At 39.2% G+C, this 72089-nt stretch overlaps 2 protein-coding genes across 6 annotated transcripts in view; one reads left to right on the top strand and one right to left on the bottom strand.

The window, feature by feature from the left end:
* RALGAPA1 (Ral GTPase activating protein catalytic subunit alpha 1) overlaps positions 1-1389 on the bottom strand; it is a 230371-nt gene extending 228982 nt beyond the window's left edge. For all 5 annotated transcript variants that reach the window (XM_047797747.1, XM_047797742.1, XM_047797745.1 and 2 more), the window contains exon 1: positions 812-1389. In XM_047797747.1, coding sequence (XP_047653703.1) covers positions 812-917 — 106 coding nt within the window. In that variant the 5' untranslated portion in view covers positions 918-1389. The remainder of the gene's footprint in view (positions 1-811) is intronic.
* A 16731-nt stretch (positions 1390-18120) lies between these two features.
* Positions 18121-58832, top strand: BRMS1L (BRMS1 like transcriptional repressor). Its single transcript, XM_047796316.1, has 10 exons — positions 18121-18475; positions 22036-22126; positions 28424-28551; positions 30312-30391; positions 48460-48556; positions 49654-49737; positions 50670-50734; positions 51467-51506; positions 54011-54137; positions 57226-58832. Exons 1-10 carry the CDS (start codon positions 18334-18336, stop codon positions 57341-57343), a joined length of 972 nt encoding a protein of 323 aa, XP_047652272.1. The 5' UTR covers positions 18121-18333; the 3' UTR covers positions 57344-58832.
* Positions 58833-72089: the final 13257 nt, after the last annotated feature.

Below are 72089 nucleotides of genomic sequence, written 5' to 3'. Positions count from 1 at the left end.
AACTTCCCTTTTCACCTCAAGTTTCATGTACAAAGATCCAAGTACTGGACCAGATATTCCATAAGTATTATTACAGCCCTTATCAGCCCACGAAATGACCAAGTACCCCAAAAATTCGTTTAACACTATATCCACAACTCAAGAGCAGTTTGGTCGGCCAGCAAAACAGAAAGCAACAAACCAGTAAGAAAACTGTAATTAAAAAGAAAATTTTATATAATTCTCGTAAAGCAAAGGACGATATAAACTACCTTGTTTTCTACGATTAATAATAGTTCTGACTCTAAATGGCCGTAATTACCAACAAGGTGCACTAACAAGGGCGGGGTTCTTTCCCACAAGCTTTTTGGGAACCACCCACTTCCCAAAGAGGTATAACTGCTTCCTCCTGGCCCTCCTTGGCCAATAAACTTGAAAGATTAAGGTTTATATTGTCTAAGAGATTTTTTTTTTCACTTGGGTGGGGATGGCAGTAGTCATGTGACAAACATACCCTATCAACACCATTATCCGCAACCCCAAGTCTCCCGAAAGTCCAAAATGACCTAAGGTTTGAGTAATAAGTGTTTCTTAAAAACAGTTCGAGGCATTAACCCAAAAGGAGATAAAGCTGTCTTAGTGCGATTAGTGTTTGCCAACTGCCAAGCATTCCCTTGCCCAAATTATCCGCCCTCCCACGTCTCTGCAGAGGCGACGCCTCGCCCTCCACTCCCGCATCGCGCCAGGGCTGGAGGGAGAATCCCCAAGGGGTTCCCAGGAGAGAAGGCCGGGCAACCCAGGCCTCCGGGCGTCGCCAACCCTCGCCCCTCACCAATGACGATGCGCAGGTGCTTGAGACGGGTCAGGGCGTCCTTCTTGGTGTCCAGCACCTTCTGGGTAGACTTCTTCACGTCCCCGTGCGGCTTCTTAGAGAACATCCTGCCGCCGCCGCTGCCACGGCCGACTCCGGCCCCCTCGCGGCTGGGTCCCGGCGGCGGAAAGTGGAGAGAGTGGGCGGGGAGGAGACTAGCGTGAGCCGTTCATTCACTCCCCAGCCTTGCGGGCCTCGGAGCAGCCGACTCCTCCCAGATCCAGGCCAGGGCCGCCACCTCCGCCTGCCTCGCGCGGCGGCTGCAAGGTACCTTCGGCTCCGGCTCCAATATGGCGGATCCCCTCTCCCAGCCCCGCACGGAGCGACGGAGAACCGGGCTGGTCGCCGGCCGCCTCCGCCCGCTTCCTGCGGCCGCCGCTCGCCTCCACAGGTCGGGCCCGAGACCCGGGACCCGGAGCCGCGGAGGTGGGGCTGTCGGCGGCAGCGGTACAACTCCTCTCTCCCTGAGGCCCCCTTAAGGTTAAAGCTTCTTTAGCAGCTTAGACCCTGCAGGGGCCGACACGGAGATGGAGTGTGGTGATGGGGTTTCACGACTTTGCCGTCGGTGGCGAATGGTCCCCGTGGCAACCGCCTTCTGACGTCAAGGGTTCTTGACGTCATGCCAGCGTGAGATCACCCTTGGTATTACCCTCCTTTGGTTTCCTGTGGAAGAAGCCAAAGGAGGAGCCCAGCAAAGTCAGGGAAGGTAGTTCCCGCGTGCGCCATTGTTAGCATAGTGACTCCTAGCCAAGCGCTCAGAGTAGTTTTTGTTTAAAAAGGTCCTCCGTCTCCACTGTTTACTATGTCACTTAAGAAGTAAGTAACTTAAGAACATAGCTCCAAAACATCAAAGCAGATGTGCAATATATTTCGCATGCCAATTCCGAAGGCTTTGGTTGTAACACTCCTTCATTTCCTTAAAATGAATTTTGATTAAAGGATATTTGTTTGTTTTGTAAAGGGATGATTAACAATATCCTGTAGTTTAGAGATTTGTAGTGTTTCAGTACATCCTCTTGGTTAAAATTATCTTGCATAAATAAATGAGTTCTCACTAAAGCCTGTGGTCACAGAAAAGTTATAGGGAAAAGATACCTGGAGAACTTTAAAAGTTTAATTTTCTTAATATGTAGAAAGTTCACAAATCCAAGAGAAAGTTGCTAAGACCTAGGTAGAAAAATTAGTAGAAAACAGGGGGGAAAAAAAAAATCACAGTAGTGGATACTCAACCAAAATATGAAAAACATTCACACTGATAATTTTTGTTTGTGGCCACACCTGTGGCTTATGGAAGTTTCCAGGGCAGAGACTGAATACGAGCCACAGCTGTGACCTATGCCACAGCTGTGGCAACACCATATCCTTTAACCCATTTTACAAGGCTGGATATCAAACTGGTGCCTCCAGCAGTGACCTGAGCTACCCGCTGCAGTCAGGTTTTTAACCCACCGTGTTACAGCAGGAACACTTATGGGTAATTTTTTTTAAAATAAGATTAAAACAAATTTTTAAACAAATTTTAAACAGCTTTATTGAGATGTAATTGATAGATGATAATCCACACATTTTCAAAGTGTACAATTTGGTGATTTGGACATTTGCACGCACCCATGAAAACATAAGCACAATCAAAATAGTGAACATATTCATCACCCCCCAAATTTTCCTCTTGCCCCTTGGTAATCCCTCCTTCTTTTTTTATTTTTTCTTTTCCTTTTCTTTTTAGGGCCACACCTATGGTATATGGAAGTTCCAAGGCTAGGGGTCTAACTCCAGCTGCAGCTGCTGGCCTACACCACAGCAACACAGGATCTGAGCCTCATCTGCCACCTACACTGCAGCTTGCAGCAATGCCAGATCCTTAATCATACTCAAGGCAAGGGATTGAACCTGAATCCTCACAGACACTATGATGGGTTTTTTTGTTTGCTTGTTTTGTTTTTTGTCTTTTTGCCATTTCTTGGGCCGCTCCTGCGGCATATGGAGGTTCCCAGGCTAGGGGTCCAATCGGAGCTGTAGCCACCAGCCTATGCCAGAGCCACAGCAACAGGGGATCCGAGCCGCGTCTGCAACCTACACCACAGCTCATGGCAACGCCAGATCCTTTAACCCACTGAGCAAGGGCAGGGATCGAACCCACAACCTCATGGTTCCTAGTCAGATTCATTAACCACTGCGCCACGACGGGAACTCCTGGGTTCTTAACCTACTAAGCCACAACAGGAACTCCATAATCGCTCCTTTCCGCTGTCCCACCCCAGTTCCCCAGGCAATCACTGATCTGCTTTCTGTTACCCAGAGTTTTAATTTTCCAGAGTTTTATATTAAACATACAGTCTCTTGCACTCAATATAGCGTTTTTTTGTTTTGTCTTTTTGCCATTTCTTGGGCCGCTCCCGCAGCATATGGAAGTTCCCAGGCTAGGGGTCAAATAGGAGCTACAGCTGCTGGCCTACGCCAGAGCCACAGCAATGAATGATCCAAGCCCCGTCTGCAACCTACACCTGCGCCACGGCTCACGGCAACGCCGGATCCTTAACCCACTGAGCAAGGCCAGGGATCGAACCCACAACCTCGTGGTTCTTAGTCGGATTCGTTAACCACTGAGCCAGGACGGGAACTCCAAATATAGCGGGTTTTTTTTTTTTTTTTTTAATAATGTAACATTTTATCAGTCAAAATAGGAAAGTTTGTGTTTAAATTAGCTATCTTGCTCCTGGTGAATGCAGCAGCAGACACTCCTAGTGCTTACTAGAAAGAAGCATTACTTATATAAAATTTGACATTCTGTATCAAGACACTTAAAAATGTTTATATATACTTCGATTTGTTCCACTTTTAGAACTATCTAATATATCAAAAATGGGAAAAATATTTATGTAAAAATAATGAAGCATGATTTGTAACACTGAAAGATTGGAAACTTTGTCCATCAGAAAGGAGGTAAACGTCCAGTCAATGGAATGTCATACAACTGTGAAAATTATTCATAGGAAGACATTTTAATGATATGAGAAATAGTCAAGACAAAATTAAGTGAAAAAGCAATGCAAAGCTGAAAATTTATCATCAGAACTGTGAAAGAAGTTATGCATATAAAATGTAGTTAGAAAAAAGATGGAAAAAACTCCCAAATTATATCTGCAAAGTGAAATTACAGGTGATTTTAGTTTTTTCCTTATATTTTGCTTAATTTCTTTTCTTTTTTAACTAAAAGCATATATTGTTTTCACAACTTAAAAAACAAAAGTCTTTTTAAGGAAAACTAAGAAAATATAATGTACTGGAATTCCCGTCGTAGCTCAGTGGTTAACGAATCCGACTAAGAACCATGAGGTTTCGGGTTCTACCCTTGGCCTTGCTCAGTGGGTAAAGGATCTGGCATTACCATGAGCTGTGGTGTAGGTTGCAGACGCAGCTCAGATCCTGCATTGCTGTGGCTCTGGCATTGGCCAGCGGCTACAGCTCCAATTCCATCCCTAGCCTGGGAACCTCCATATGCCGCAGGAGCGGCCCAAGAAATGGCAAAAAAGACAAAAGAAAAGAAAGAAAATATAATGTATTAATTTTAAACTCAGAGCAAATTGATGTGTATGTAGCTTTTGAAAGCAAAGGCTTTTTAAAAAAATATGTCCATGAACCTGACTAGTATCCATGAGGACGCAGGTTCAATCCCTGACTTTGCTTAGTAGATTAAGGATCCAGCATTGCTGTGGCTGTGGTGTGAGCCAGAAGCTATAGCTCCAATTCAACCCCTAATTGGAAACTTCCATATGCCTCAGGTGTGGCCCTAAAAAAACCAAAACAAACAAACACAAAAAACTATGTCCTATCATGACCCGACACAGAATAAATATTTGTTGATTTTTAAATTGTTTCCGTTACAAAATGATTTCTTTTTGATAGTGTAAGAGTCATATAACTCCATGATTCTGACTATCACTTACTGGGTGATTTTAGACACCTATGTCCTACCTGTAACCCAAGTCTCTTTTTTGAGCTCCCATGAGCTACTCAAATTTCATATATACAAAACAGCATTTATCATCTTTGTCCCCCTCATTTCCAAACCTTTTTTTTTCTGGCCACACCCACAGCATGTGAAAGTTCCCATGCCAGGGACTGAGGATATGCCACAGCTGTAACCAGAACGACAGCAGTGACAACACCAGATCCTTAACTTGCTGCACCACAAGGGAACTCTTCTAAATATTTCTTGATTTGAGGGTCCCTGCTGAAGCTCTAAAACGATACTTTCAACATGTTACCCTTGCCAGGTGTGTGTGTGTGTGTGTCTTTTTGTCTTCTCTCCATTATTACAACCTTTATTCAGACTCACCCCCACCCCTCCACCACATCTTAGTAGGATTTGAGCATCCACTCCTTTTTAAGTAAATTTAAGAGTTAAAAAAAAAAAATGCCCAGAGAGTTCCCTTGTGGTTTAGGATCAGGTGGTTGCCACTGCTGTGGCTCTGGTTACAGCTGTGGTACAATTTTAATTCCTGGCCCTGGAACTTCCACAGGCTATGGGCATGGAAAAAAAAAAAAAAAGCAGTAGTCTTCTCTTCTTGCAATCAGTACTTCGAACATCTGTGTTAGTGAAGAAAAGACATAGCAGGGATAAATTGAGACATTTTCTTTCTTTCTTTTTTTGGTATGGATATGTATTTGCCTAGGGATATATTTTACAGTCAGGAAATGCATAGCACTTTGGATCAAAGAACAAAACCCATATTGAGGGACTAACTTCAGAGAAACTATAAACATATCCAGATTTTATACCTTGCTCCACTTCATAGTGATTATTACAGTCTCTAAGTTTGTTAAAATGACGCAGGAAGAGCAGACCTAGACTCTTGCTCTTTCTAAACTTATAGTGAAGTTCGTTTGTTTGTTTTTAATAAAAGGTAATTAGCTACATTGACTGTAGAGGATATATGTTGGTTTGCCTGCCTGCTGGTAATCATACCCAGAGTTTCTGCTGGAAAGCCACTCTTCTCTTGGTTTCATTTGATCTCATGCCATGCTGCCCTCTAGACTTCAGTATTCTAGCACCCTGGGCAAAGTGTGTTAGGGATGGGCCCATGACCAGGTCAGTCCATTATGCTCACTCCTACAACTATTGAAAAAGAAAAGCTCTCTTTTTCCAGAATGAAGGCCTAGAACTGCTAGGAACCAATGTATGAAAAGAATCTGCTGGGGATAAAGCCAATACTCCGAGAGCAAAGGGGATAGTTAAGAGAGAGAGAGAGTCTTGGGAAGTTCCCACCGTGGCTCAGTGGTTAATGAATCTGACTAGGAACCATGAGGTTTCGGGTTCGATCCCTGGCCTTGCTCAGTGTGTTAACGATCCGGCATTGCCGTGAGCTGTGGTGTAGGTCACAGACGTGGCTAGGATCCCATGTTGCTGTGGCTCTGGCGTAGGCCAGTGACTACAGCTCTGATTAGACCCCTAGCCTGGGAACCTCCATATGCCGCAGGAGCAGCCCAAGAAATGGCAAAAAGACAAAAAAAAAAAAAAGAGAGAGAGAGTGAGTCTTATTGATTGGTTTATTGATTGATTGGGAGGGGGCACATCCATGGCCTATGGATGTTCCCCAGCTAAGGGGTGAAATTGGAGCTTCAGCTGTCAGCTGCAGCTCAGGGCAACGCCAGATCCCTGACCCACTGAGCAAGGCCAGGGATCAAACCTATATCCTCATGGATACTAGCCAGATTGATTTCTGCTGCACCACAACCAGAACTCCAAGAAAGTGAGTCTTGATGACATTGTTTGGGCATTTGGATCCAACTTGCCTAAAGTACCATGATCTTTTCTATTTCACAGGTCAATAAAGTCCTTATTTTTCTTAAGCCAGTTTGAGTTTGGTTTCAGTCACTTGCAGTAAGAAAAGTCCTGATTTACACAATGTAGAGATAATCTGCTAGGCTGAATAGGGAGTGAAAGTTAAAAAAAAAAAAAAAAAAAAAACCACCACCAAAAACTGTTTGAAAACAATAGGGCAGCCCTCTTCTGAAGCCCTCCAGCAGCACTTGAGTTTTCTCAACCAAGACACATACCACATTGTATATTGTGGTCATTCTATGCTTCATCTCCTTTATGTCAGGCTATAATCTCCCATTAAGACAGGGTTTTAAAATTGTCTATGTTCCACAATCTCAGGTGGATTTAAAAAAAAAAAACAAAAAACAAAAACTTTTTATGTTGGTCTAGTTCAACTCTGAGGGTTAAATTGCTTTTAGAGTCTTAAAATATCAGAATGGTGTATATGGTTGAGACTAGAATAAAGATGCAAGGAATCGAGAAAAAGGAAAAGAAAAAGTAGTTTTTACTAAACATTTTCATGATTCATCCATGAAAGAGAAAAGGGACCATAACTTGTGGGTCGCCAGAGACTTAAACAGAAAGATAAACTTGGAGACTAGGGCAATTCATTCTGTCCTAAATCTATTATTATCAAGAATATTTTCACACAAGTTTATGTTTTCATTAATTTGTATATGTTTTATATGCGATATCATATCCCAGGGTGGTGATTGTTTTTGTTTTTGCTGCAAACAACAACAAAATGTCTTGGTAAACAGATATTTTCTACAAAATTAATCATACTTTCCTTTTCTACTACTTGCATTCTTTTTTTTTCTTTATTTATTTGCACCTCATGTAAACATGGCCATGTCATTGCTTTTTTCCTCTGCAAAGAAAATTTCTGGATATCCTATTACTCCGATGGAGCCACCCAAAGAATCTACAAAGCTGAAAAAAAAAACAAAAACAGTGAAATTCTGAATGTTATAAATTGAAATTGTTCTTAGACACATTCATCTATAAAATAATTTCCTTAAGAGTGAGCCTGCTTGTTTGCAGAACTGTTTTCCTCACCCAAGCCTGCTCCAGCATTGTCACTGCCATGGCTCTGGTGGCCTGTATGTTTATATCATCAAAGTTAGAGTTTGTTTTGAGGAAACATCACGATAGTGGAAAGGAATTTGGGTTCTTGTTCCTTTCAGCATCCATTTTCTCATTCCTAAGATCAAAATAAAGTTTGCCCTTAGTATTTTGTGAAATTCAGGAAATAACAGTGTTTTCAGTCATGGTCTTTAGAATTAGATAGATCTGCACTGGACATTTTATTTCAGGACTTACTTTCTCTGGGATCCCTGGCATAGAGTTTAATCTCATTTTCCTCATATGTAAACTACTTAAGTAATTGTGACAATTAGGTAAGAAATGGTGTTGAAAGTTACTTCTGCAGTGGCTGGCACATCTTAATCTTCCTTTCCTTCCCTTTCCTTCATGGACTTTCAATGGGGAATTTGTGTAATTGTTTAAAAATTTGCTCTCCCACTATCTTGTATCCCACCTTCTTGCAAAATATCCTGTGCAAAATGCTTTCAGTTAATACTTGTTGAATGGAAAAATGAGTGTCAGTTCCCCTCCCTTTCTCTTGCACAGGCACCCAGTGAAAATTTAGTGAATGAATGAAACAATTTTAGAAAAGGAAAAAAGAAACATATTATTAAGAATGATATGGCTGGCATACCTCTTGCAAAACAATCTGGTGTGAATGTAATTTTGACATAGCATGCCCAGCCTGCCTCCTGATTTTCTTTTTCTTTTTTTGTCTTTTTGCCATTTCTTGGGCCGCTCCCACGGCATATGGAGGTTCCCAGACTAGGGGTCTAATTGGAGCTGTAGCTGTTGGCCTACACCACAGCCACAGCAACACGGGATCCGAGCTGCGTCTGCAACCTACACCATAGCTCACGGCAATGCCGGATCCTTAACCCACTGAGCAAGGCCAGGGATCGAACCCGAAACCTCATGGTTCCTAGTCGGATCCGTTAACCACTTTGCCATGACAGGAACTCCAACAGACCTCTTTTTAAAAAAAAATTTTTTTATTAATGTATAGTTGATTTATAATGTTGTGCCAATATCTACTGTTCAGCAAAGTGACTCAGTTATACACATATATACGTTCTTTCTTTTTTGGCTGCCCTGCAGCATGTGGAGTTCCTGGGCAAGGGACCAGATCTGAGCTGCAGTTGTGACCTAAGCCACAGCTGCAACAACGCCAGATTCTTAACTCACTGTGATGGCAGGGAATTGAACCTGTGTCCCAGCACTCCTAAGATGCCACCAATCCTCATTGCGCCACAGCAGGAACTCCTACATTCTTTTAAAATATTCTTTTCCATTATGGTCTATTCCAGGCTATTGGATAGGATACCCTGTGGTATATAGTAAGGCCTTGTTGCTTATCCATCAAACTTCTTTTTTTTAAACAATTTAAAATGTACAGGAAGGGATTTCTTGTCGTGGCTTGGAGGTAATGAACCTGACTAGGATCCATGAGGATGTTGGGTTAACTCCTTGGCCTTGCTCAGTGGGTTAAGGAGCTGACCTTGCTATGGGCTGAGGTGTAAGTCACAGACTCGGCTCAGGCTCAGATCCCTCGTTGCTGTAGCTGTGGCGTGGGCCTTCATCTACAACTCTGATTCAACCCCTAGCCTGGGAAGTTCCACATGCCAAGAGTGCAGCCCTGAAAAGACCAAATAGGGAGTTCCTGTTGTGGCTTAGCAGAAACGAATCTGACTAGGAACCCTGAAGTTGTGGGTTTAATCCCTGGCCTTGCTCAGTGGGTTAAGGATTTGGCGTTGCCATGAGCTGTGGTGTAGGTCACAGAGCAGCTTGGATCTGGTGTTGCTGTGGCTGTGGTGTAGTCCGGCAGCTGTAGCTCCAATTAGACCCCTAGCCTGGGAAACTGTATATGCCACAAGTGTGGCCCTGAAAATCCAAAACAAATACATAAATAAAATACCAAATAAATAAAAACAAAAGAGAGTAAAATGTACACGAAAATTGGGCCTGGCATTACTGGGGCTGTGGTATAGCCTGGAAGCTGCACTTTCGATTTGATCCCTAGACTGGGATCTTCCATATGCTGCAGGTGCAGCCCTAAAAAGATAAATAAATAAATGAATAAATGGAGAGAGATTTTTAAAATATGCCAGTTCTTTCCAACTTGACCTGTAGATTTAATACCAATCAAAATCCCAGGAAGCTATTTACAATCAACATGCTGATTATAACTTTCTGTCATTCTTACTTAAAACCTTCAGTCTAATTATAAGAAAAACATTAGACAAATCCCAACTGGCCAGTGCTCCTCAAAACAAAGCCTGAGAAAGTGTCATAGCCAAGAGGAGCCTAAGGAGAAATGATAACTAAATGTAATCAGGTATTCTAGATGAGATCCTGGAAAATAAAAAAGAACATTAGGTAAAAACCAAGGACATATGATAAACTAAATAGCTGAGTTAATGAGGTATCATTGTTGGTTCATTAATTGTAACAAATGTACTACACCATTTATAAGTAAAGGAAACTAGATGCAGGGACATACGGAAACTATTAGTTCATTTTGAAAATTTTTAATTTTTTTAATTTTTTGCTCTTTAGGGCTGCACCTGTGGCATATGGAATTTCCCAGGTTAGGCGTTGAATCAGAGCTGCAGCTGCTAGCCCACACCACAGCCACAGCAATGCCAGATATGAGCCACATCTGGGACCTACATGTCAGCTTGCTGTACAGCTGGATCCTTAACCCACTGAGCAAGGCCAGGGATGGAACCAGCATCCTCATGGATACTAGTCAGGTTCTTAACCCACTGAGCCACAACAGGAACTCCTAGTTCTTTTTTTTTTTTTTTAAGTATAAATCTAAGACTGTTTTAAAAATTCAGTCTCTTAAAACATTAAACCTGGGAAATTTTAAAGCTATTTTAATATGTTTAAAATAGCAATGGTAAGCCACTGCATGATAACTTTCATAATTTTTTGAAAAATGTATTTATGAACTGTTTATGAAATGATTAAAATGTCTTTAAAATATTTTGTGAGAAAAGTATCATTGGTTTAAATTGTTTTGAAAATCTTAATGTTTAGCTAAATAGAAGACAGCTGGATTCTTTGGCTGCAATATGTTCCTTTGAAGTATATAGAAAAAAATCTGGCTTTATATAGATATGTAATTAGAAAAGGGAAAATTTTAATAGCTTTTTTTCCAGATAATTGTGGTCACTATATTAAAGCTAAAACTCAGCAAGTGGTAGTTTCTTAAAGATTAGTTGTGATATGGACTATGAAAGCATACCAGTAAATTTTTGTATTCTTTACATGAAAACCTTAACTGAATCTTTTACCCATGCATAATTTTATAAAATTATGCATTTGCCATTGGAAAATAATTTTTCAGTGAGTTACTCAGATATTCCAAATGTTAATACATTTCATTAAGCAATATAAATATTTTAAAAATCACATGCATCAGAAAATCCTTTAAGTATTAGAAAGTTGTCATGCTCACCATGGTAAATGAATGTTTTCCAAATTCCTAATTAAATCATTTGGAAGCTTGAATTTTATCTTTGGTAACAAATACTGTCAATTGTTTTACTAAAAGTGACAGGTTCACTTTGATTTTTTTGTGTGAAAATATTTGCTGAATATCTGAATAACTATTGTCTGTCACTTCTTTCGAGTAAAAATGCTGGTTCTTTGAATCAAGTTGCTAAATTAGCTAAGAATTCACTTGTGCAAGTGTTTTTCCTGAAGAGCACCATTGTACTTTAGCATGCAGGGTTTGCCACAGAAAATATTAAAAAGATTGATTCAGCGCTTGGGATCTCAAAAAGAATAAATTTTCCTGCTTCATCAAGGATATTTGTAAGTGAAGCTGGCAATGAAGAATAAAATGGATATTAGTATAGTCTGGTACCACTGCTTTCATGCTAATGTGCCAAACATTTTACCTATCATGGCTTTTGCACCATCAGTTCCAACATCAACAAATTTTGTAATTTCTTTCTGTTTTAAGTTCATAGATTATGATTTTATTTTTAGAGAAGACAGGTAGGATCCACACTTAAGTCAAGAAACATTAAAACTAGGAATATAATATACATGACAAATAGAATTAACACTGCCGTATATTATATATGACAGTTAAGAGTGTAAATCCTAGAGTTCTCATCACAAGAAAAAAAATTTCTGTTTAATTTTGTACCTATATGAGATGATGTATGTCCCTAAATTTATTGTGAGAATCACTTCTTGATGTGTGTAAACCAAATCATGCTGTATACCTTAAACTTATGTAGTTTTGTCAATTATATCTTAATAAGACTGGAAAGAAAAAAAGAAGCATTGGAAGACATTTTGTGATCGGTTTAAGGACAGAGAACAGAAAAGAATATATAAGGAATGTAGAACTTCTTAAATGAAATATCTTGATGAGATGTGTTGAAGGAAAAGTGGCTGGCATTATGTATTAGCACAAGGAAATGAATCAAAGATGTAAGATCACAGTATAGTGTATATCCTCTCTCTCATGCCCCATATATAATCTCTTACCATGTTTTTTTGATTTTATCTCGTACTCTCTCAAGCTTGTCCAATTTTTGGGCACACAGCCTGTACTCCTGTCCAAGCCACTAGTATCTTACTTCAGCATCTGATTGATTTATTCCTTTCTTTTGTTCCTATCCAATCTATTTTCCACTAAGCAATCAGTGCTCTTTTTAAAAAGATCTCATCTTAAATTAATGTAATCATCACTAATCTAATCGTATTATCCCTTCCTACAAACTTCCCAATGGCAACCCATTGCATTTAGGATTAAAAAAAAAAAATCAAATTTCCTCCCATCATCTACCCAGGCCTGTGAGATCTGGCCTTACCCTAATTTAGCAACCCCACCTTGTGGCCTTTCACTTTTTTTTTTTTTGGTCTTTTTGTTTTTTGCCTTTTTGCCTTTTCTAGGGCTGTTCCCGAAGCATATGGAGGTTCCCAGGCTAAGGGTCTAATTGGAGCTGTAGCTGATGGCCTATGCCAGAGCCACAGCAACACCAGATCTGAGCCACATCTGTGACCTACACCACAGCTCACAGCAACGCCGGATCCTTAACCCACTGAGCAAGGGCAGGGACGGAATCCGTAACCTCATGGTTCCTAGTCGGATTCGTTAACCACTGAGCCATGACAGGAACGCCGCCTTTTAGTTTTAAACACTGACTATCCATAGTGATTTGTTAATTCCTTAAATAGGTAAAAGCTATTTTCTACACCAGGATCTTTACGTATGCTGCTGTTCCCTCAGTTTATAATATTCCTTCCAGCTGGGCTTACTCCAAACTTATCTCTCAGGTATTGGCTGAAATATTACTACTTCAGAGAGATCTTATCTGACACCCACTCCCACAGGACTCTATGTTGTACTCTCATAACACCAGCAGAGAGTATATCTTCATTTTTATAGTTAATTGTTTAATGTTTATCTCTTTTCTCTAAGCTCTGTACAAATCAGAGGCTGTATCTGTTTTGTTCACTGATGAATCTCTTGTACCTGAAATATACTATGCATTCAATTAATAGTTAATATGCAATTGAGTATGAAAGGGGACTTTATTTTATTATTTTTGTGGCTGTGCCTGCAACATGTAGAAGTTCCCAGGCCAGGGACTTAACCCATACCATAGCAGCGACTTGACCCCACTGCTGTGACAACACTGGATCCTTAACCTACTGTGCCACAAGGGAACTCTGAAAGGGGACTTTTGACAGGAATAGGTAAGAAAGATGGAAGACTTAAAAGTATTTCATTTACTGCTCAAAAAACACACACATTAAAAAAAAACTTAGCTGTTGCAGTCAGAACTCTTTCAGCTGAAATTAATGAACAATCAAGTCAAAACGGCTACAATAAGAATTTGTTGGCTCATGTGATTGAAAGTCTAAGGATTAACATAGAACACATGTGGATCCAGGTGCTTAAATGAGGCCACCAGGGATCCTTATCTTAGATGTGCTTTTGCTCTCTGTTGTTTCCATGCCTGCCTCCCTGTTTCCCTCAGTAGCATATGGAAGGAGAAAGGGCTCCATAACCTAGGCTTAGAGGCTTAATAGAAGTTGTAATTTCAAAAGACAAAATCTCTTTCCCAATAGCTCCAATGAAAGTTCTGGCAATGCCCATCATGGTCTAGATTTGTCCACATGGCCATGCCTAAACCAGGAGGATTCTGATTGGTCACTTGAACCATATGGGCTAAATGGAGCAGAGGGAGTTCTTGAAGGAGAAAATTAAGGAGCTATTGCCTCAAAAAGGGGCTAGATACTGGAAAGTCCTAAACAAAAAAAAATAGCCACTTTAAGTACAAAGAAAAATTATCTGAAGAGGAAGAATACATATGAAAGATAAAACTGCACAGAGACTATTTACATTTGAGAAAAATCTTAGAGAAAGGGAAAATTTCTCTACTTAAATTATATATTGACAATAGAAAAGCACAAGCTAATTTGAGCTATGAGGTAGTGGAATAATAACATAAATATGAGGAATAGGAATATTATCAAATTTATAGTTGAACTAATCCAAGAACTATTTTATGGAAACAGACAATTAATACAATGACAGGCCCTGTACCAGTGAACAGGGCTATGTTAATTAAGCACTTTTAGACTGTTTCATCCTTGAGCAATTGAAATCATGGTCTCATGTAATTGGTATAATTATAAATTGGTCTCATTTAGTTGTCAATATAGGTCTCTAAAGACCTAAATTTTGTAAAATGTTTACCTTGATTTGAGTGTTAGCCATGAGTTGCTGCCTCTGGTCTCCTGCCTTTGTTTTTCCAGCTACCAGCATCTGGCCTAGATCAATCAACAGTGACAAGGTTTGTGAAAGCACAGCTGATGTCTTAGTGCCACCATGTGGTAATGGTTGGAAATAAGTTTCCTTCTCTTTAGAGGCTGATTAAAAACAAGCACAAGGAATATAATGAGGGTAAATCAGAGCAAAAAAATGGGCTTAGAGCTTCTTTCCTATATCTGTTTTATTTCAAACAGTGATAAAATTAAAAATTTTATGAACAGAAGTTCTAATATTTTTTTCCTGACCCGTAGGATATACTCTCTGGTTACACACACCCACTTTGGGGACCACTGACCTATAGAAATCCTCACACACATGCCCAAAAAGATACATACAAGAATATTCACTGAGGAGTTCTCTTGTGGGTTAAGGATCTGGTGTTGTCACCACATGGCTTTTTGTGTTGCTGCTGTGATGCAGGTTTGATCTCTGCAGCTCCAGGAACTTGGGTGGGCACAGCCAAAGGAAAAAAAAAAAAAAAGAGAGAGAGAGAGAATATTCATTGAGGCAAGTGTTTTTAATAATGAAAAAATTGGAAGAAACCTAAATTTCCACTAACAGGTAAATGAGTAAAATTTTTAATATTCATTCAATGAAATTTATGTACTCCATAGACTATCTTAGAGCGGGTTAAAACAACTAGATTAGCGCCACCTGTATCATAATAGATAAGTCTCAAAAATGTTGTTGAGGAAAAAGGAAGTTGTAATGTATGAGACCAGTTTAAAACATGCTAAACACTCCTACTATTTATGGATATGTACATACACACAAAAAAAGGTATGTATACATTCATGAAAGGTCAGAAACACCAAAGGTCAGAATAATGGCTCTGGAGGAGGAAGGAGAGAATGGGACTCAAGAGGGGTCTGGAGCAAAAGTGGTAAAATGCTAAGATTTGACAAAGCTTAGAGGTGCATACTGTGTTACATATATAATATCCTGCATAGTTATCTATATGTCTAAATTATTATATAATATTAAAATATTCAATAAGACTTATTGGAAAAAAGTTACTCCGAAGAAAGTATGGGAGTAAAACTAGAAAGAAAATGCCAGAATTATTTTATGTCTACTCTATGCCAAAGCAAACCCAGTAGGAAGCAGAGAGGTATAGGATCATCTATGTGAATACTAAAATGACCAAGGAGTATGAGAGGCATATCATGGAAGGGAATGTGCCAAGAGCTAAAATCTTCAGAAAAATGGGGAAGAGTGACCCTGGGAGTATGTACAGGACAGCCACAAGCAGAGATACTATGTGGTATATTCTGACGACAAATTGGGGCTTTTTAGGGAGGAGAGGGGGAAGAACATCCAGAAGGACTGAGGAGGACAAGGAACACACCTACTCTGTGACAATGCTCAGTGAGAGCAGGGGTGCAGTGTCCTGGGGAGAGCCACGTTTACTTTAGAACAGGAAAATTAAGGGACTGTTTCAAAGAAGAGGGTGAGCACACAGTAGATTTTGCTGATGACTGACCAAGAGTTTTATTTTTTGCTTTTTAGAGCTGAACCCACAGCATATGGAGGTTCCCAGGCTAGGGGTCGAATTGAAGCTACAGATGCTGGCCTACACCACAGCAACTCGAGGTCTGAGTTGTGTCTGTGACCTACACCACAGCTCGTGGCAACACCAGATCCCGGACCCACTGAGCGAGGCCTTGGATCTAACCTGCATCCTCATGGATTCTAGTTGGATTTGTTTCCACTGTGCCAGGAAGGGAACTCCTGACCATAAGTAAGCATGAATGAATTAATGCGAAGTGAGAGGAGCTCCTTTTGTAGCTCAGTGGGTTAAGAACCCAACATAGTGTATGTGAGGTTGCGGATTTGATCCCTGGCATGGCTCAGTGGGTTAGGGATCCCATGTTGCCTCAAGCTCCAGCATAGGTTGCAGATGCCATGAAGCTGGGATCCGGCAGCTGCAGCTCAGATTTGACTCCTAGCTTGGGAATTTCCATATGCTGCAGCTGTGACCATTATAAAGAGAGTGAAAGAAAAAGAAAAGTGAGATTTAAAACGGATCTAAAGATAGTGTAAGCCCTACAAAATGTAAAGTGCTACATTAATGGAAGGCATCATTCCTACCTTTTTACTTTTTTTATTTTTTGTCATGCCTTCGGCCTGTGGAAGATCAAACCAGGGATCAAACCTGGGCCACAGCAGTAACCAGAGCCAAAGCAGTGACAATGCCAGATCCTTAACCCACTGAGCCATCAGGGAAATCCCAACTCCTGCCTTTTAAAGGCTAGATTGAGGAAACTTCACTCAGCTTTCATGGTTTGCTTTATATTAATTTGTATTTTCCAAGCTGACGATATTCTTTTCCAGCCTTATTCATTTTTCCCCTTATGGTTTCTCTTACATTTGCTACACATCTTTTTAAAAATCTATTTGAGGAGGGGAGAGAGAAACTCCTTTTAAGCAAAACACCACCCTGTAACTATAATTGTGCAATCTTATATTATTTTGTCTGCCTTAAACATAAATATAATGATGACAGGACTTTTAGAGCTGGAAGAGAACTTAGCAATAACATAATGCAACCTTCTTGTTTTACCACTAATGAGATATTATGTGATTTGCCCAAATGAATTGCCTGGTTATCAGCAGAACTAGGGCTAGAATCCATACCTCCTCTCCAGCTTCCTTCTGTTTTTCTTTAAGCAGCAAAACGGAAAGCACTTGCTACAGGGGCACTGTGTGATGGTGGTTGGGTGTGGGCTCTGATGCTGGACTACTCAAGTTCAAACCTTAGCTTTGCTACTTATTAGTGGTGTGACTTTGGCCAAGTAATCTAACTTGGCGCTTCAGTTTCCTCATTTACAAAACGGAAGGCTAATTATATGTAGTTCATGGAGTTTTTATAAGGATTAAGTGAATTAATGTACTTAAAGCACATAACAGTGCTTGGCACATAAAGAGTGACCAGAGTGTATTTTTCATTGAAAACTTAAGACCGGTGGCATTTTCACGTTGCATATGGTAAAAAACGAATGCAAAAAATACTAGCTGAAAGTGCCATGATAAAATTTCCTTTCTTTCCATATTTTTGATTACAAAAGTCTCAAAAAACAATTGGAAGATTTTTGTGCAACATAGAAAGTGCAAGTTATCGTCAGCAGAAACTAATTTATTAATATTAGTTTATTAGTGGTAATAAAGATGCTTAGGTAAAGAGACATTTCTCCAGTTCCCTCAACCTCAAAGGGGAGGAAAAATCCTCGGGCAAAAGACCTTTTCACATCTGACAGTAACATTTTGGATAGCTTGGGCGCTCAGACAATCACTTGGCGGGAAAAGAATAAATAAAGACCAAATTCGCACAATCTGTTTTTGCTTAGTTTACAAACTCCGATCGAGTCTGGCAGCTTTCATGCCTTGTGGGACTTGAAGTCCAGAGAGGAGAAGCAAGCCGGGCCATTGAAGCTTGGAAGCCGGCTGCCCCTGCGGGTCTTGAACCACTAGGGACTACAACTCCCAACATACACCGCGAGGCCGCGCCGTGATTACTGGTAACCAACCGGACCCGAGCTGCACAAGCCCCATCCCCCCGGCTAGGAGCACTGCCTCCACCAATGGCAGAGCTCCCAGCGCAGAGCCTGCGGGTTAGGTTGTGAGGCTCGGGCCGGGGGCGGGGAGGAGCCGAGGGGTTTCAGAACGAGCTCCGCCGCTGGGTGGGTCGGGGCGTTCCGCGCGCCCTTCACTGAAGCGGCGGTGGCCGGGCTGGGCACTGGGAGTGGGAAGCGACGGCGCGGCTGGAAAATGCCAGTCCATTCTCGAGGGGATAAGAAGGAGACGAACCATCACGATGAGATGGAGGTGGACTACGCCGAAAACGAGGGGAGCAGCTCTGAGGACGAGGACACCGAGAGCTCGTCGGTCTCTGAGGATGGAGATAGCTCAGGTACGCGACCCAGCAGAGCTGGGACCCCGAGTCCTCGAGCCAGGCTAGCGCCAGGCCGCTCTCCGCACGCCGGGCAGCTGCGTCCTGCTGGGAGAGCGGGGCGGGGAGAGAGGGAAGGGGCGGAGACTCACTCCCGGCCCTCGGTAGCACCGGGACTGTTCGCCGGGCGCTGCCTGTGCTCCTGGCGGATCCCGGTTGGCGGGGCGGGGCGGGGCGGGGCTGGGCAGGGCGCGAGCCTGGACTCGCCGCACTTCTGGACGCCGCGCGGACCTGCCCACGGTCCGCCCCGCCCTTGGGACCTCCGGACTGTGCCCGGAGCCGTCCGGAGCGAGGACTGTCCCGCATCCTGTCTGGGAGACTCTGGAAATGCCTCCTCTCCTCAGACCACCCACTTCTTATTTTACACCTTTGCAACCTTTACTTCGCAACGTGGGTGGGTTGTCTGAGCCAAGGGTAGATTTGTACTGGCTCCTGGCTGGTTTAGAATTTATTAATCTCAGCTTCCAAGTCAACTTGTCAGTCAGTACTTGACATCGGTGCTCTTTCGGGGGGCTGACGTGGGAGCGGTACCGTTTGCAGCATCTCTCTGAACTTTTCAAGACTGAGAGGAGCCCAACGTCATGGATGATAGTTTTTGCACACTTTTAGGAATTATTATTTTAAAAACAAATGGAATTTGTGATTACTTGGATTATTTTTTTCTGTCCATACAATGAATGTGAGACATTATTATTTTTTGTCTTGGTCTGATTTTGGCCATGTAAAGCAAGAATTGATGACAGATTGATGACAGTGTGTTGTCATCTCTACACCCTCTTTTCAGGTTTCCTTTCAAAGAACCTCCGTGGAAGAATGTACTGCAGTCAATAAATCAACCAACCCCAAATAAGTGTTTATAAGTGACTTCTTCGTGCAGTTCTGGGTTCTACTCAGTGTGAGGTATAAATAGTTACGATCTGACTTCAATTAAAGATCTTTCATAGGTCACCACTTCCTTAAATTGCTAATTGAATGCTTAACTGTAAACAATACTGTAGGAATTCAGAGGCAGAGGAAATCTTTTCACTGTAGAATGGTTAGTAAAGGCTAGTTGAAGGTGGAATTACCTAAGTTATCTTGAAGAATGGGTAGAATTTGAATTGGAGTTAGTGTTCAGGTGTTTCTATAAGGGGAGGAATGTAGGAAAAAGTGCCAGTGCCGGAACTTAAGGCTTATTCAAAAGAGTGAGAAAATCTGGTTGATTGGGAGAAGAATCTGAACTATAAAAAGAGAAGATATAGATGTGAAAGATTTAAAAAAAAAAGCAGGAAGCAGGGTTGATGACAAGTTTAGGAGTGAAAGTAAGAAAAAAAAAATCTAAGGGGTAGCATGAACAGAAATAGAAAAGTAGAATCCGACTAGGAAACATGAGGTTTCGGGTTCGATCCCTGGCCTCCCTCAGTAGGTTACAGATCCATCGTTGCCATGAGCTGTGGGGTAGGTAGCAGACATGGCTCAGATCCTGAGTTGCTGTGGCTCTGGCATAGGATGGCAGCAATAGCTGCGATGAGACCTCTAGCCTGGGAACCTCCACATGCCGTGGTGTGGCCCTAGAAAAAGGCAAAAGACAAAAAAAAAAAAGAAAAAAGAAATAGGAAAGTAAAAGATTTGAGATGAAAGTAGAAGGTAGAGTATTACAGACATCTTGTTTTTGAGGTCATGGTGGTATAAAGCCAGAGTGCCCCAAACTGACAGGTGGAAATATGGCATTAAAACCTGCCTGGGATGGGAAGCACAGTTAGGAAGTCATCAGCCTAGTCATGAAAAAAGGTGAAATGTCAAAAGTGAAGAATACAGAGAAAAAAGCGAAATGCCAAAAGTGAAGAATACGGAGAAAGTACATCTAGACTGTATGTGAATGTATTTCCGAGATCTGTGAAACATTTTATCTTTAAGTGTTTATTTATTTATTTTTTAACGGGAGCTAGGAGCTTGCAAAATGACATTTACTAAAATTTTGTCTCTCTGATTTTTATGTTGACCTTTATGATTTTTCACTGTTTTTTATCCCCAGAAAATAATGGACAACCTAATTTGTGAAGAATGTAATAATAATTTGAACTAAAAGTCAGATCTTTTAAGTGCAAAGAAATTATTTGAATATATTTTGCAGTTTTGCATCTTGCGAAAGCATCTCTTTTCTCCCATGTATCTTACATGCTAAAATTCCACAGTTTGGAGTTCCCATTGTAGGTCAGCGGAAATGAATCTGACTTGTATCCGTGGGGACACAGGTTCGATCCCTGGCCTCGCTCAATGGGTTAATGATCCTGCATTGGCATGAGTTGTGGTGCAGGCCTGCGACTATAGCTTTGATTTGACCCCTAGCCTGGGAACCTCCATATGCTGTGGATGCAGCCCTGGAAAAAAAAATAAAGTTTCCAGTTTTATTCTTCTCCAGCCTTGGTCCTGGGCAGGTGCTAAGGCTACAGGACAACTGTACTATCCAGAGATATTTTGGAGTGAGTCATCCTGAGGGACCAAATTTTAAATAGCCAAGAAATAAGCTATTAAGAGCCAGAAATAATTTTAATCTGTTTCAGAAAAGTTAAAAAGATCGTATACTTCCTTGCTATAGGAAAATAATTCTTTCTGATAGTTTGACCTTTATTGGATGAGGATCAATATGCAGATCATTTTGTGCTTCAGTTACTCTGATGTGACAACTGTATGTGATATAAAAATAGAAGATAAGAAATATGAGAGGTGATAACTAGCAGTTGCTTTCCTTGAAAATTTTCTTGTTTTTCTCTTCATTTTCCTCTTTCTCACTGACTGACAGTAATTTTGGGAGAGGGAGCAATAGGAATCTAAGAGTAGGAGAGCAAGATATTCTGTGGTGAAGATAATAAGATTAGTTTTCTTTTTTTTGAGACTGGCAAATGATTCATGTGAGCAGTAATTAAAGAAGAATTCCTTAAGTTTTTTGAGCAATATTAACCTTTAAAGGATGTAATCATTTTGGTGCTTAAGTTCTGGTGAATCGGTGGAAAACAAATCAAAGTGGATTAATTACTTCATAGTCATAGTTTAATGTCAGCTCCTTAAGATGATTTAAAAATGAATAAAAATAATGTAGTTTCTGCTGTGGCTGGCACAGTGGGTTAATGATCCAGCTTTGTCTCTGTGACTGCCAGGTTGATCACCAGCCTGGCCCAGTGGGTTGAAGGATCCAGTGTTGCTACAGTTGCAGGGTAGTTCACAGCTGCAGCTTGGATTCAATCCCTGGCCAGGAATTTCCTTATGTTGTGTGTGCAGCTGAAAAAGAAAAGAAAAAAAGAATAAAAGTAAGAAGGTCTAGAGACAGTTACAGTTTTAACTCTAATCTGTATTTTTGGTTAAAATCTATAGTAGAAATTATTTTTGACAAATACTTACTTTCTCTTAAGGCTTAATATAGACCTTGCATATCTAACTTCATATTTCAGTTTTTAAATTTTTGTTACCATTTGAATTAACATTTAGATTTATTTGGAACATAAAATTAATCTTATCTTTCATATTTTCCTTTTTATTAACAGAAATGGATGATGAAGACTGTGAAAGAAGAAGAATGGAATGTTTAGATGAAATGTCCAATCTAGAAAAACAGTTTACCGATCTCAAGGATCAGTAAGTAGTGACTTCAGAAAGTCATTGTCACTGAATCTCACCCATATCACATGTACACTAGCATGAGAGAAATTGTATTCACTCCAAACTATTTTCTTTTTTGTATTTTATGGGACTGACTGATCTGAAAAAGTCTTCAACTAGTCTTGGATTGCTGAAGACCTAACTACCTAAAGAGTTTGGGGGCTGGTTTTTAGAGGGGATAAAAGAGTTTTAATTGGGTCTCGGTAATTAAAATGTTTTCCTGGGGGAGTTCCTGTTGTGATGCAGTGGAAACCATGAGGTTTTGGGTTTGATCCCTGGCCTTGCTCAGTGAATTAAGGATCCAGTGTTGCTACGAGCTGTGGTGTAGGTTGAAGACCTACTCCATCCTGCGTTGCTGTGGCTGCAGGATAGACCGGCATCTGTAGCTCTAATTCAACCCCTAGCCTGAGAACCTCCACGTGTCGCAAGTATGGTCCTAAAGAGCAAAAAAAAAAAAAAAAAGTTTTCCTGGGTTTTTGTACCCTTGGTTCTAATCTTCTTCATTCATTCCTTTGCTAAATAATTGGATAAAGATAGCATTAAAAACATTTATGAATAAGAGATACTTTCCAAAGATGGCACAGTGGTTTTCGTCTGTATCTGGATAGTACATACATAATGCATGTGGAAACATATAATGTAGTGTGCTTCTTACAGCAACTCTGTAAGGTTGAAAGATAGATAGTCTTATCTCTAATTTACCTATGAGAAGATTGATGTTCAGAGAGGGTAAGCTATTAGTCCATAGTTCATCAGAAAGTGACAAATTAAGCCAGGTTTTCTGCCTTCTATTGCTATGATGTTCCTCTCATTAAAGCACATTACTCTGGAATAATTGTAGTGGAAATAGAACATAGGCTCTGAATCCAAGTTTTCTTGACAGATTACAAAGTATAATAATAGATTCTATATTATCTACTGTAAAGATTGAAATGAGCAATATGCGTAATTCTCAGCTAGTTGTCTGGCATGCAGTACGTATTTATTGGATACTGTTTTTTCCCTCTCTTTATAATGCCAGAACTCTTATGTAAAGTTGGTAAGACAAGAATGGGCCCAAGTGATTTGAGAGAACAGAATAGATGCAGTTGAAGATTAAAAAAAAAAATCTTAAAGGTGAGCTCTCACTTTGGAACTTGCTGTCAAGGTTATGGGGCATGCTGCATTTTAAGAATTGTAAATGAGGAGTTCCTGTTGTCATGGCGCAGCAGAAACTAATCCATCTAGGAACCATGAGATTGCGGGTTCGATTCCTGGCCTTGCTCAGTGGGTTAAGGTTCTGGTGTTGTCGTGATCTGTGGTGTAGGTCGCAGACACAGCTTGGATCTGGTGGTGGCTGTGGCTGTGGTGTAGGCCTGCAGCAACAGCTCCAGTTAAAACACTAGCCTGGGAACCTCCGTATTCTGTGGGTGAGGCCCTAAAAGGACAAAAGACAAAAAAAAAAAAAAAGAATTGTAAATGAAAGAGAGAAACTTCTGAGACTTAGAGTACACCTTAGTTTATTCAGAAACTGGCTCTTCAGTTTATGAATTCTTTGTGATTTTGCTGCTTATTCTTTTTTTCCTACTTTTTCTCTAGAGAGGCCCAAAGAAGAGTTGAAAATCCATTTAATATTTGGAATTACTAGACTAAGACATTTGTTTACCACATGAATCTTGCTGTTTATGCCATTTCTGGTTTTAATTTTCATTGGTAATAGAGATGAATATATAGGTAATGTTCAGTACTAGCATATAAAATTAATATAAGCAATCCAGAATAATTCAGAGTTTAAAATTTTGGCCTTAAAAACGTGAAATCAATTTCTTATTCTGAAGATTTACATTATTAATTTGAAATGAAAATTAGGTTAGATCCCCAAAAAAGACTCCATTATTTGCGCAACATGGAGAGTTCATTTGGGGTCATTTTGGAAAAGCAGCAACAAGTTTGTATTTTCATATTTTAGCACATGTAGTCCACATGTAATAATTCTTTTTTCTTTTTGTTTTTCTTTTTAGGGCCACCCCCATGGCACATGGAGGTTCCCAGGCTAGGGGTCGAATCGGAGCTACAGCTGCCGGCAATAGCACAGCCACAGCAATGTGGGATCCGAGCTGTGTCTATGACCTACACCACAGCTCACGGCAACGCTGGATCCTTAAACTCATGGAGCGAGGCCAGGGATCGAACTTGAAACCTCATGGTTCTTAATTGGATTTGTTTCCACTGCACCACGACGGGAACTCCCCACATGTAATAATTCTTATACAGTGAATTGAGCTTTAAAGTCCATTTTTTTTTTTTTGGCTATTTTTTAGGGCCACACTTGCAGCATATGGAAGCTCCCAGGCTAGGGGTTGAATCAGAGGTACAGTTGCGGGCCTACACCACAGCCATAGCAACACGGGATCAGAGCTGAGTTTACTACCTACATCTGAGCTCACAGCAATGCTGGGTCCTTAACCCACTGAGTGAGGCCAGGGATTGAACCCTCGTCCTTATTGATACTAGTCAGATTCATTTCCACTGTGCTGCAATGGGAACTACTAAAGTGCATTTTATGATTATCCAAGAAATGAAAATTGCTGTGAAGTTCTAGTATAATATGTTACCTAGGAGAACTTTGCATCTTGTCAGTCATTTAGCCTAATCTTGTTCGCCGTGGGGCGGGCGGTTGCCTTGAGTTTTGCTTTCTCATAGCTCCCTATGACCACCAGCCAGTTCCCACTAACAGCTTTGTTCATTTCTGAAAGTATTAAAAGCAGACCCATTACCACTATTTAATAGTGTTCTTTCTCAGGAAATTGGTATCCAGGAATATGTTTTAGAAAAAAATAATCTTGGCACCATGTTTATAATTATCATTTCTTTGTTTTGCCGCAATTGGTGTGTTTGTTATTTTTACCTTATCATACTGTGTATCTCTGTAGCTTGTCTCAAATCCTCTTGGAAGAGGTGGGAAATAATAATAGTAATAATATCAACAATAATAAAAAGATTATTTTTTATAATCTTGCCTGCTTTGCCTGTTCTAGCACTCAGCCAAAATAGCACTCCTTTCATAAGAAAGAAAATTCACAATTCGCAATTTTTAAAGTGGTGAGAGGTGAATTCTTCTGCCTCCTTAAAAAGGTAGAGGAACTTGGAGTTCCCACAGTGGTGCAACAGGTTAAGGATCCAATATTGTCTCTGCAGTGGCTTAGATTGCTACTGTGATGCAGATTTGATCCCTGGCCTGGTGCAGTGGGTTAAGGATCTGGTGGTACCACAGCTGTGGCATAGGTTGCAGCTGTGGCTAGGATTCAGTCTCTGGCCTGGAAATTTCCATATACCGTGGGTGTGGCCAAAAAAAAAAAAAAAAAAAAAGAAGAGTACCACCCGAGTTTCCATTCATTTCAGTGTTCAGTATCCAACAAACATTAATTGGGCTTCTATTTTGTGAATACTGTTATGATTGCTGCTGAAGGACTCATGTCTCATGTTCCTTGCCTTTGATGAGTTTATACTTAAATTCCAAGATTGTAGAAATTACACTTATTTTTAGGAATCTGTTCTTTTAAAAAGGTAGTTAATTGAATATTGTTAATTCACGTATTTTCGTCATTCAAGATACTGTTCACCTTTCCAGGATACTTTATCAATATCTTGTATAAGTTTGATGTTTTTCAGGTACAGTCATCTTTTGTATCAGATTGCCTAAAGTTGTATTTATAGTTTAAAAACTATAAGTTCCATGGTGTACTTTTCTGACTACATATTTGTTTATCATTGTATGTTGAGTTTTAGAAATTTTTTCTTGTTTCTGCTTTTTCGGGCCATACCTGAGGCATGTAGCAGTTGCCAGGCTAGGGGTCCAATTGGAACTGCAGCTGCTGGCCTACACCACAGCCACAGCCACATGGGATCCAAGCTGTGTTTGTGACCTACACCACAGCTCATGGCAACGCCGGATCCTTAACCCACTGAGCAAGGCCAGGGATCAAACCCATATCCTCATGGATACTTGTCATTCTTTTCCTCTGTGCCACAATGGGAACTCCAACTTTTAGAAAAATTTAATCCAAACATTGTAATGTATTATTTTGGCAGTTAATTCAGATAATTTTTCCCTTTTTGTTTAAAAAATATTTATTAAACACTCAAACTTACTTTATTCTTTTGGAATCATTATGTAAATCTCTGTGCTAATTACAGTAACCAATAATAGACAATTAATATTGATTGCCTTAATTGTATTGGCTTTCTTTTCTTTCTTTTTTTTTTTTGTCTTTTTGCTATTTCTTTGAGCCGCTCCCACGGCATATGGAGGTTCCCAGGCTAGGGGTCAAATCGGAGCTGTAGCCACTGGCCTACGCCAGAGCCACAGCAATGCGGGATCCGAGCCGCGTCTGCAACCTACACCACAGCTCACGGCAATGCCGGATCGTTAACCCACTGAGCAAGGGCAGGGACGGAACCCGTAACCTCATGGTTCCTAGTCGGATTCGTTAACCACTGTGCCACGACGGGAACTCCTGGCTTTATTTTCAAGAGGAAAGAGCAGAATTTTATATGAAACCCCAGGTATCATAATGTTTTCCAAAGCCAACTGCTACTTATACTAACACCTATAAGCAGTATCAGTGGTTTCCTTTGAAAGTTACGACATGCCATCCTTGTGAAATATTATAACATATTCTTCATCTGGGATGAAGTAATAAATGAAGTTCCCAGGCTAGGGGTCGAATTGGAGCTGTAGCTGCTGGCCTACATCACAGCTCATGGCAATGCCGGATCCTTTTTTTTTTTTTTTTTTGTCTTTTTGTTGTTGTTGCTATTTCTTGGGCCACTCCCGCGGCATATGGAGGTTCCCAGGCTAGGGGTCGAATCGGAGCTGTAGCCACTGGCCTACGCCAGAGCCACAGCAACGCGGGATCCGAGCCACGTCTGCAACCTACACTACAGCTCACGGCAACGCCGGATTGTTAACCCACTGAGCAAGGGCAGGGACCGAACCCGCAACCTCATGGTTCCTAGTCGGATTCGTTAACCACTGCGCCACGACGGGAACTCCGGATCCTTAACTCACCTCGTGGATGCTAGTCGAGTTCGTTGACCACTGAGCCACATTGGGAACTCCCCAAACAGTTTTTTACAAAATAATTGCTTTGAAATTTTAGAATATCCATGAAAGGTCACAAAACCAAGATTAGATTTGCCTTTCATAGACAATGACAATTTAAACATTTTCCTCTTAAAAAAAAAAAAAAGCGTTCTATCCTGTAGGATTACTGCTAAAAATAAACATCCAGTTGTCTCACATATTCTGTCTTTGATAATCAAGCTAAAGATATTGGTATGACAGCTAGCTGATAAATTAGGAGTATTTGTTTATGGACTCATAAATATGGCTACAGGGATGCCTTGCCCCACTTTTCATTTCCCAACTCATAGAGCAGTTCATACTGTTACAGCTTCTTCATTGATGGTCCACATGAACCGAGGATGCCAGATATTTGCAGGTTCTGTAGCCATTGGTTTTACTTTCATCGCTCTACTTCCTCTTTGTTCTTAAATGTCAAGTAAGCTGGCTGTCTCAGTACTGACTGACTCCTTTTCAGGAAACTTAGAGAGGAGACAGGGAATTATTTATTTTTGATGACTAGTAATGTCTGTATCTAAGTTATTCAAAATGATTTCTTTTTTTCTTCTAAAATCAGTGTTTATTTGACTTTTTCTCCTAGAACTGATTTATTGTTCTGCAGTTAAAACAAAAAAAAAGGAGTTCCCTTCGTGGCTCAGTGGTTAACGAATCCGGCTAGGAACCATGAGGTTTCGGGTTTGATCCCTGGCCTTGCTCCGTGGGTTAAGGATCTGGCATTGCCATGAGCTGTGGTGTAGGTTGCAGATGAGGCTTGGATCCCGCATTGCTGTGGCTCTGGCATAGGCCAGCAGCTACAGCTCCGTTTAGACCCCTAACCTGGGAACCTGTAAAACAAAACAAAACTGTACGAGAAAGAGAATTACATTTCAGTGTAGCTTCTTTCTAGCTCTTATTTCAGGTGTATTTTTTTGTATTGTAAATTAACCATTAAGGGGTGATATATCTAAAGAATAGAAAAACACTTATTTCGTGATTGTATGCAAAGTCAAATCATGTAACGGAGTTCTTCACTTGAGATCAAGGCACAAATACATTTGGTAGGTTTTCAGAAGATAGATGATATTAAGAAGAGATATTGAATGGAAATGGTAAATTGTTAGCCTTTGTTGGGCTTTGAAAATTAATATCTTAATTTTTGCTTTGTTAAGACTTTATAAAGAACGATTAAGTCAGGTGGATGCAAAACTACAAGAAGTCATAGCTGGAAAAGCACCAGAATATTTGGAACCACTGGCAACTTTACAAGAAAATATGCAAATTCGTACAAAGGTAGCAGGTAGGAAAGTGAAACATCTTTTCCATATAGTAGCATATGACCTCTTCAATAGATTAAAAGGTGTTTGTCAAGTGAGTGGTGGTTGTTAATGGAAGTACAAATATATTTACATTGACCAGAATATTTCAGTATCAGTTAACCCACATATTTATTAAATGCCTCACTGCTTTTTTCTGCTGCTATGAGGGGGTTAAAAAACAAACAAACAAACAAAAAAACCCCTCAAATTGCTCACATTGTTGTTGAGAAGGTACTTCTGCATGTGAAACAAGTAGAAACCTTGATACTTTAATCATCGAGGTACTATTACTGTCATAGTTTAACTTCCTCTTAGTCCTTTTAGTTTTTTTTCCTTTGTAAGAGTGATAAAGATTTTTTATTTGTAAAAGCAACATAAAATGTTTGGGATATTATCGTACAGAGAATTAGCCTTCAAACTTATAATTTATTGATACGTTCTTATTTTGATAAGTTTGAAGTTTGATGACTCATCTGTGGCTATGAATAAATGAAGATGTCCTCAATTTAAACTTAGTTTTCTGTTGGTAACTGGGATCCAGTTTCAGAACTGTGTCTTGCCACATATAACCAGGGTTATATCTATTTGCACATCACTTATGATTTTTTCATAGTCAAACTAAAAACTAAATTTTAATTAGTGGAGGGGCTGATTATTTTCTTTTGGGGAGACACTAATTGATCTCATGTACCTGTTATATAATACCTAAGGCATTGTTGATAATAGATTCTTTTTATGCTAAATGCACCTTAAACCAAATTTTATTCTTGAGTGCTTAATATTAAGTATGTAGATGATGTGATGCTTAATATGCTGTCTTTGCATATTGGCTTAGCACACACTTGAAAGTAAATGTCCTTAATTTTCCTTGATATTCTGAAAGAATTAAGTGATGTTTAGGAAATATCACTTGAGTCAATTACCCACTTTTCTACTAGGTGGCCTCCTTTACTCTTTGATTGTACAAGTAGTATGTGTATGAAAGTATTGGCATAGTTCCAGATGTCTCTCCCCTGCCTTTACTGTACGAGAAAGAGAATTACATTTCTAGAGGCAACTATGGCGTAGAGTTAAGTATATACACATAGACCTCTTTCTTTGCCATTTTTGTGATGGCCTATTTTGCATGGCCATGTTGCCTATTTTATGCTGTTGTCCTGGTACCTCTAAGTTAAACTCTCTTGAGCATCTATCCTCTAGGGAAAGCCCTGTCAAGAGCACTCAAACATCATTATCAGTTTATACATTTTGTTATATTAGTTTATACATTTAATCCTCTTGGCAGCTTTTGGCTCTGAAAATAAATAATAGTTTAAAAATTGTGGTTTTGGTGGTTATGCTATCACCCAGTTTTCACTTTGAACATATAGGATTAATGAAACCAGACTTTATTGACTGTTTCCAAGATGCGTCCTGAGAGATTGTTTTTCATAGGCAACGAGTTTTATTTTCATTTAAATCATTATCTATCAAACATTCGGGAGCATTTTTTAGAAAAATAGAGTAAGAACTAAAATTTGCTGTGTAGCTTCTTTCTACCTCTTAAACTCTTAGGTTTCTAGTCTTCTTTGATATATGTTTTAATTGAGCCTTTTTACTTTTATTTTTTAAAGATAGTTAGACTCACTTGCCAATTTCTTCTTGATTCATTTTATAAAATAGTTAGGACAGATTTCCTCTTAGGGAAGATAATGAACTTCCTTATTGCTAACATAATCAGAGTAATTGTGTTTGGTTGCAGGAATCTATAGAGAGCTCTGCTTAGAATCTGTAAAGAACAAATATGAATGTGAAATTCAAGCTTCTCGCCAGCATTGTGAGGTACTGTTATTTTGCTTAACTTTTAAGCTGATTTCAACTCTTCAAGACTTCTGAATGTAGCAGTTAAAAAAGTAAATAAAATAAGTGAAACAAAATTAAATAGTGCTTTAGCTTACTTGTGGGGTTTTGGTTTTTTGTTTTTGTTTTTAAATACAGTTGCACCGGAAGCTGTATTGGAAATAGGACACAAGGAAGGGACTATCAAATAGAACTTAGTGATATAATTTTAAAAGTATTGCAACTGTTACCGTAATAAGACTTTGTAATGATTATGTCAGCTAGCATCACTGAAAATAGTATAATACTATACTTGAATAGTATGGTATTCAAGGCTCAAATAAATGTATATCCAGTAGTACAATTATATTATCGCACTACATTAATTTCTCAATTTCGAGATCTATTTCCAAATCTCAGGGCAAAATTCTCTCTGGGGAAATATAGAGTCTATCTGTTCTGTTTATTTTGAATATGATTTAAAAACAGTGTTGGTTTTGCAGATAAGTTTCCATAAAATCTAGACAAGTTCATAAATACACTAATGAAATTAAGAGGACAAGTTCTCTGATGATTATCTTACTTTAATGTAACCTATCTTTATAAATCATTAAAATACTAAGAGTAGATAGGTGTAAAAATGGTGGAGCTTGCTTCACTTTCTTGATTATAAATGAAACATCTTTTGGTGTTTACTGGCCACTTGGATTTTCTTTGCTAAGAAGTGTCTATATCTTTTGCATATATGTTGGGCTTTGACTGTAGAGGTTCTTTATTATAGTCTGGATTCAAATTCATTACTGGTTATATGCTTTGCAAATATTTTTACCCAGGCAATAGGGTATCTTTCCACTCTTTGTGATGATTTTATGAACAAAATTTTACATTTTAATTTAGTTGAATGTATCATCTTTCCTTTATGATACATATTTTTTTGTGTCCTCCTCACTTCGAGGTAAAATTATGTATTTTAAAAGTTGAAATTTTGCTTTTCAACATTTACATTGCTAAACTACCTTTTTTATGTGTGGTAAAGTATGGATCTAATTGTACTTTTTTGCATGTGGATATGTAATCTCAGCACTTTTTTTTGTCTCTCCAGGGCTGCACCTGCAGCATATGGAGCTCCCAGGCCAGGGATCAGATCTGAGCCACAGCTGCAACCTGTGCTGCAGCTGCGGCAATGCTCACTGTGCAGGGACAGGGATAGAAACTGGGCCTTCAAAAAAAAAAAAAAAAAAAAAAAAGGAGTTCCTGTCATGGCGCAGTGGTTAATGAATCCGACTAGGAACCATGAGGTTGCGGGTTCGATCCCTGCCCTTGCTCAGTGGGTTAAGGATCCGGCGTTGCCGTGAGCTGTGGTGTAGGTCGCAGACGCGGCTCAGATCCCACGTTGCTGTGGCTCTGGCATAGGCTGGTGTCAATAGCTCCGATTAGACCCCCTAGCCTGAGAACCTCCATGTGCCGCAGGAGCAGCCCAACAAATGGCAAAAGACAAAAAAAAAAAAAAAAAAGAAACTGGGCCCTGAAGCTGCAGAGATGCTGCTGATCCCTTTGTGCCACAGTGGGAACTCCATTTCTCTCTCTCTCTCTCTCTCTCTCTCTCTTTTTTTTTTTGCTTTTTAGGGCTGCTCTTGTGGCATATGGAGGTTTCCAGGCTAGGGATTGAATTGGAGCTGTAGCCGCTGGCCTATGCCACAGCCATAGCAAAGTCAGATCCAGGCTGCATTTGTGACCCACACCACAGCTCTTAGCAACGCCGAATCCTTAACCCACTGAGCAAGGCCAGGGATGGAACCCACAACCTCATGGTTACTAGTCAGATTCGTTTCTGCTGAGCCACAATGGGAACTCCCATTTCTTTTTTAATATCAGCTATCCACATATGTGCTGGCTTGTTTCTAGCTTTTTTCATTTGTTTAATTGGTCTATTTCTCTCTTTCTGCTCCAGTATCACAAGTCTTTTAATAGCTTCAAGTCTAATAAGTCTTGATAACTCCATCCTAAATTTTGCCTTGCTCTTTTTCTTACAGTTGTTATTGTTAAAGAATGTTTCATTGTTTAGTAATTGCCATTGCATGGAAAAATAATTTTGTATCCAACCCTATCTACTTCTCTTAATTCTAATAATTTAATTACAGATTCCTAATTGTCCATGTATTTTATAATGCCATTTGAGAATAATGGCAGCTTGTTTCTTTCTTTTTGATTTCTCTTTTTTTTTTTTACTTGTCTTAATGACACTAATAGAACCTCTAGTACATCTTGGAATAGAAGCAGTAAGAGCAGGTCATTATCGTGTTCTTGATTTTAAGGGAATGCTTCTAACAGTTTTCCAATAAGTATGGTATTTACTGTTTGTTTTTTTTATTTTTTATTTTTGTCTTTTTACCTTTTCTAGGGCTGCTCCTGCGGCATATGGTGATTCCCAGGCTAGGGGTCTAAGCAGAGCTGTAGCCACTGGCCTACACCAGAGCCACTGCAATGAGGGATCTGAGCCTCGTCTTCGACTTACACCACAGCTCATGGCAACGCAGGATCCTTAACCCACTGAGCAAGGCCAGGGATAGAACCAGCAGCCTCATGGTTCCTAGTCGGATTCGTTAACCACTGTGCCATGACGGGAACTCCTTTACTGTTTGGTTTTGGTAAGTACTCTTTTTGTCAAGTTAAGGAAATTTTTCTTCCTTTGTGCATACCCCTGGCTTATGGAAATTCTTGGGCCAGGGATTGAATCTGAGCCACAATTGTGACATGTGCCACAGCCGTGGCAACTCTGGATCTTTAACCCATGTGCCACAGCAGGAACTCCCTCAAGTTAAGGAAATTTATTTCTTGTTTTCTAAGAATTTTTCCCATGAGTATTGTTAGACTTGATTCAGTGCTTTGTCTGCATCTATTGAATTAGGCTTTTTTTTTTTTCATTCATTACTTACATTATTAATATATTTACATTATTAATATATTTTCTCAGGTTAAACTATCCTTGGATTTCTGGAATGATTATTTGCCTTGTGCACTATGAGATTCAGTTTGCTAATATTTTGTTTAAAAGTTTTATTTCTATGTTAATAAATGAGATTTAATTTTCAGTTCTTATTGTCTTTGAATAAGAATTTCAAGATTCATAAAATAAGCTAGAAATCTTCCATATTTTTCTCTTCCATGGAAGTATATATTTAAGATTGCAGTCTTCAGTTTCATGAATGCTTAGTACATCTTATCTTTATGATGCAATTTAGAAAATAATCTCATAGTAAAGTTGCAAGAAAGTGGAAAAGAACTTTTTTGGCAAACATGAGAATGAGTTGGCAACATGATACCACATAACCCCTCAGTACTGTAATGGATATTTCACACAATGAGGGATTTTCTCTTACATAACCACATTACAGTCAAATCATCAAAATCAGAAAATGTACATTGATATGTCACTACCATCTAATCTTCGAACCCCATTTAAGTTTTAGCAGTTGTCCCAATAGCATTCTTTATAGCAAAGAGATCCAGCTCAGAATCACATGTCATCTTTGTCATTCAATTTGGTTGTTGTGTCTTTTTGGTCTCCTTCACTGTGGAACAATACCTCAGGCTTCCCTTGACTTTGATGATGTTTACATTTTGGAAAATTTCAGGCCAGTTATGTTGTAGAATGCTCCTCAATTTTGAATTGGTCTGCTGCTTCTTCATGGTTAGAATCAGGCTTTGTGTCTTTGATGGAAGTGTCACAGCAGTGATGCTGTGTTCTACTCATTGAATTCTAACAGGCAGTGCACAATTTTGATATGTACCATTATTAGTGATAGACACTTTGATCATTTGACTTAAGTGATGTCTTCTAGGTTCTCTAAGTAAACTTACTTTTTCTTCTTAAGATTAGTAAGTATTTAGAGGAGAAGCACTTTGAAACTGCATATATCTCATTCTTCATAACACTTTTTTTTCTTCTTTTATGCCTGCACTTGCCGCATATGGAAGTTCTCAGATCAGGGATTGAATCTGAGCCACAGCTGTGACCTATGCTGCACCAGATCCTTTAACTCACTGTGCTGGGCTGGTGATCCAACCCACACTTCTGCAGCAACCTGGGCCACTGCAGTTGGATTCTTAACCCATTCTGCCATGGTGGGAGCTCCCTCATAACTTCATTGTACCCATTTATTTATTTATATAAGTATACACATTGTTTTCTCACCTCTTTTTTGATCTGCTTCATCTTTTGGTTATTGAGGAAAATGAGCATTTCTGTGATGGTGAATTTGTTAACTCCTCCTTATATTTCTTTCTGTTATTTTCTTCTTTATTTCCTAAGAAAATTCACAATCTGTTCTTTTCAAAATAGTGAAGTCATTCACCATTCGAGATCTGAAGGCCAAAGGTGCTACTGATGAGATGCCCCACAATGCCTGTCCACCGTCTCAACTTCCTTTGCTCAGAAAGGATAGCCCAGTCCCAGGACACTGAATGCTCATGATTCCCGAGTGCCCAGTTGAAACTTACCTCCCATGGAATTTCTTTCACCCTTTTCCTTTTTTTTTTCCCTTTCCCTCTTTTCTTTCTTCCTTCCGTCTTCCCTCCCTCCCTCCTTTCCTCTTCCTTCCTTCCTTTTTAAAATTGGAATGAGGACACTTAACATGAGATCTACCCTCAGATTTTAAGTGTGTAGTACAGTATTGTTAACTATAGGCACACTGTTGTACAACAGATCTCTGCAACTTAACTGTCATGTGTAACTGAAACTTTATACCCATTGAACAGCAACTCCCTGTTTCTCTGTGCCCATAGCCCCTGGCAGTCACCATTCTACTCTCTGCTTCTATGTTTTTGACTAGTTTATATACCTCATATGATTGGTGTCATGCAATATTTGTCCTTATGTACTTAGGCAACTGGCTTCTTCCTTCCTTCCTTCCTTTCTTTCTTCAAGGCTGCACTTGAGGCATATGGCAGTTCCCAGGCTAGGGGTCGAATCAAAGCTACAGCTGCCAGCCTACGCCACAGCAACACCAGATCCTAGTCGTGTCTGTGACCTAAACCGCAGCTCATGGCAATGCCAGATCCTTAACCCACTGAGTGGAGCCAGGGATTGAACCCACATCTTCATGGATACTAGTTGGGTTCGTTACTCTGGAGCCACATCGGAAACTCCTGGCTTATTTCACTTAGGATAAAATCCTCAAAATTCATCCATGTTTTAGCATATGGCAGGATTTCCTTCTTTTTTTAAAAGAATACATAATATTTCTTTGTGTGTATGTGTCATATTTTCTTTATCCCTTCAACCTTCAATGTACATTTAAGTTGTTTTCTACATCTTGGCCATTGATAATGCTGGAATGAACACAGGAGTGTTCATTTCACTTTTCCAGATCCTGATTTCAGTTCTTTTGGTTATATAATCTGAAGTAGGTTTGCTGGATCATATGGTAGTTGTATTTTTAATGTTTTTGAGGAACCTCTGTACTGTTTTTCCACAGTGACCATACCATTTTACATTTCCACCGACTGTACACAAGGGTTCCAGTTTCTCCATATCCTCACCAACACTTACTATGTTTTATTTTTTGGTAATAGCCATCCTATGTTAAGAGCTATCTCATTGTGATTTTTTTTTTTTTTGCTTTTTTAGGGCCACACCCTTGACATATGGAGGTTCCCAGGCTAGGGGTTGAATCAGAGCTGTAGTTGCTGGCCTACACCACAGCCATAGTAATGCAGGATCCGAGCCACGTCTGTGGCCTACACCACAGCTCATAGCACCACTGGATTCCTAACCCACTGAGCGAGGCCAGGGATCAAACCTGCATCCTCCACTGATACTAGTCAGATTTGTTAACCACTGAGCCATGACAGGAACTCCTCATTGTGATTTTGATGTGAATTTTTCTTATGATTAGTGATGTTGAGCATTTTTTATGTGCCTATCAGCCATTTGTATGTCTTCTTTGGAGAAATGTGTGTTGAAGTTCTTTGCACATTATAAAATAGAGTTCCTTATCTATTTTGGATATTAAGTCCTTATTGGATGTATAATTTGCAGATATTTTCTCCTACTCTGTTACGTTGCCTTTTCGCTTGAGTTGTTCTTTGCTGTTCAGAAGCTTTTTATTTTGATGCACTCCCACTCATCTTTTTGTTTTTGTTGTCTGTGCCTCCAGCTTTGTCCTTCTTCCTTAGGATTATTTTGGCTCTTTGGGGTCCATTGTGTTTCCATATGAATTTTAGGATTCTTTTTCTGTTTCTATAAAAAAGTGTTATTTGAAATTTGATAGAGATTACATTCAGGAGTTCCCATTGTGAATTAGCAGGTTAAGAACATAGGGAGTTCCCATTGGGGTGGAGCGGAAACGAATCTGACTAGTATCCATGAGAATTCAGGTTCCATCCCTGGCCTCACTCAGTGGGTTGGGGATCTGGCGTTGCTGTGAGCTGTGGTGTAGTTTTGCAGACATGGCTCAGATCCGGCGTTGCTGTGGCTGTGGCACAGGCCAGCAGCTACAGCTGCGATTCGACTCCTAGCCTGGAAACCTCCATATGCCACAAGTGCAGCCCCTACCCCCGGAAAAAAAAGAACCCGACATAGTCTTCATGAGAATTTGGGTTTGATCCTTGGCCTTGCTCAGTGGGTTAAGGATCTGGTGTTGCTGCAAGCTGCAGATGTGGCCTGGATCTGGCATTGCTATGGCTTTGCATAGGCCTGCACCTGCAACTGTGACTTGACCCCAGCCTGGGAACTTAGATATGCCATAGATGTGGCCCTAAAAATGAAAAAAAAAAAAAAAAAAAAGGATATATTGAGCTTTTAAACTGCTTGGGTAATATTGATATTTTAACAGCATTGTCTTCTAATTCATGAACATGGAATATCTGTCCATTTATTTGTGTTTTCTTTAATTTCTTTCATCAGTGTTTTCTAGTTGTCATTATATAAATATTTGACTTTAGTTTATTCCTAAGTATTTTATTCTTTTTGATGCTATTGTAAATGGGATTTTTAATTTCCCATGTCTCCATTCTATCAGTTTTTGTTTTATTATATATCGAGGCTATATTACCAGGCTCACATTATAGAATTTTTATTTTTTTAAGTTTATTTTTTTTTTTGGTTGTACCCAAACCATATGAAAATTCCTAGGCCAGGGATGGAACCTGTGCTGCAGCAGTGACTGGAACTACTGCAGTGACAACTGCCAGATCCTTAGCCTGTTGCACCACAGTGGGAACTCCTAGAATTTTTATATTTTTAGTAAGTGTAACATTTTATTTTTTTAATGTTCTAACTCTGTAACAATGATTTTTGCCTTACAGTCTGTTTTATCTTATATAACAGTTACCCTAGTTTTATTTGGCCTAGGATTTGCTTGATAAAAGGTTTTTCATCCTTTTTTTTTTTCCCTCCTTCAACTATTTTCTGGCCTTGCATTTTAGGTGTATTACTTGTAAATAGCATGTGCCTTGATTTAAAATAAAAACTATTTTAATAGTCTGTCTTTTTACTGGTAAATTTAATCCGGTAATATTGATAGCGGTTCCTTCGATTTTTAAATTCTTTTTCAATTTAATGTAATTTTTACTTTATATTGGAATATACTTAGATTTACACTGTTGTATTACTTTCAGATATACAGAAATGTGATTCAGTTATGCATGTACACATATCCATTCTTTTTCAGATTTCTTTTCCCATATAGGTTATTACAGAATATTGACTAGAGGTCCCTGTGGTATACAGTAGGTCCTTGTTGATTACCTCTTTGTATATAGTGGTGTGTATATATTATTTCCAAACTTCTTATTTATCCCTCCCTGATGCCTGTCTCCTTTGGTAACCATAAGTTTGTTTTCTAAGCCTGTGTATTTTGATATTTAATTGCAACCTATTTTGTGTTTTCAGGTTGTTCTGCTTTATCCTTTTTTCTCTTTCCTGACCTTTTTGGGATTCATTGAGTTTTAAAATCACATCCTAGAGAGTTCCCTGGTAGCTCAGCTGGTTAAGGATCCAGTGTTGTCACTGCTGTGGCTCAGATTTTATTCCTGTGCAGGGAACTTCTGTATGCCATGGATGTAGCCAAAAAAAAAAAAAAAAAAAATCACATCATAAAGTTATACCTACTATTTCTGTTTTAATGAGTATCCCCATACCTTCCATTTCTGTATTTTAATGATTACTTTAAGTTTTCAACATGCATATCTACATTAGTAGAATCTAAATATTAATCAGTAACTCTGTCCTCCTCCTAGTGCTCCTATAAAGGACCTTAGAACTCTCTCATTACTCCCTGCCAAACTGTTTTAGTTCTACCTTGTTTTTTATATTTCAGAGGAGGCATTGCTTTCCTCTAATAGATTTAGTTCTTTTTAGGTTTATCCACATTTTACTATTTTCTTGTTCGCTGTTTTTGAGTTGCAGCCCTTCCTTGCAGATTTATTTTTTGCTTTTTGAAGAACATCCTGGGCATTCCTTCAAGAGTCTTTTAGTGGAAAACTCAGGTTTTATTTGTCCCTAAAAAGCTTTATTTGTCAAAGTTCTGGAAGGACAATTTAAGGAGATATAACATTTTCGGATGACAGTTATTTTCTCTTAACATTTTTAGGATCTTACATAATCTCTGCTTGAAGCCTACAGGCATTTGTAGATAACTTTTTTTCCTTCCACTCACTGGCTGCTCTTAAGCTGTTTTAATTGTTGTTCTTTAGGTTTGTATTGTGTATCTCCATAGAGATTATTTTTCTCTCCTGATTTGAATTTATTGTGTTTTCTGAATCTCAGAATTTGTTTTCCATTATTTCTGGAAATTGCTCAGCTGTTATTTTTTCCAGGATTGCCTCTTTTCCATTTCTCTTCTGTCTTCTAGAACTCTAATTAGTCATATGTAAGTCCTCATTCTGTCTTCCATATCACTTAATAATTAATTCATATTTTTATTAAGTCATTATCTGACATTCTTCAGAGCCTAATTCTGCTATTTTTCATTTCTGCCAAACCTCATTTCCTCATTTCATGATTCTAGAGGCTTTATTGGTAGGAATTCTGTGAGCCTTAAACAAAGGATGGAGCTACTCAGATGGTATCTGCTTTTATTTCTGCTAAGTTGTCTTAACCAGGTATCCTGTTATTGTCACTAGCACATGACTGCTTTTGTTTTTTGGCTTGGGGTTTTCTGTAAGATGCAGGGTCTATATTTGAATCTCAAACATGCAGAGATCAGACCTGAGGTGACATATTTTCAGGGAAAACTTTTCCTTCCGCTTATTGCATAGGCTGAGACAGATTTCTCTAGGTGGATTGTTTCAGTCTACCTTTTTACCTGAAGGTAGTTAGCCTTCAGGGCCATGCAGGGATTCCAGTTCCCAAGCTCTTACTTTTTTAACCAAAAACCACTAAAAACAATGCCTTTCTATTAAATAACCAGCACAGATCCCAGGAAACACAGCTTCAACATTAGATTAGTGTGCTGTTTTCCAGCTTCTTATTTATTTTTAGTTCTTAGGGATATCTTTTATTTTCTTAAAAGATTAGTCATACCTTGAAAAAGATTTTTATGGTATTTTGTCTAAAATACCTGTCCGGGTATGTTGGGAGTTTTATTTTGTGGCTATTTAGTCCACTACATTGCCATAAACAAAAGCTAATAAGATATCTTCAAAAAATGTTTTTTGCTTAGACAGTTACAGTGAAATTCTTTATCGTCCATCATTTTTTAGCTTTGAGAGTCCTCCCTCCTCCATAGAGATGCTTAATGTTTACCTAAATATCTTCTGGTTTAGTTATGCCTTGATGTTTTATATATTTACTATACAATTAATGTTATAAATAATCTGTTTAATTATATGATTAACCTGAAGATACTCACCGGTAGTTCAAGGGCATTTTAGATAGGAAATAAAGGGTGAAAGGGAACTTAGAGTGTTATATATTTTATATCCCTTCTCCCACTTTATTTATTTGTGTATTTATTTAATTAAAATTTTTTTTCTTTTTTCATTCTCCCATTTTAACCCTTACAGCAACTTTACAGAACATAAATTATCTTTTTTGTTGTTGTTATTTTGTTTTGCTTTTAGGGCCGCAGATAGGGCATATGAAAGTTCCTAAGCCAGGGTTCTAATCGGAGCTGTAGCTGCCAGCCTACACAACCACCGCAATGCCAGATCCGAGCCGTGTCTACACTACAGCCCACGGCAGTGCCAGATCCTTAACCCACTGAGCGAGGCCAGGGATCAAACCCACGATCTCATGGGTACTAGTCAGGTTTGTTATGGTTGAGCCACAACAGGAACTCCCTAAATTATCTTGATTTTATGAATGGGTTAACTAAGGCTCAGAGGGGTTAAGTAATATGCTTTGGGTTGGGGGCCACACAAATAATAAGCAGCAAAACCAGGATTAAAATCCTTTGATCTTTCTAGTCATTCATGCAGTTTACCATTAAATCTGAACTTTGCTATTCAGGGCCTTGTATCTGCTTATTTCTTAGTGTTCTACGTTTGACTCATAGAGAAATAACCTGAGAGGCAAGAGAAGTAGGAAGAAAGAAGACACACTGCCAGTTGTCAGAATAAAAGTTTGATTTAGCAGCAGATAGAAAGGAGGAGCCAGAACCAGAGACCAGGCAGTTTCACAGGGTATGCACACAGAGAGTGTGCCAAAAACCCAGTGGTAATCAAGGCAGTAGATAGTTTGTATCAAATCAAGGGAGGAAATCATAGACACTAAGATGGGTGGAGATGCTTTTTTTAAGGGTATCTCATTTAAGCCTCCCCACAGAGCTGGAAATGAGTATGAAGATGTGACAGTAGGTGGTAGCAAGGTCTCAGCCAGGCTCTTAGGGTTTAGGGTTAGGATTCCAATTCTTGAGAAGAAGGGCGAGAGCTCTTCAGAGTCTGATCTTTTTGGTTGTCTATTCATTTAATTTTTTTCCTGATTATAACATTAATAAGTATCTATTGAGAAAACTTGAGAAATTAGTCTAAAGAAGGAAATGAAAGCAACCGTATTTTTTATATTTTTTTCTATAACTCCTTTTCTCATAGGGGTAATGTCTTTCCTTTGTATTATATAGAATTGCTTTTTTTTATACTGGGTGCTTTTCTTCATGGTTAGAATCAGGCTTTGTGTCTTTGGGTCTTTGGGTGCTTTTCATAAATAACTAATCACCTTTAGCAACATTCATATATATATATATATATATATATGTACACACACATATACACACACATATTTTTTTTAAAATTTATTTTTTATTTTTTGTTTTTTATCTTTTTAGGGCCGCACCTGCGGCATGTGGAGGTTCCCAGGCTGGGGGTTGAATCTGAGCTGTAGCTGTTGGCCTACACCAGAGCCACAGCAACGCAGGATCCGAGCCGTATTTGGGACCTACACCACAGCTCACGGCAACACCGGATCCTTAACCCACTGAGCGAGGCCAGGGATCAGACCCGAACCTCATGGTCACTAGTCGTGTTTGTTAACCACTGAGCCACGATGGGAACTCCAGTCATTCATATTTAAGAGTGAGTCTGTAAAATCTGCCTGTGTGCAGAGCCTGTTGACTCCTATGCTCAAGAAGTTTTCTTCCCACTGTTGGGCCCAATGTGATAAGGAGGGCATTCTCTCTCTCTAGGGCTTTCCATGTATTTTCTTCCAGACTCCCCATCCAGACCCTTCTTCATTTCTTTCTAGATTTGGAAGTATTACTCAGACTTTTCACAATATTCCCCACTCTCTCACATTCATTCATTCCAAAGTGCATATTGGCATATAGTGTTTGTAGTGCACATCCTAAGGGTTCTATCTCAGTTTGGTTACCATGTTCAGAGATTGTGGGATGACACTGGAGCCCTTTCTTTGATAACTACAGTTGTGGTTTGTTGATTTATTTTGTGCATTTTTTGGTATATTCTATTATGTCTTAGGGAAGAAAGAGTTTATGATCTAAGTTCATTTTTAATTTTATCCTAGACATTTCTCCCTACTTTTTGCATTCCAAGTTTTTTGTGTCTGCAGAGTAGTAGTCTAGATGTACAGTAATTTATGTAGCCTGATACTCAATTAGTGCATTTTACTTTGTTCCTAGTTTTATGCATTATAAGTATTGCTATTGTGAGCATCTTTTTGCATACACCTTTGGCTGAGGTTGTTACTTCTTTAGGATAGAATCCTCAGTGTAATTACTGGATCAGAAGATAGAGTAAATAAAATCTTCAATACTTGGAGTCCCTATCGTGGCTCAGTGGTTAACGAATCCAACTAGGAACCATGAGGTTGCAGGTTTGATCCCTGGCCTCACTCAGTGGGTTAAGGATCTGGCGTTGCCATGAGCTGTGGTGTAGGTTGCAGATGTGGCTTAGATCTGGTGTGGCTGTGGCTCTGGTGTAGGCCGGCAGCAACAGCTCTGATAGACCCCCTAGCCTGGGAACCTCCATATGCTGCGGGTGCGGCCCTAGAAAAGACAAAAAGACAAAAACAAACAAACAAAAGCCTTCAATACTTATTTCTAAGTTATTTCCTAAGTGTTGAGTTGGTTTATATTCCCAGCTGTCATTGTTTATTACAGTTGAAAAAAAACCCAACTTTGCTGAGTGAAAAATAACATCACGCAATGCACATTGTAATTTGCGCTGTGTTTGCTGTTTCTCTCTTTGGCTTATTTTGGCCATGAGTTCGGACAGTATTTGTTTTTTTTCTTACTGATTTATCCATGCTGTTTAATTTCATCTTATGGTTATTAAGCCTTTGTATGTTGCAAATATTTTTTACTGCCTTCCTCTTACTTTTGTTTGCTTTTTAATGAGATTTTAATTTCTGTTGCATAGGTTTTGTTTGTTTGTTGTTGTTTTGCCCTTTTTGCTTTTTTAGGGCCACGCTTGAGGCATATGGAGGTTCCCAGGCTAGGGGTAGAATCGGAGCTGTAGTTGCTGGCCTATCCCACAGCGACAGCAATGGGGGATCCAACCCACATCTATGACCTACCACCACAGCTCATGGCAATGCTGGATTTTTTTGTTGTTGTTGGGTTTTTTTGGTCTTTTTGCCATTTCTAGGGCCACTCCTGCGGCATATGGAGGTTCCCAGGCTAGGGGTCGAATCAGAGCTACCACTGCCGGCCTACGCCAGAGCCACAGCAACACAGGATCCAAGCCGTGTCTGCAACCTACACCACAGCTCACGGCCAACGCCAGATCCTTAACCCACTGAGCAAGGCCAGGGATCGAACCCGCAACCTCATGGCTCCTAGTCAGATTTGTTAACCACTGCGCCACAACGGGAACTCCAATGCTGGATCTTTAACTCACTGAGCGAGGCCAGGGATCGAACTTGCGTCCTCATGGATACTAGTCAGATTCATTTCTGCTGTGCTGCAACAGGAACTCCTGCATAGTTTTGTTTTTAATGACTTGTCCTAATTTTTGCACTTTGAAAGGCTTCCTTCATTCCAACTTCAAATAAAGAGTCACCATCTTTCCTTTAGTTCTGTTGGATTTCATTTTGTAAATTTAACTCTTGAGTCTAGAAGTTTCCTTGAGGTACAGCAGGTTAAAGATCTGGCATTGTCACTGCAGCATTTCAGGTTGCTGTGGTGGTATGGTTTTGATCCCTAGGCTGGGAAGTTCCATATGCTGTAGACATGGCCAAAAAACAAAAAACCCAAAAATACCCAAACATACACCAGTCAGAGTTGCCATCATCAAAAAGTCTACAAACAATAAATGCTGGAGAGGTGTGGAGAAAAGGGAACCCTCCTACACTGTTGGTGAAAATGTGCAATTACTATGGAGAAAACTACGGAGGTTCCTTCAAAAACTAAATATAGAACTATCTTTAGTGGGATCCAGCAATCCCACTCCTGAGCATATATCCAGAGAAAACCATAATTCGAAAAGATAATTGCACACCAGTGTTCATTGCAGCACTATTTACAATAGTCAGGGTATGGAAGCAACATAAATGTTCATCAACAGAGGACTGGATAAAGAAGATGTGGTACATATATACAATGGAATATTACTCAGCCATTAAAAAGCATGTTACAATGCCATTTGCAGCAACATGGGTGAACTTAGAAATTGCCATACTAAGTGAAATAAGTCAGACAGGGAAAGGCAAATATCATATGAGACTCTAATATGTGAGATCTAATAAAAATGATACAATAGAACTTAAAAAAAAAAACCCAAATCTCTTTAGTCCGTTAATTTTTTTGTATAACATGAGGCAAAGAACCAAGTCTTTTCCTTTATATGGTCAAACTTATTTTTCTGTTGTCATTTATTGTCATATTTCCAAATAACTTGAAAAGTTACCTTGTTTATAAAATTTCCCATAGCCAGGGTCTGTTTCTTGTCTTTTAGGTTCTATTCTGCTTATCTTTTTATTCCAGTGCAGCACACTTAAAAAAAAAAAAAATGAGGAGTTCCTGTTGTGATGCAGTGGAAACAAACCCGACTAGTATCCATGAAAATGTGGGTTTGATCCCTGGCCTTGCTCAGTGGGTCGGGATCCAGAATTGCTGTGAGCTGTGGTATGGGTTGCAGACACGGCTAAGATCCCATGTCACTGTGGCTGGTATAGGCCGGCAGCTGCAGCTCTGATTCGACCCCTAGCATGGGAATTTCCATATGCTGTGGGTGCGGCCCTTATAAAAAAAAATGTATTTAATGTATTTTGCTCTGGGTAATGTTAGTCTTTTAAAACCCTTCAGGACTCCAGTCCAGAGGGAAGTTGGGAACTGTAGTGCCTAAGTCAGGGAACTGCCAAAGGAGAATTGGTTCTGAACACAGGCTGGGGGAAGACCAGTGCAAACGCGGAAACTTGGGGCCTCTTGCCTGGGACTCCTTGAAGTTATCCTGATAAACAGTATAGGTGTCATTGTGCAAAAAAGCTCAGTGAGCAGGTTCACTAAGTGTAAGTGTGAGTTTGGAGGGGTGTGAGATTTTGAAGCCAAATATGTAATTATAGTTAGTAGTACTTAAAAAAAGCTGAATTACCTATTGACTATAGAAGCCTCTACAGGCACCCAGGGAAGGGAATTTGGACGCCTCTTTCTTTTCCAGGTGTCTTCTTGCTGCTTCATTTTGACTTTGTTTTCTTCTCAGGGGTTGGAGGTTATGGTTAAGGGAGAGAAGAACAAAGGTATAAGAATGAGGATATATTTAAGGTCTTTCTACTTGTATACTTTAAAAGATGCCTATCATAGTTTTAGAGATACCCTCAAAGCTTCAAATATTTCAGTCCCACTGTACTTTTTTTTCTTTAATTATAAAGAGTATTATACTACCACAAAACTTTTTTTTTTTTTTTTGGTCTTTTGTGTTTTTAGGGCCCCACTGCAGCCTATGGAGGTTCCCAGGTTAGAGGTCAAGTTGGAGCTGTTGCTGCCGGCCTACACCATAGCCACAGCAACACCAGATCTGAGCCGCATCTGCAGCCTACACCACAGCTCATGGCAACACCAGATCCTTAACTCACTGAGCAAGGCCAGGTTTCAAACCCACATCCTCATGGATGCTAATTGGGTTTGTTAACCCCTGAGCCACAACAGGAACTCCACAAAACTTTAATTATAATAAAATTCAAAGATATTCATGGCTCCATTCATTTCTTTTTTTTTTTTTTTTCAATTGAAAAAAATTTGGGAGTTCCCATTATGACTCAGTGGTAACAAACCTGACTAGTATCCATGAGGACGCGGGTTTGATCCCTGGCCTTGCTCAGTAGGTTAAGGATCTGGCATTGCTGTGAGCTGTGGTGTAGGCTGCAAACATGGCTCAGATCCTGCATTGCTGTGGCTGTGGTATAGCCCGGCAGCTGCAGCTCTGATTCGACTCCTAGCCTGGGAACCTCCCTATGCTATGGGTGCAGCCCTAAAAATATAAAAAAAAAGTTTTTCCAATAAAACTTTAAAATATGAAAAAAGAATTAATCTTAGATATACAATTTAATATAAGAATGTTTATAATAACTAGTTTATAATATTAGAAGACCAGAAACCTAATAGGAAGACTTTTTTAGATTATAGTAATGATGTTGTCAAAATTATCTTCAGAGTAAATATTTACAAACCAGGAAATATATTAAGTGTTGGATGAAAAATGCAAATTAGGAAACATACAAAGTGTGTACAGTTTCTCTAAGTAAAACCTTTGGGCGGGAGGTGTGTGTGTATTTATATATATGAATGCATGTAAAGAATGATTGGTAGATTTATTTTAGAATTTTTTTCTTGGTATAGGGTAAATTTATCAATGGAAAGGAAGGAACATGCCGTTAAACTTATGTATTTTTAAAAGCAAAAGGTTTATCAGTCCCGCTGTGCATTGAGTCATCTTTGGTTGGAGAGTCTGGCTCTGGTCATAGCTGTCACACTCTCTTGACCATGGCTGCAGCCTGCTCGCCTTTCTTCTCTGCTGCGTAACATTTCCCAACTCTTGTAGCAGTGTAGATAAGGCTAGAATATTCCATAAGACTTTACCAAAGGCAGAGGAGTAAGTAAAAGAAAGTAAGCATAGAAAGTAGCATGTAACAAGATAATTTTTCCTGAGATCTAAATTTTGGTCTTCAGCTTTGCTTTCTCTCTTGGTCCTGGGTTGCCTAGATTGACAAAAGCTGTCTTTTCTCTATCACTCAGGAGAACCTTTAAGCCTCTGTAGACTCTAAATTTCAAACCCAAAAGAGAGGATTGACACTGGGAATGCTGAAAATGGGCATGGCTTATGCCTTCCACGAGAAATCATATCTAATTGTATTCTAGTAGCCTCTACAAGACAATCATATCTAGGTATATCGCAGCAGGCTAATATCCTCACTAGAAATAAGCATGTGGTGAGTGCATGGGAGGGAATCTGTCACAGATTTTTATATAATAAATCTATTTATTATACTAATATGCATTCTAGGGCTCTTAAAATAAGGGACACAGTGTTTTATAATTTAAAAAAACCAGGGAGTTCTCATCGTGGCTCAGTGGTTAACGAATCCGACTAAGAACCATGAGGTTGTGGGTTCGATCCCTGGCCTACCTAGCTCAGTGGGTTAAGGATCTGGCATTGCTGTGAGCTGTGGTGTAGGTCACAGACGTGGCTCAGATCCTGAGTTGCTGTGGCTCTGACGTGGGCCGGTGACTACAGCTCCAATTAGACCCCTAGCCTGGGAACCTCCATAGGCTATGTGATCGGCCCTAGAAAAGGCAAAAAGACAAAAAAAAAAAAAACCAATAGGGAGTTCCCATCATGGCTCAGTGGAAACAAATCCTACTAGGAACCATGACATTGCAGGTTCAATCCCTGGCTTCGATCAGTGGGTTAAGGATCAGGTGTTGCCACGAGCTGTGGTGTAGGTCACAGACGTGGCTCAGATCTGGCATTGCTGTGGCTGTGGCCAGCAGCTGTAACTCTGATCTGACCCTTAGCCTGGGAACCCCCATATACCTCGAGTGCATCCCTAAAAAGCAAAAACGAACAAACAAAAACCCAAAAGGCTGGAACTAGTAAACCTAGCTTCTAGTCTGATTTGCTAGTAAACAGTACTGTCTCTTAACAAGTCACTCAATCTTTCTATAGTTTTATTGAAGGATTTGGATAGAATTTGTCGAAAGTTCTATGATTTTGACTGTAATTGAATTGTTTTTCTCTTGGTGTTACATTAGCCTATTCTAATAGGATTCTCAGATACTAGTGAGGCTTGATTATTGCTCTGATGAGAAAAAAATCTTTCATTTAATAATGATGTACTTTATAGGATAGGCTCTCCGTTATGGTGACAGGTGGGGCCTGCTTATATTTAAGAGGGGCTGTGGGAGCTTACTATGAGTTTTTTTTTAAATAAAGTAAAAGCTTACTTCTTTATTTATCAAATATAAACTGATGTTCTTAAGTAATTGTATGTAGTTCTATGTATATTTAGATCCTATATTTTCTAGTTTTAGTTCATTCATATATTTGACGTTTCGTCTTTAGAATTTTTAAGTTGGAATTAAAGGAATGTCCCATATGTTCAAGTACTTTAACAGTGAGGTATTTGGTCCTCTTAGTTAAGGTAGTTCTACTTATGTATAATCTATTTTGTTTTTCAGAGTGAAAAGCTTTTGTTGTATGATACAGTGCAGAGTGAACTAGAGGAGAAGATAAGAAGACTTGAAGAGGACAGGCACAGCATTGATATTACCTCAGGTGAGGGGAGTGCTGTCTCTGTGATGTTCAAGTACCTCAGGGGAGGGGAGGGCTGTCACTGATGTTCAGGTACCTCAGGGGAGGGGAGGGCTGTCACTGTGATGCTCAAGGGACACTGACCCTTTGTAACATCTGGTCTCCTGTACAAACGTTACATAAATGAAATGTCGTACTATCTGGGGAGAAGGGAGACTGCTAAAGATTTGATATGACCGTGATTGTTGGTTTGACTTGCACTCATACCTCAGAAAAATATAGCAAGTGGAGCACATGAAAAGGAACAAAATAGAAGTGGACAGGAACTGTAGGTATAAAAATAGTAAGAATATTATTTTAGTATAAGAATAGTATGGGAAAACAGCTACACTGTATATTGCTTCCTCTAAGTCTTAGAAGATGTCATGTAGAAGAAGGAATAAAAACCTTTCTCTTTGGTCCCACACAAATTAGGACAAAGGGATGGACATGACAAGGAGGCAGATTTTTGTCTCAGAAGAAGGAAATACTTATTAATAATTAGATGAGTCCAAAGGGAAAGTGGCTTTTTCAGGATATCATAGAAAGGCTTTTTCCACTGGATGGAAGATTTACTGGGTTTTCCTATTGTTCTTGCATGTGTTTGTTGTAAATTCTGTTTCTCCAATATAGAATAGACAGAGTGGACAAGCTGAGCCCTAATGCCACTGCTCCATTATTTACTACTTGGATGACTGTGGGTGACAGTTACTCTGGCTTCTCTAAGTCAGTCTTCTCATATAGTTGAAGAAATGAGGCTATCTGCCTCAGAGGTAGCTTTGAGGATTAGTTGAGACAATTTATGTGATGTACATTTAACAAAGTGTTTGACATATGTTCATCAGTTATTCCTCATTAAGTGTCAAGTTAGTTTTTGCAGTAATAAAGGCAGAGGAAAATTCATACACATACACATATATACACACACCTGCTGTTGAAATTATATAGTCATATATATACATATATACAGTATATAAACATAGCCACCAATGAAATTTTGCTACCATGAACTTACATAGACTTTTTTTTCTTCCTTTGGGTTCCAGAAATCAGCTAATACTTGATTTTTGTTTACTTGCCAGAGCTGTGGAATGATGAGCTTCAGTCAAGAAAAAAGAGGAAGGATCCTTTCAGTCCTGACAAAAAGAAGCCAGTTGTTGTTTCAGATATCTTTTTCCAGATTTTCTGAGTTTTTTTTGGTTTCATTTTAATGTGCATTGTGAATCTCTTTTATTAGTATGCTTTGTCTTTATTTGCAAGATCCAGTCATAAGCAAATGAGATTTATAAAACTAAAGGCAGAAGGGTATGATTTAGATTAAGAGGAATAAGAGAGAAGTAGAGGGAGTTCCCATTGTGGCTCAGCAGTAATGAATCTGACTACTAGTATCAGTGAGGATGCAGGTTTGAATCCTGGCCTCGCTCAGTGGGTTAAGGATCTAGCATTGTGGTGAGCTGTGGTGTAGGTCACAGACATGGCTCGGATCTTGAGTTACTGTGGCTGTGGTGTAGGCTGGCAGGTGCAGCTCCGATTGACCCCTAACCTGGGAACTTCCATATGCCATGGGTGCAGCCCTAAAAAGACAAAAAGAAAAGGAGAGGGGAGGAATTAAAATTTAGTTAAGATCTCGACTTTGAAAATTGTATGGCTTTGTAGTTCACAAGGGCCTTGATATGAAGCAGCTGTTTAGTGTATAGCATGATTGCTTAAGTCTCATCTGTACTTTTTATCACTTTTACTGTTTTTGAAACAGGAGTGTCTTTAAATTAAATTAATATGTTCATTCGCTCTTGGCATTCCCTGTGGTACCCTCCCCTTGCTCCTGCCTTTTCCCCCCACCTCAAAGCAGTGATTAGGTTGGTGGTGTATCTTACTATCAGTGAGACTGTAGGAGTAAGAGAATATGGTTATAACATCTGTGGTACTGGAATATATTTTTCCTGGTGGTACATTTTTTGAAGAATAATTTGAAGTCGTAATTTAGCATGCTGAAGGGTTATATCCAGAAGTCAGTGTTCCATTCTCTGGAAAACAGAATTTTGGAAGTATAATTCAAAGTGTGAAAGTCCTACAGCTAAATTGACCTTGACTTTTCAACGTCCGTATATAGTTTATATGCTACAAGATCTTGATATTCTTGAAGACTGGACAACAATAAGAAAGGTATGATGAAAGAGCAGTGGACTACAAGTATATGTTTTATAGTTTGCTTTTAAAGATTCTATGATTTTTCACTAATACATCAAAATATTGTAAATATGCTTTACTTTGCAACAGTCTCTCTAAGGTACTTGATGCTACTGATACAGATGACAGTGGATTGTGAAAGTATTTTAAGAGAGGCATGTTAGTCATTTGTATTTTTTCCCTTGAAAATGTAATTAATAATTTATGCAAAAGTACAGAAAAGCATTCATTTTGGCTGCCCCTATATAATAATAAATTATCATTCTGTGCCCAATTCTTAGCCTGCTACTGGCTCACAGGAGGCACTCAATAAATATTTATTGAATGAACAGAAGTGAATATTTGAACCCTTATTGTATGTCTTGCATTCTGTCATTAAACATTCAAGAGTTACAGGATTTTCTTTGCTTGTTTAAAAGTGGAGACTTGTTTTCCCATTACATTTTTCCACTTCCAGGAGCTTCTTAGTTGAGGATTAGAGATTATTTCAAGCGTTGATAACATCTATAGCAGAAATTGTTACTCTCTTTATGTATTCCTGTAGTCTTAGTACCAATTTATTAGAGCAGCTGAAGATGTTATTTCACTGTGCTTGTTATTGAGCTTATCAGTAGTGTTGTATGTATTAAATAGATACCAAAATCTACCTTGTCTGTGAACTTAGATATCATCTTTTTTCCTCTTTCTTTTTTTCTTTTTTAAATTAAGGCAATGGCTACATTGGGTCCACACAGAGTGAAAACAGAACGTAAGTCATTTACTCTGAGTTCACACATCTTCTCTGTGGAGACTTGTTAAATCATCTACACACTAAAGAGCTCCTCCTTCAGTGGTTTCATTTTTTCAGTGGACACTGCACCCAGGATTATGAAGAATTCTTCTGGAGTCTTTGCCTCATGTAAAAGTTTCAAGATTTCTAAGTGGAATCTATTTCTTCTTTCAGTATTTTAGCTACATTACAATTGCTAAGGATGGATCAATAATTTAAAAAATGTTTACTGTTTTTATGGGCTTAGTAATTGCAGAGGGGGAGGTTTGGAGTCTGTGGATGACCTTCAGGGAGCCTGTGCATCTTCTGGAATTGTGGGCAGAATTTCTTCTGTGCTTGTGTTTTCTAGGTGAGAGATTAGCATGCTGGCAGTGGGATTCATCAAGAAAATTCATGCACTACTAAGATTTACACATTCTGATTTGCCTTAGTAAAATTATCATCAAATTATACTGTCATGGTTTTTTTTGACAGTCTGAAATCACTGCCAAAGTAGTGATGGACATTATTATTTTGGATAACTTTGTTTCTGCCTTCTTTCACTAATATGTGAGATTTCCTAATCCTTCTAAAGACAGTGAGACTAGAATTTTTTTATTCTGGCCACATCTACAGCATGCAGAAGTTTCTGGGGCAGGAATTGAACAGGCACCACAGCAGTGACAAAAGCCACCGCAATGACAACGCCAAATCCTTAACCCTCTGCACCACAAGAGAACTCTGAAGCTGGAGTTTAAAAAAAAAAAATGTTTTAAATACTAAGAAAGGTCACCTTCAAACAGATTAATAATATATAATAGGTAAACTTCTAATTTAATTTAATATTTTTTGCCACACTCACAACATGTGGAAGTTCCTGGGCCAGGGATTGAACTCATGCTACAGCAGTGACCTGAGCCACAGCAGTGACAACACGGGATCCTTAATTCACTAGGCCACCAGGGAACCCCAATTTCTATTTTATATTTAACCCAAGGATTCTTTTAAACATAATGTGATGTCAGGAAATTGTTAGCAATGTTTCCTTGGGAATTTTTTTTTTCATTGGGTGTCTTTTTTTTAAATTACTTAATGAATTTCATTACATTTGTATGTGTATAACAATCTTCACAACCAAATTTTTACAGCGTTTCCACCCAAACTGTCAGTGCTGGAATTTTTTTTTTTTTTTTTTGTCTTTTTAGGCCCCCACCCACAGCATATGGATGGTCCCAGGCTAGGGGTCGAATCAGAGCTGTAGCTGTCTGCTTACACCACAGCCACAGCAATTCGGGATCCAAGCCGAGTCTGCGACCTACACTATAGCTCATGGCAATGGTGGATTTTTAACCTGCAGAGTGAGGCCAGGTATGGAACCTGCGTCCTTGTGGATACTAGTCGGATTCATTTCCACTGAGCCACAATGGGAACTCCTCCCTTGGGAATTAATTGGAAAGGTAACTACCTAAATTCTGTAGGTTCTGAACATTTTTGTCATGGATTCTTTTAAGAGTCTCACTACACTGTTGAGAGGGTCTCCCAACCCCTGTTATCTTTGGCATGTGCCCTCTTTGTGTTCTTCATGGCACTTAACACAGTTTGTAATTTTTTATTGACTATTTACATGTTTATCTGCCTCCTGACAGAATTGTAAGATCCACAAAGGTCAGAAACATCTCCCAGGGATCAGAAAACATTTGTTGAATGAGTGAATACTTATTGAATACCTTGTACCTATCAGGCACTCTTTGAGGCTTTGCGAATACAATGCTGTAAAAGATGGGCCTCGTGGAACTTCCTTGGGGGAAGCAGAATAATATATATGTAAATAAATAACTAATCGGATAATGACAAATTCTAAGAATTGCTATGAAAGAAATATAAAACTGTGATGAAGATTAACTGCGGAGTGGGTAGAGTGGTTGGGGAAGACTTTTCTGAGGTGGTGACATTTGAATGAGCAGAGGTTCCTATTTCAGTGTGTGCTTTTGACAGTGGACTTCCATAAAGAACATTTTTCTCTGCATGAGATTATTTCATGAAGGCCAAACCATTTCTAGGATTTAAAAATGGAAGTTCTACTCATGACATTTCCTTTTTATCATCAAAGGCCTGGGGAACTCTGGGACTATATATTAAACTGCTTTTTTGGAAGTGTCAGCTGCAGGGGAGAAAATATAAAAAATTTCCAGTGGAAATATGGCAATTCATATTATAAATCTTTGAATTTGTGCTAGTAATTGATAATGTACTGCTTCTCCTTCTTGTACTTACCTATTAATTGATTTGTTGTATATTGTTTAGCTTTATAAGTTATATTAAAAACTTAGTTATATAAAAATGTAAGAAATGAAATTCTCTTATTAGGTTTAGGTTTGTCACCTAAGAATTTTTAGTGTTTTTTTCACATATATGCGTGGTTTGGTATTAATACATAATGTTCTGCACTTTTTGTTCTGACAATGTCTTATTAATATAACAGTTTTTGAACTGAATCCCTTTAGCACCTGTGAAACTGGAAAAACATCTGCACAGTGCTAGATCTGAAGAGGGAAGATTATATTATGATGGTGAATGGTATATACGTGGACAGACGATATGTATTGACAAAAAAGATGAATGTCCTACAAGGTAAAAAGTCTTTATCATTTCAGCAGTCAGTATTAGTTTTAAAAGTTAAAGAAAATTTTAGGTTTTTTTTTTTTTTTTTTTTTTTTTAGGGCCGTACCCACAGCATATGGAAGTTCCCAGGGATAGGGGTTGAATTGGAGCTGTCGCTGCTGGCCTGCACCACAGCCACAGCAGTGCAGGATCCCACTGAGCGAGGCCAGGGATTGAACCTGCATCCTCATGGATCTTCATGGATCATTAACTACTAAGCCACGACGGGAACTCCAAACAAATTTTTAATACAGGAGTTCCTGTCATGGCTTAGTGGTTAATGAACCCTACTTAGTGTCCATGAGGACGCAGATTCAATCCATGGCCTCCCTCAGTGAGTTAAAGGATCTGACATTGTAGTCAGTGGTGTAGGTTGCAGATGTGGCTTGGATCTGGCATGGCTGTGGCTGTGGCATTGGCCAGCAGCTACAGCTCCATTTTGACCCCTAACCTGGAAACCTCCATATGCCCTAAAAAGACAAAAAAAATTTTTTAACTACAATTTTTGAAGATTATACTCCATTTATGGTTATTAAAAATATTGGCTATATTCCTCCAGTATTAGAGCTTAGCATTTTGTTATCTATAAGTATTTGCTACTTCTGTAGTGCCTTCATAATGCATTTTTGGTTGCATATGGATTCTGTTTTTCTCTTGACATATGATTTAATTAGCATGTTTGCACACTCATATTAATGTTGTATGCCAGAGTTACATATTAAGTTCGTGGACTTGAGCATTAACACGTTGGAAATGTTGGAATTATTTAGCCAGCTCAGAGATCCTATTTGTTAATTCTCATAATAGATGGTTTGTTATGATCCTAAAATTATGACCTTTAAACCAGACTGTTTTGAGTTTGACAGTGTCCTTCCACAGTGTGGTTTTATTAATCCTTAACTTTTTTGGGTGTATTACATATTTTGGATAAAAAAATTTCTATCAGTGGGAAAGAAATGGAAAATTAACAAAAACTTAGAGTAGTGGTAATTAAAGTATGACTTGAAAACTGAACTTGCCTTGTAAAAAACTCAATCTGTCTAGGTTTAAATAAAGTCTACATAATTAGTTATAGAGCCTTCTAAGTTTTACTTGGTATGGCCTTTGGAAACTTTTAATGCCCATTACTGCTTTAATTTCTTCATTAGTTTAGGATGTAATTCTCAGAGTAGTAACCTTCTACAGTAAAAAAATATCTTTTTCTAGGTATCAGGAGTAAACAAAGTGTTTGAATTTTCCAAATACTGTGGTTTTTTTTTTTTTTTTTTCGTTTTTGGCCACACCTGCATCACATCAAAGTTACCAGGCCAGGGATTGAATCCGAGCTGCAGCTTTGATCTGCACTGCTGCTGTGGCAATACTGGGTCCTTGACCCTTAACTGTTCCAGGCCAGGGATCGAACACATGCCTCTGTGGTGACCCTAGCTGCCACAGTCAGATTCCTAACCAACTGCCTCACAGCAGAAACTCCTTTTATTATTTATTTATTAAAGAATTTTTTTTGATAGGAACTTAATTTTTTTTTTTGTCTTTTGTCTTTTTGCTTTTTCTAGGGCTGCTCCCTCTGCATATGGAGGTTCCCAGGCTAGGGGTCTAATCAGAGCTATAGCCGCCGGCCTAACCCAGAGCCACAGCAACACCAGACCCAAGCTGTGTCTGCGACCTACACCACAGCTCACGGCAACACTGGGATCGAACCTGCAACCTCATGGTTCCTAGTCGGATTCGTTAACCACTGTGCCATGATGGGAACTCCTAAAATTTTTTTTTTGTCTTTTTGTCTTTTTTTTTGTTGTTGTTGTTGCTATTTCTTGGGCCGCTCCCGAGGCATATGGAGGTTCCCAGGCTAGGGGTCAAATCGGAGCTGTAGCCACCAGCCTACGCCAGAGCCACAGCAACGCGGGATCCGAGCCGCATCTGCAACCTACACCACAGCTCACGGCAACGCCGGATCGTTAACCCACTGAGCAAGGGCAGGGACTGAACCCGCAACCTCATGGTTCCTAGTCGGATTTGTTAACCACTGCGCCACGACGGGAACTCCTAAAATTTTTTAAAAAGTTTTATTGAAGTATAGTTAATTTACAAGGCTGTGATAATTTCTGCTGTACAACAAAGTGACCCAGTCATACATATACACATATCCATTCTCTCTCAGATTCTATACCCCCATAGATTATCACAGAATACTCTACCCAGATTGTTTGGCTGTGCCCACGGCATGTGGAGTTTCCGGGCCAGGGGTTGAACCCACGTCACAGCAGCAACCCAAGCTGCTGCAGTGACAATGCCAGATCCTTAACCCTCTGTGCCATGAGAGAACTCCTATTTATTGTTTATACACTTTAAAAAGTATTTTTTTCCATTATGGTTTATCACAGGACATTGAATATAGCTCTCTGTGCTATATGGTAGGATCTTATTGTTTATTCCCTCCTTGTATAATAATGCTTTTTTTTTTTTTTTGTCTATTTGTCTTCTATGGCTGCACCTGCGACATATGGAGGTTCCCAGGCTAGGGGTCCAATTGGAGCTATAGCCAGCGGCCTACACCACAGCCACAGCAGTGCGGGATCCGAGCTGTGTTTGTGACTTACACCACAGCTCACGGCAATGTCAGATCCTTAACCCACTGAGCGAGGCCAGGAATTGAACCCACAACCTCATGTTTCCTAGTCGGATTCGTTAACCACTGAGCCACAACGGGAACTCCTAATTTACACTTGCTAATCCCAGTTTGCCACTCCATCTCTCCCCAGCCTTCTGCCCCTTGACAAGTCTGTTCTGGACAATGTGCTTTTTAATAGCGCTAATAATAAATTTTACCAGCTTGATTCTTGATTAAGAGAAAGGAGATTATCTATTAAGTGTTGCTGAATATGATATTTTTGACAGCATGCCTTGCTGATAGCCAGCATTCTGGTAAATGTCAGTTGTATACCTGAATCTCCTCTTGCAGTACAGCTATTTTGGTTTTATAGCTGGTCCTCTAAAATGAGTGGAGGCGTATTGTAATTCATTCATTCATTTCTCTTTCTTTTTCTTTTTTTCTTTTTAGTGCCGTAATTACAACAATTAACCATGATGAAGTTTGGTTTAAGAGGCCTGATGGAAGTAAATCTAAGCTTTATATTTCACAGCTACAGAAAGGAAAATATTCAATTAAACATTCGTAATCATGATTTAAGTGTTATCTAAATCTACCTTATTAGTGTTACCAAGTTATGATGTGCCATGGGAATAAAAAATGTATTTGATAACTTAATATTCTCATTGAATCATGAGAGAATGTGTATTTGTAGGTAGTACTCTAAGTAAACCTCATGTTGATATGTTATTAAAAGAGACAGTGATAAAAGTTTAATCATGATCATTACACTTACTTGCCTTTTTTGGTCCAATGACCAGTAGGTATATATGGTAGGGGTTTCTTACTAAACTTTTTTCTTTGGTTTTTATGTAACCTGTTTTACCTTTAGCGAACTATGTTGCTAAATGGCTACACTTATCTGCAACTTTCTTGATTTCAGTATCTTTGTCACTGATCACGTATTTGTAAATAAGCCTGATAAAATGTTTCCTATAAGTGGTTTGTATTAGTATATTAGCGTCAAATCAGAATTGAAATTTAAACACTATACATGTGTATGTATAGATGGCATCATCAGCTTATGTAGAACTGATGGCCTTACTTTACAATCTTGTTTTACCCAAAATTAAGCTATTGGGTTTGAAAGCTAAAAGGAGCACTTTTGTAGACTAGCAGCTTTCCTTCTCCTCTTCTTTGATTGTATGGTGGGTGACCTATTTTTACAAATTACACTTCCTGTTGATTAGTAAAATTAGTGTCAAGTAATAACCTGCTTCTACCTGTCTTTCTTGTGACCCTTTCGAGGGCAGGTGTTTAAGCCTGGTGTTTATGATGCAGTGTAGAAGTGGTGAGCAGTAACTGACAGTATTGTGGTGCTTGCTGGACATGTCTGATCTTTTGAAACAGATTTTTAGTAAGCATTTTCCAGATGTAAAACTAGGTTCAGATCCTAATTTTATTCCTGGGGCAAAATAGACAGGGATGATCTCCTTGAATCTCTTCTCAAATTAATAATTTTATCTTTGGTGTTTCTACCCTTTAAGGCCACTTGGTGCAATTTAGAAAGTATTGGCTTCTCTTCCCCCTCGTCACAGTCAAAATTAACTTCTAAAACCTCAGGAACAGTACAGAGAATCGAAACCCTCAATACGGCAGCACGCTTAGCTGTAGTATGTATTAGGGTACAGCTAGATCAGGTATTCCTGGTGGTCTTATGCACTTTAATTTCTGTTATTTTGAGACTTAAGAGGATGAGGAAGAGATCTCCTGATTAACACTTAGGGAAGGAATATCTGCGTTATTCTGTTTCTTTTCTCACCAGTTTACCTCTGCAGACATCTTCCTGTGCAGATCACTACTTCACAGTTGCCAATGTTAAAATATTTGACTTCTGAAATTCGCTATCAGCAAAGTTATGTACGTTGTTCTGTTTCTAATTAACCTTAGCAAATGTACATAATGTCATAATCTGATAGTATTTGACAGTACTTATGTATACAATGTTTCATAAGCATTTTTAATAAGATTTGTATTTTTAAATTTAGTATATAATAAAAAGATGTGTCTGAGTGTCATTTGTAGTGTCTTGAATGACTTGTGTATATGTTCTTTTATTTTTTCTTTTATTTTTTGCTTTTTAGGGCCATACCTGGGGTATGTGGAAGTTCCCAGGGTAGGGGTTGAATTGGAGCTGCAGCTGCCAGCCTACGCCACAGCCACAGCAACGCCAGATCCAAGCTGCGTCTATGACCTACATCACAGCTCATGGCAACGCTGGATCCTTAATCCACTGATTGAGGCCAGGGATAAAACCCATGTTCTCACAGACACTAGTTGGTTTAGTTACCACTGAGCCATGATGGGAACTCCATAAAGTCTTTTATTATTTATAACCTGCCTACTTGTAAGAAGGATATGAGCCAAATTACACTGATATGGAGTGTTGAACAAATATTTCTGCTTCACTAAACCACAGTTCAACCTCTGTTGGGATATATATTTAGGTACTTAACATGGCTGAGTTATACTTAATTTAAAATATGCTTAATATTATACCATAGTGAAAATATATAAGTTCTGAAATTCTAAGCAGAAAGCCTTTATTTTAAAAAAAGACCTATGTTTTAGTACGTTTACTTTCAAAACTTCAATATTTATATCATGCATAACTATTCCATGACATTGATACTGATTCAGGTAAGTGTATACTTGTCTGCAGTGGAAATGAATCTGACTAGGAACCATGAGGTTGCGGGTTCGGTCCCTGCCCTTGCTCGGTGGGTTAAGGATCTGGCGTTGCCGTGAACTGTGGTATAGGTCGCAGATGCGGCTTGGATCCAGTGTTGCTGTGCCTGTGGCATAGGCCGGCAGCTGCAGCTCCAATTCGACCCCTAGCCTGGGAACCTCCATATTTAGCAGGTGCAGCCCTAAAAAGCCAAAAAAAAAAATCTAAAATATTTTTAAAAGAACATGAAAGCTCAGAGTGGGGGTTAGGAAAAATGCATGTTCCTTACATTGCCTTTTTTTTGGCTTGTACTCACATCATGCAGATGTTCCTGGGCCAGGGATTGAACCTGCGCCATAGCAGGTTCCTAGGGAACTCCTCCTTACATTGTCTTAATGGATGAACTGCAGGAAGTGGGCACTATAGTTTAGGTGGGATTAAGTGGGGTGGTTTCCTCATTGGCCACTGTGGCTTAGAGTCTTGCCCTTTACTTCCTAGGCCTAAATGCTTAAACTTGTCCCTATGCTCTGCTTGGGCTGAAGTGTGTCCTCCCCTCCCCTTCAAGTTTATATATTGAAGCTAGCACCCCTTTTGCCTCAGAATGTGCCTATATTTGGAGATGGGGCCTTTAAAGAATTGAGGTGATTGAGTTAAATGAGTGTTAGTTTGGGCCCTAAGCCAATCTGATTGATGTCCTTATAAAAGCAGGAAATTTGGAGAGCAGCTGAGTGCACCCAGAGAAAGGACCAAGCAAAGAATGAGAAGGCAAGCCAGGGAAAAAGACTGCAGGAGAAACCAGCTTGATCCTGGACTTTCCAGCTTCCAGAACTGTGAGGAAATAACATTTCTGTTGTTTAAGCCACCCAGTCAGTGGTATTTTGTTATGGCAGCCCAAGCAGACTGATGACATGCCCAGGGTTGACAGCTCTGGGGAAGTTAGACTGACCAACTTACAGTGGATTGAAGGGACAGCCAAGTGTCCATTTAGTGCTAAACCCTGGGAAAGTAGGACTGAGAAGACCTGGCTTAAGTCAGCTAGTTGGCATATTCTTTTCTTCTAGGACAATCTGTGTGAAAACAAACTTGCACCCATTTCTTTGTTGTGTTGAAATGTCCAGGAGTCACAGTCCTGTCATGAGATAGCCCTTTTCTGGTATTGTGTTGGACACATTGCTCTAATCTTATTTTTAGTTTTATTTTTTCCTAATGTTCTGCTGGGATCTCACTGCTGTACCATGTGCTGTCAGCTTTGTCCACAGCCCCCCTCTAAGTTGTTTTTATACCATGTACTTTGCCACTTTGCTCAGGTTATTGGACCATTGTGGCCCCTGGCTCATGGGCAGCCAGTGATAAAACAGTGCTTGTTATTTGAGTGCCTGCCATGTGCCAGGAAGTATGTTTAATGTATGAACAGAAAGTCATTCTTTAATATCTTTCATGTTCAACCCAAATGAACATAAATGTTAGAATTCTGATACGTTTAGTCTTTATTAATTAACCATGTATTAGGAATTTCTTTTTTGTTTGTTTGTTTTTTTGCAAGACCCCAGATATCCATTTATTAATTATAACATCCCTTTCCAGCCACTTTCCCATTTCTTTGCTCTTTACATGTATTAGGAATTTCTCATCATGGTTTTCTCAAGGTAGGCGAGGCAAAAGATTGTGGCAGAACTTATATTGTGAATGTTCTTAAGCTTGGTTGATTATCTCAAGTTGCTGATCTTTCTGAAAAATATGTTATTCTATCTATGTATATCTATTGATCTATCAATTGCTCTATCTTTAACTTGTAAACAACTGTAAGTCTAAAATTTCTTTGCTCCTAAACTAGAATATATTCCTTTTCAAAGACACAGTTTATTAAATGAAGATCAAGGAGAAAAGTTATGTAGGAATAGTCTTTGGAGTTCACTTTTCCTTTCCTTTTCCATTTTCCTGTATCAACTAGAAGTTTGAAGTGGGTGAACTTGCAAGGATACTGTTGCATTCTCTTGAAGCGAGCCGGGCCATAATTCTAGGCCAGAAGAGGGCCACATGGTAGCATTTCATTTCTCCCAGTAAAGATTACAATTTATGTTAAACAGCTTAGAAAACCAGATCCTTAAGCAGAGGCTAAATGATACCTGCTATTAGTGGGATGTTGAAGGAAATATATTTAGCTTATTATTGAACAGATATGAAAATGGTATTGCTAATGGCAAAGATAGTAAGGTATTTTCACTTGTTTGAAGAAATTTATGACTTCAGTACATTAAGTACATTTTTGGGTAATTGCATTTATTAAGGAAAGCTGATTTTTTTTTTTTTTTAAAAAGAGAATTTAGGCACTGTTTAAATTGTTCATGGCTACAGCAGTTTTGAAGCTTACATTCCAGTGTTGACCTATATGTGTTTTATCAATATGCTTAATACATGTATAAATGATAATTGTACCCATCACACCAGCTCCAGCTGGGTTTGGGCCTTTCCTTCGCATACTTGAGCTGCCCTGTGCCTCATGCCCAAAGGTCTGTTGGGGGGTTTCATGCTCCTTATAGTTACGGGAGCCCAAGGGGTTGTATCCACTCATCCCTCTTCCTCTCCTGTACGGCTCCTCTCTCTCTTCCGATGTGATTGCTCAAGGGAGTTCTGAGGACCAGTCATAGTCGTGGTCATAGCCCAGGTCCACTCTCTGCGGGTGCCAGGCGAGGAGAGACCTGAGCAGGAGGGGCGCTGGTCTGGCCACCACTGTAAGCTGCCTCCCACCCCCTCCCAGCTCTCTGGATTTCCTCTTTCACCCACCATTCTGAGCTTTAAAAGATTCTGTGAGCTTCTATGACTTAACACTGGTTGTTTTTGTGCCAGGTAAATAAATGAGGGCACAGCAGGACCCATTATTTACCCTAAAGGAATATTATATGTATTTTCCTGTGCTTCTCTTTTTCTTTCTTTTTCAGAATAATGTGTCTTGGCAATTCTTCCATATTGCCCCCCCCCCCCCCAAGATGTATCTCATTTTTTAAATTGACTGAATGGTTTTCTTTTTTTCTTTCTAGGGCCACACTTGTGGCATATGGAAGTTCCCAGGCTAGGGGTTGAATCAAAGCTGTAGCTGCCAGCCTGCACCACAGCTACAGCAACGTGGGATCTGAGCTGCATCCAGGACCTGTGCCACAGCTTGTGGCAATGCTGGATCCTTAACCCACTGAGCGAGGCCAGCGAACCTCACAGTTGGGTTCTTAACCCACTGAGCCACAATGGGAGCTCCTGCATGGTTTTTGTTTTTATGGAATAGGCACATGAAGTTCCATGGTTTGTAAAATCAACCAGCACAATATTGTTGTACATCTGGGTTGTTTCTTTCTTCCCTCTTTCCCTCTCTTCCCCCTTAAGCAAGGCTGAAGTGAACACTCTTGCACATATATCTTTGACCATGGAAAAACATATATTTGCAGCATCAATTTCAACCAGAATTGGTCAAATACTACAGGAATTTTAGATTTTATTATATATTACTAAATTTCCCTGCAAATTAATTTTACCAGTTACACTCTCCTTAACAGTATAGGAGGATGCCATTTTCTCCTTATCATCAGAAACACTGGTTCTGATGATAATTTTCAAGGTTCTTCTTCTACCTCCTTTTTGTTTTCCTTCAGGCTGTATGTTGTCCTTTACGTTGTCATCCAAATCCTTTATGTTGTCACTCTCTTCATTGACTTCAGTTCCAACTCTTGTCTTGACACTCCCAAATCACCTACTGCATATTTCAAGTTTTCTGCTGGGCCTTTCTGCTCTTCACAGTTTTAAAACTAAACACATGGAGTGCCCATTGTGGCTCAGTGGTTTAAGAACCTGACTAGTATCCATAAGGATATGGGATCGATCCTTGGCCTTGCTCAGTGGGTTAAGGATCCAGCATTGCTGCAAGCTGCAGTGTAGGTCACAGATGCAGCTCGGATTCCCATTGCTGTGGCTGTGGTATAGGCCTGCACCTGCACCTCTGATTCAACTCCTAGCTTGGGAACTTCAATATGCTGCACGTGCGGCCCTAAAAAGAAAAAAAAACCAAAAAAAACAAAAACGAAAAAAAACCAAAATGCCTACAAAACAAAATATCTCCTCTTCACATGCCTCCCCTAGCCCCATATATACCCTTTTTGAGTTTCCACCCTTGATTCATGCCACCATCTACACAAATTCAAATAGAAAAAAGACAAAAAAAAAAAAAAAAGGAGTTCCCGTCGTGGCGCAGTGGTTAACGAATCCGACTAGGAACCATGAGGTTGCGGGTTCGGTCCCTGCCCTTGCTCAGTGGGTTAACGATCTGGCGTTGCCGTGAGCTGTGGTGTAGGTTGCAGACGCAGCTCAGATCCCGAGTTGCTGTGGCTCTGGCGTAGGCCGATGGCTACAGCTCCGATTTGACCCCTAGCCTGGGAACCTCCATATGCCGCGGGAGCGGCCCAGAGAAATAGCAAAAAGACAAAACAACAACAACAACAACAAAAAACAAATTCAGACCAGAAGAACCTGTGCCAAGTGGTTAATCTCATGGTCTTAGAAGGTGACTAATTTACCAGCTGTATGACCCAGTGCAATTTCTTAACCTTTGTGTGCCTCAAACAATATCCTGATCTGAAACGGAAATAATAATACCTAATGCTTCATGGGATGTGGTGAGGATTTAATGAATTGATGTATGCTGTGAGCTTAGAACTGTGCCTGTTACATGATTAATACTATTTAAGATCTATTTATGTATTTTGAGTCTTCATATTTATTTAATTATTGAGTACTATAGATTTAAACTCTGAAACACTTCCTGATAGCCTTTTTCTCCAGTCCCACAGATGTTGCCCTAGTTCAAGCCTCTGCTATATTTTACTGGGATGATTGTGATGGCTCCCTGGTCTCCTGGCTTTTTGCCTTTTCCCTGTATAGCAGATTTTTTAAAATTTAAGTTTTTTTTTTTATTAAAGTGTGGTTGGTTTACAAATATTGTATTGGTTTCATACATATATTTTGGATTACAATATATTGAATATAGTTCCCCATGCTATATAATAAGTCCTTGTTATTTATCTAACTTATATATAGTAGTATTTATCTGTTAATCCCAAACTCCTAATTTATCCCTCTCCTTCCCTTTCCCCTTTGGTAACCATAAGTTTGTTTTCTATATCTGTGAGTATATTTCTGTCTTATAAGTAAGTTCATTTTTGTCATTTTTTAAAGATTCCTCATTTAAGTGATATTATATATTTGCCTTTGTCTAACTTACTTCACTTAGTATGACAATCTCTAGATCCATCCATATTGCTGCAAATGACATTTAATTCTTTTTTCAGGTTGAGTAATATTCCATTGTGTTATATTCCTGTGTGTGTGTGTGTGTGTGTGTGTGTGTGTACATACATCCATACCACATCTTTATTCATTCATCTGTTGATGGACATTTAAGTTGCTTCTGTGTCTTGGCTGACATTTTAAAACCCAGAACTGATTTTTTTTTCCCTCCTGGCTGAACTTGAGTTCTTTTGCCCAGCACTCCATTTCTACTTTTTTCCTGGAAATGCTTATTCCCAAACCATGTGGTTCCAATGGGAACATCCATCTCTCTCATGCTCTGCCATTTGTGGTCACAGTTGTTTAGACTAGGTGGGTATGTAACTCAGGCTGCCCCAAGTGGAACACTTCCCTGGGATCTTTCAGATTCTATCTGTGGAAAGAGATCTGTCTCTCTTTCATAGTGAACTGAGAGGACAGTTAAGCAGTAGGCAGTTAAGTTTCCTGCCCTGTGGAGAAAGATGTTGCAGAGAGCTGAAGCAATGGGGGATGATCATGTAGTCCCTGGCATTTAACTTTCTGCTTCCAGCTGACCCACAGTCTACCTGCACCCAGGCCTCCTTATGTTACGTGGGTCTTTGAATAAATACCCCTTTTTCTATTTTTTTTTTTCTGAGCTGCGTTTCTGACTCTTACAGCACTTACCATGAACACTCAAGCTTCAGTTCTACTGATTTCCATCTTAAAAATCATAATAAACTTTTAAGATTTCACTACAAATTCAAGGACTAAAACTAAAGGTATAGGTAGAATTGTGAATGTTCATGTGAGAAAGAGAAAAGCAGTCCTGGACAACTGGGAACGGTCTGGCACGTACTCCTAGGTCTTGGGGTTCTCCTTCTGAGCATAAATAATCATATAGGACACCAACATCAAACAAGGCCTCTCTGCATCTGTGATGAAGTAAGACAAAAACCCAGGACCACCCTGCCCCCCCACCATAATCTTGTCTGAGTGTAGATGTAATGAAGGTCATCCATCCAACTATACCTACCTGAAAACTTCCCCTCTCCTGTCTAATGTGAACAGCTGCTGCTGCTTCATCAGTAATGGCTTTGGCCTTGCTTCATTCCTCCTGCCTTATAAATAAGGCAGATTAAGATACCCCCAGCACAGAAATGCCCCTGCTTCCTGACAGTCTCCTATCCAGAGCAAAGCCCCACTCCCATGACCCCAAACCCAAATCTCCTACAAAAATCCCCAGTCCTGTGAGCTTTTTCTCACAGTCCTTTCTCAGACACCCACAGTGCCCCATGGTGTGTGTGCTCCCTTGGGGCAGCGAGGAAGAAACCCAACTTGCTTAACTACAGCTGTGTTTCTGGTGGTCTTTGGCTGGAAGGCATCGACACATGGAACCTTTAAAACCGTGTTTTGTTTTGTTGTCTTTTGAGGGTTGCACCTATGGCCTATGGAAGTTCCCAGGCTAGGGTCGAATCGGAGCTGCAGCTGACAACCTACACCACAGCCAGAGCAATGTGGGATCCAAGCCGTGTCTGTGACCTACACCACAGCTCATGGAAATGCCAGATTCTTAACACACTGAGTGGGGCTAGGCATTGAACCCGTGTCCTCATGGATACTAGTCAGATTCTTAACCCGCTGAGCCAGTGCAGGAACTCCCAAACCGTTTTGCTTGATGAGTTCTCCATTAGATTTAGCTTAGCAATACTTAAGTGTATTCTGGACAGTGTTTTTGAAGCTCCCAGTATATATTTACAGTGACTGGTAAAATACTGTAGGCGTCAAAAAAAAAAATATTGTAGGCTTTGATTTTCAGTTACATTGTAGAAGAGTCATAAAAGGCAAGAAAAAGCTAAAGGGCATTTTATGAAGATGGTTGTAGTGCGATCTGAGTTAGATAGCACTTTGCTTCCCAAGTCAGAAGATAATGTTAATATTTTAATGTTAAGCAGGGACTGTCTCCCAGAAATGTAAAAGCTATACTGCCATTGCATTTTGATGAAAACCTGAAGGTGGCAGTAAATTCCTACAAGACTTAGGTGCTTAGTTTGGCATTTGTTATTTTTTTCTTTGAATTATTCCCAATGGTGCAGTGAAACTGCAGTTACATTTAATTTTATTGTATACAAATGAAGGGATATTCAGGAAGAAGATAAAGTTCTAAACAGGCATTACATTGTTATTACCATTTACTGACAGAAAGAATTCACCATGTAAAAAACTTAGGAAGATTGCAGTGGATCATAAGCTTTAGAGTTACTATCGAAACAATGTATGGAAGAAAACTAAAGGAAACATTAGGGATTTTCATATAGGTCAAAGTGCTCTAAAGGGATGTGGCAGTAAATAGTTTAATTTGTTTATTACATTAATAATGCTGTTGTAAGCTTCTGCCCTCCAGTTTTCCAATTTTATTGTCAACATTCTTAAAATAGTTTCGTATGGTTGTTTTACCCCATCATCTATTTATAATCAGTAGAATCTCTAGACTATTATTAATCAGGAATGGCCTAACTGAGAATTTAATAAATAACATTTACAAATAGAGAATAAATACATATTAATTCACGTTGAAAAATGAATTACTTTGTTGATATTTTATGTAAATAACTAGTGCTAGATTGTTTCATATTATCTTTCTTGGAGTTCCCATTGTGGCTCAGAGGGTTAAGAACCCAACGTAGTGTCTGTGAGGATGCGAATTCGATCCCTAGCCTCGCTCAGTGGGTTAAGGATCTGGTGTTGCTGTGAGCTGTGGTGTGGGTTGCAGGTATGTTTGGGATCCAGTGTTGCTGTGGCTGTGGCTGTGGTATAGGCCAGCAGCTGCAGCTCTGATTCAACTGCTAGCCAGGGAGCTTACATGTGCAGTAGGTGTGGCCCTAAAATCAAAACAAGACAAAACAAAACAAAACAAAACAAAAAAATTATCTTAGGGGATAAACTTTGTCATTGGTACACTGAGTTATACCCAAAGTTAGAGTGACGTTTTGGTGACCTCAGTCTATAGGCACACGATTATTAGAGCTTTGAAAATTGGGAAGCCTAGCATATCTATAGTTTTTCTTCTTTGGATTGTGTGGCAGTTTTATCTTTAAAAGTTTTAGGGAAACTCCATGCTATTTTCCATAGTGGCTGCACCAGTTAACCTTCCCACTAACAGGGAACAAGTTATTTGTTGTCTTTTTGATAATAGTCATTTGACAGGTGTGAGGTGATATCTTATTGTGGTTTTGATTGGCACTTCACTGATAATTAGTGATGCCGAGTACCTTTTTATATACCTGATGGCCATCTGTATATCTTCTTTGGAAAAATGTTTGTTGATGTCCTCTGTCCACTTTTTATTTGGGTTGTTATTGTTTTTTAGAGGCTGAGTTGTATGAGGTTCGTTGTATATTTATGATAGTAATCCCTTCCCGGATACATCATTTACAAATATCTTCTCCTATTCAGTAGGTGACCATTTTGTTTTGTTGATAATTCCCTTTGCTGTGCAAAAGCTTTTTAGTTTGATGTCCCATTTACTTAACTTTTGCTTTTGTTCTCCTTGCCTGAGGAGACATATCCAAAAAATATATTGCTAAAATCAGTGTCAAAGAATGTATTGCCTATGATTCTTCTAGGAGTTTTATGGTTTCAGGTTTTACATTTAAGTCTTTAATATATTTTGAGTTAACTTTTGTATGTGGTATGAGAAAATAATACGGTTTGATTCTTTTGCATGTAGCTTTCTAGTTTTTCAACACCATTTACTGAAGAAACTGCTTTTTTCCATTGTATATTCTTGCCTCCTTTGTTGTAATCTATAATCTTCCTTAAAGATTAAAGTTTAAATAAATGCTATACGTATTAGTATGTAAATACAGAAAATAGAGTAGGTTTTTTTTTTTTTTGAGCAAGGTAAATGATGGTATTTTAAATATCTTCCAATACTATGATGACATAGGAATAATTATCAGTTTAGAAATTATTAATGTGGATGATCTGAATTTTAAGATATTATTTTATCTCTCTACTTAATCTTATTCTGTTTTAAACTATTCAACTCTATTTTAAAGACTGTGTTATAGTATAAATGACTTTATTAACCGCAGTAAATGCAGCTTTTGCTTTTATAATTCCATAGAATTTATTTTTATGTACATCTCTTTTAAGCAGTCAGAAATTTTGCTTGATGAATGAAAGAGGTTAGTCATGGGTTTGTTTATTTTTGGCCAGGGAAAAATGTGTAGACATTTGACATATAAATTTATTCCTGAAATATTGATAATTCTTCACAATAAAAAATGTCCCCAAATAGTCATTTGAAAAATACAGTTGTTCTCAATAATTGTAAATGACTAGTCCATTTCATTTTCAAATAGCGTTTAGATTTGTTTGCAGTACTTGAAAACTCAGTAAAAAAAAAAGTCTTTTAACTGTGGATTCTGTATGTTAGTGCTATTTTAGCTTAATGCTTGGATTTCATTTTTTTTCAGTTGTAAAACTCCCTATATATGACCATCAGCTTAAAATGTAGTTATGTACAAATAAAGTCTGTGTTAGTAATTATTGTAATTGTTGACTCTAGTGGTAGTTAATTCTGGATGCCAGCAGAGGGCGCTTTATGGTTTCCCTGGAAGAATTATAGGACCTTGGCAGCCCAAGTCTAGATTATTTGCCCTCAAATTATTTTCTTAAGAGTAAAGACATTTTTGTATTCCCTATGATTTCCTATCTCAGTTTACAGACTTCCAGACCGTCTGGCAAGGGATAAGAAGGCCATCCTAAAAAAACCAAATATAGTTCCCAGCTGACAGGATGAACAGGTGCATAAGCCATGATCCTGTGTGATAAAATCTGAAGGAGATGGGACAACCCTTTGATTTTTTTTCTCCCAGCCCTTTTCAAACTCCATCATTGCTGTCAGCACTTCTCCCCTAGAGGTTTGTGTGGAACCCAGAAATAAAAGCATATGGTTTTAAAACAGTCTAATTTAGTCAATAAGAAAGTAAACACCTCATGGAAAAGAGGAAGCCTGATGGGGAACCAGTACTGAGGGAGACTTCTGGATGATCCAAGACAGTGGTTTGCATTCTTTTTGACAAATACCCATGTCCTAGTACATACATGTGTATGCACACACACGTACCACACACATACACCCTTAAAATAAAAGAACCTTTTTTTTTTTTTTTTTTGCTTTTTAGGGCCTCACCCAGGCATATGGAAGTTCCTAGGCTAGGGATCTAATTGGAGCTACAGCTGCTAGCCTATACCACAGCCACAGCAATGCAAGATCAGAGCCGTGCAATATACACCAGAGCTTAGGGTAACACTTGGATCCTCAACCCACTGAGCAAGGCCAGGGATCAAATCTGCACCCTCATGCTTCCTGGTTGGAATCGTTTCCTTTGAGCCCTGACAGAAACTCCTAAAATAAAAGTATCTTGAAGCAACATTTACTTATAATGTATGAAGGAGGTAGCTACATTTTTTTATTACTTAATGAATTTTATTACATTTATAGGTGTACAACAATAATCACAACCAAATTTTACAGCATTTCCATCCCAAACCCTCAGTGCATCCCCCACCGCCCAATCTGTCTCATTTGGAAATGATAAATTTTTCAAAGTCTGTGAGTCAGTGTCTGTTCTGCAAAGAAGTTCATTGTGTCCTTTTTTTAGATTCCACATGTCAGTGATAGCATGTGATGTTGATGTCTCATTGTCTGACTGACTTCACTTAGCATGATAATTTCTAGGTCCATCCATGTTGCTAAAAATGCTATTATTTCTTTTCTTTTAATGGTTGAGTAATATTCTATTGATAGCTACATTTTAAAATCCTTAAATGAAATGTAGGAAATAATAGGGTTTTTCAAAGAACCGGATAAACTAGATTTGGAAATGAACATGAAAGAAGAAAAGGCCAAGAACAGCCAAAACACTTCCAAAGAAGAGTAAGTTAAGGAGATATCTGCTGACCAGATAGTAGAATTTTACTAAAGATTTAGTAACAGTGATGAATTGGCACAGGAATAAGTGATGAGACCAGGGGAAGAGAACAGAGAGCTCAGGGGCACACTTGTCCCATTTATACAGCTCCTGAGCCTTCATGTGTGACAGAGAGTGCGTTGCCGAGAAATGAAGAAAGAACGGACTTTTCAATAGTAGTTGTAGAAAAATAGTTACCCATATGGGAAAATATGGACATTGGACTTGTACCTCAATACAAAAATTAATTTCAGATGGGGAATCCTGGAGAGATGGTGATGACAACAGCATGATTTTTCAGTCTCACTTACTCTCCACATAAAAACAGGCAGAGAGAGTAGATAGCAAAACTAAAACCTCATGGACTCCATTTATGACAAAACTATATGGAGAAGTTCCCCTACAAACCCCAAACTACAGGTGGGTGGGGCCAAACCATTATCAGCCACAAAACACAAACAGCATCTGTGCAGGAAAAAGAAAGAAGCAACAGGGACGAGAAGGACCCTAAAAGTAACCAACATGTATTCACTGGAAGGCCAGGTGGGCACTTTGAGGGGAGCAGCTGACTCATGCAGAGCTTCTGCTCTAACACTAAGAGCTGGGAAGGAAGACAATTGAAGGAACAGGAGGAGCGTGGCCCCATGTGGGTCAGGGCTCCCCACTGAAGAGACACGTCTGGGGATGTAATCAAAGTTGAGCAGAATAGAGACAATAGAGATGCAGGAAAGAAAAGGTTCAGACTGAAGTGGGGTGTGGTAACATAACCAAGAAAAACTCAGAAAACAAGCCACCATATTTTTGAGCATCGCACAGAAACAACAAAGAGGGAACTCTGGTATGGGAGAAGGTTTCCTGTGCCTTGCTTATTCTAGATGTCCAGGAAAACCACTTTTACATAAAAATCAAAAGTATGAGGTCCAATCCCATACACAGTTAGTATGAGAAAAAAGACAGTAAGAAGTAGAATAATATCCCTATGCCAGAAAGACATGTCTTCAAGACAGATCAAAACAGTGATCTACTGTTTCACAACAACTCAAAGATATTAACAGAATGTTACAAGACATAAATGAACAAAATATAATTAGAAAAACTCAGGAATGAAGTGACAGAACTCAGCAAAGAATAAAAAAACATAACAGGAAAAATTATTTCAATAGGGAAGACTAAGTGAGAAGAAATGTAAGAGTGAATAAATACAGTACACACTACCTTAGGAGAAAGGGTGGAAAGGAGAAAAATTAAAAAATAAAAAATCAATAAAGAGATTAAAGGGATTCAAGAGGGAGCGACAAATATTGAAGACCAAGAAGATTGATTACATGGATTGTGGCGCC

The sequence above is a fragment of the Phacochoerus africanus genome, chromosome 9, assembly GCF_016906955.1.
Source record: "Phacochoerus africanus isolate WHEZ1 chromosome 9, ROS_Pafr_v1, whole genome shotgun sequence".
Taxonomy (NCBI): Eukaryota; Metazoa; Chordata; class Mammalia; order Artiodactyla; family Suidae; genus Phacochoerus; species Phacochoerus africanus.
The sequence above is the reverse complement of the archived record's forward strand: the minus strand, read 5'-3'. Positions and strand labels throughout refer to the sequence as shown.

Bases quoted from the DNA above. Each gene is read 5' to 3' on its own strand.
- BRMS1L (XM_047796316.1), top strand. From the start codon at position 18,334: ATGCCAGTCCATTCTCGAGGGGATAAGAAGGAGACGAACCATCACGAT. The intron at 30,392-48,459 runs GTACTGTTATTT...TTTGTTTTTCAG, and splicing joins CTTCTCGCCAGCATTGTGAG to AGTGAAAAGCTTTTGTTGTA. The intron at 48,557-49,653 runs GTGAGGGGAGTG...TTTACTTGCCAG, and splicing joins CAGCATTGATATTACCTCAG to AGCTGTGGAATGATGAGCTT.